Source organism: Oreochromis niloticus, linkage group LG6 (genome assembly GCF_001858045.2).
Source record: "Oreochromis niloticus isolate F11D_XX linkage group LG6, O_niloticus_UMD_NMBU, whole genome shotgun sequence".
NCBI classification, from domain to species: Eukaryota; Metazoa; Chordata; class Actinopteri; order Cichliformes; family Cichlidae; genus Oreochromis; species Oreochromis niloticus.
The window spans coordinates 33892543-33963852 of record NC_031971.2 but is presented as its reverse complement, the minus strand read 5'-3'; the positions used below and the strand labels follow the sequence as shown (position 1 = coordinate 33963852).

Below are 71310 nucleotides of genomic sequence, written 5' to 3'. Positions count from 1 at the left end.
GTGTCAAGGCCAACGACTCTGTCCGCTGAAAAACACAAAACAGTGTGTAAAATCAGCTTGTCTTTGCCTTAATGCCTATTTCAGTTTTAAGAATCTAATTGCATATCTTTTGTGGGACAAACATATGGATGAAAGCAGGTAAAATGTGTGTGTTGCTTTCAGTTAATTTGTTTCATTGTGTACACATCAGATTTGCAGGAGGGTGACCGCTGCTGCTTTAATGTTTTTCAGGTAAAGGTGGGCATAAAATAAAAAGGTGTCCCATCTAAAAAATGATCAACACGAAACAATCACAGTGATATCTTTAGTTGTGGCTCCAAAATAGCTCAACAATTACAAAGGTTTCTTTTTTTCACCTTTATTTAACCAGGAAGTGAACTTCTAAAATAAACAGTCTCTTTTGTGAGTGTCTCTCAGGCCAAGATAGGAAGCCCTAACCTAAAAGTTTCTTCAAAGACAGGTAAAATGTGCGGAAAAAATTTCAAGGTTTTCAGTAAAGAACAATATCTGGTTTCGTTGTGGCAGCAGAAGCTTGTGCTGCTTTTATGATGCGTTCCCCAGCTGATCTTTGCCTTATCACTGAGGAGGGTTTGGTCCTTGTCTCAGAGTGGCTTACAATAAACTTATGAGACATGTAATGCTAAAATTATATGCATCTCACCATCTTTCCAGAGGTCTTGGACAAACTGGCTAGAAGAATTGGAGAGCAGTGCTGTAATGTTGTCATTTAGAGGGTCCATGTTCTTTGTCAGCCAGGCTGTGGCATTATAGTCTACCTAAAACAGCAAGACAACAAAGTTATGTGAGCTTTCATGACAATGCAAGACGATTAATGTCTTCAAATGAAGACAAACAGTAAGAAAAGAGAACATTTTTCTCTCTTCTCCCAACTGCCATCATACTCACCTTCCCAGCATAATGAAGAATGGAGAACTCTGTTTTGTCTTTAAGCTGTTTAGGTTTGGCAAATTTCATGTGGTTGCCCTGTGTGTTAAAAAGTTTCTCCACAAAGGAGATATCTGTGGCTTTGGGGAACCAGCACTCTTCATCCAAAAGGGCCAGGATGCCTGGAGGGTTGTTCTGCAGAGAATATTTATGTGATTAAGAGGCTGCGCAGGATTTAACTGATGTTGTTATTTATCATTAATACTTACTGGCCTCTCAATGAGCTCGATGCAGGGCTGGAGGTCAAGGCCGAAGTCAATGAAGTTCCACTCGATGCCTTCTCTCTGGTACTCCTCCTGCTCCAGGATGAACATGGTGTGGTTGAAAAGCTGCTGTAGCTTCTCATTGGTGTAGTTGATGCACAGCTGCTCAAAGGAGTTATCCTGTAATAGCCAGAACACAGAGCTGAAGACATGCATATCACATCCACTATCTTTCCAAGTCCTCTGTGATGATCTATACCTCAAAGATCTCAAAGCCGGCAATGTCAAGGATTCCCAGGAAGGAGGCTCCTTGGCGTTTAGTCTTATCCAGGGCTTTGTTAACCCGGCCCAGGATCCAGCGGAACAGTCGCTCAAAGATAGCTTTGGCCAACGCTTCTGTAGCAAAGTCAGCCTAACAGACACACATACACAGAACAACACAGACCAGACTTAAACTGAGTTGGAGGTGTGATTAACACACAGTTATTCCTATGTTTTTAAACAGTTTCCTCCTTGCAGTACCTGCTCTTTGGTCTGTGCCTTCTGCACCACCTCCCTGCCCACTTTGATGCGAGGGGTGAGGATGGCTCGTGTAAAGTCTGTCACATTGATGCCCTGCAGGTGACACACCTTCTGCGCAGCTACAAAAAGAAAAATTTTGTTATACTGAACACAATATTATTTCACCCAGGTGTTCTTGATGCTATAGATAATACATTCTTAAAGTTACAGCTGGCTTTGTAAAATTCAGTAACCCCAACTGGGATTTCTAATGGCAGGAAGAAGTTGTGTCTAACCAGTGTTGTCTGGCATGGTTGCCTGCTCCTGGTTCCTCTCTTTCTTGAATTCAATGTTTCCCAGCTGCATCACTGTGGAGCACACCTTCATGATATCTGGAACAAGGAAATCAAGTGGTTGACTTCACAGGGAAACACTAATAATAATGTTCTTCTTGTTTGCTGGAACATTTCCCAAAAATCAGTTTGTTTTCTGATTTAAATGTAAATGAATGTTGCCTCTTCAATGCAAATTCACAACAACAGTCCAGATTCAGAAGGTAAAGACCCAACAGTATTAGAGCGATGCTAATGCTATGCTTATTACTACACTGATACCAATTCTTTCCTCTTCTGTGATGCCCATGATATTCATGGCCTCCATGGTTTCCTCATACATCTCATCATCTTGCTGGCCAGCGATCTGAACGTGGCCTGCGCTGAGGAAGCGGTAATTGCTGAAGGGCTCCAGAAGTAGCTCCTCTGAAAATAAAAGAAAAACAGCGACTTATCATCATCATCATCGTTCTGCTCAGTAATCTGTGAATCAGTGAGGCTTAACTTTTTATGAAGAATTTGCTCTCGTGAGAAAATAACACGAGTGGTCATAAATAATATACAGGAACGCTTTACTCAGCTTTATTTTGATTATTGTGGTTAAACATCAGTTGGAAGATTAAAATCTTCTTTGAGAGTTTGAGAAAATTCTTTTCCTCCATGACCTTAAAAAAACATTTTCATAATCCAGCTGGATAAATTGTGACATGCATGACAGTCAAATGAAGACCAGAAGTGACTTCCTTTTTCCCTTCCTCCAGTTCCAGATGAGACTTCCACATGACGGTGATATGTACAACACCCTGTCAAAGAAGCCCTGCTAACTGCTGAGCAGCAGCATCAAAGAAATCACACACATATTTTGGGTTTATAATCATCTTACCACGCAGTTTGTCCTTGGCACCAGCAATCATGTAGTAGAAGATGTGAAAAGCTCTTTCTGTCTTTGCCTGTCTGATACAGCGAGACTTCTCCAGCAGATCTGAGAGCAGCTGTTAAAGAATAAAAATCTCATTTGCGGGTAGGGGAAATTTAGTTTACAAACCTCTGTTTGATTTATAATGGCCCGAAATAAACAGTTATTCAAAAGCTGTCAGCAGATAAACTTTGCAAAAACTTATTTGAAATCAAAAAGCAGCACACAGCATTTAACATTTGGTGCAGATGAAAGGCAACACAAGTCTTCCTACTGTAAAAATAATATGTCTAAGATTAAAAAGTAAAAAGGATACAAGTCTCAATGTTGGCTCCAACAATGTAGCCGGTCACGTCAAAGTTGATGCGGATGAATTTTCCCTGTGAGAGCGATAAACGAGCAGTGAGATCATGATACATGCAAAAAATATAACTTAGAAAACAACTAAACAATACGTTCTATAACTTCACAAAACTCACAAATCTTGAGGAGTTGTCATTTTTGATGGTCTTAGCATTTCCAAAGGCCTCCAGGATAGGATTGGCCTGCAGGAGTTGCTTCTCCAGCTCCCCCTAGTGACGACAGCGACACAGAAAAATGTGACTAAGAAGGACTGATTCGCTGCTTGTGATGAGGTGGAGTTGGAGTTTTGTAGGGATGAAGTGGTATAGGGTCAGTATTGATAGGGTAGCGTAGGTTTACCAGAATATCATCAGTGACAAGCGAAAAAAGGCAGAAAACAAGACGAAGGCATGGGTCCTCACTAAACAATGACTATTTGGACAAGTACATTTATATCAAGTTACAACAGGTTAATATAATAATTTAACTGTAGTCCTCTTTGATTTTCTGATGAATACTGGATGGATTACATAACACAGACACATGACCAAAACACTCCTCCATCAGTTCTGAGAAACTGTTAAAATTCAGAGAAGCTGTTGTGGATGACGAAGAAGAGAGGCTGAGATGGATGAGGTGGGTTATGTTGGGTCACAGGCTTCCAAATACCAGCTGGAAAGCTGTGAAATATTCCAACAAAGTCTTTTTATTCAGTGTGTTGGCAAATAAAAATGATTCTGATTCACAAACATCCTACTGGAGATGCGATTTGCTTCCAGCGTGACTGCAGAGACTGTAGATGCGGGTGGAGCTGGGTGATAGTCAGTAAATGAGGCAGACACCCCGTCACTCTGCATTGAGTTAATCCACCTGATCAAAGTGGTCTGTCCTAGTCTGTATCCAGGTCAGGCGCTGTAGACCTCTACCTAACCTCTCTTGCTTAAAAACACCTCCTTTAGCAACACTGTAAGTGAGCTAAAGCTAGGAAGAAGAGAAAGGAGCACGACTTGTAACGCAAAGATAAAAACGGTAATGAAGACAAACGATAGCCATGTGAAGCTGTTTGCCAACTTGTGTAAATTCGTTAAGCTCAGTTTCAAAATATGTGGTTTACAGATGTTCTTACTAATGCTGATTTATATTTGTTCCATATATTAGAGGAGTGTTTTTGGAACTCACTGACAAATATGGAGGTCAAACACAGCCGTAATTAAAAATAGAAATAATGATAATAAGTAAAAGATGTAGCCAATAGTGTGTGAATGTGTGTGTGAATGGGTGGATGACTGAATGTGTAAAGCGCTTTGGGGTCCTTAGGGACTAGAAAAGTGCTATACAAATACAGGCCATTTACCATTTACAATACTGACTCCACTGAATGTGAATTAAAGTAATATTCCCGATTTTCACATTATTTCATTTTATACTGTATTTTTGTGTGAAATGTGGCAAAACTAGTGATATTTTGACAGATATTTTAAGCTTGCTTTAGCTAACCAAACAGACATATAGACATTTCAAAGGAACATGGGAAAATTAAAAAAATAGAACTAAAATAATTTTGGAATTTGCCTCTTAGAAAAATGCTTTAATTTGGGAAAAGTTGTGTCCTTAATTAAAAGCCAAGTATTTATTTTATATGTAAGAAAAAACAGGAGGATACAGACCCGCTGATGAGATGCAGTTCAGAGGTGGCAAAGCAGAGAAGAAGGTCCTGTTTATTTAAGTCTCTGAAGGAAAAATGAGAAAATAGAAAAGGAAAAAAGGCGCAAAGCAAGACAGCATGAAAGAGAAACTTACAGCTGGTGGGAAAGACTGATCCTTGAGACATTGTTTAAATACAAATATCTACGAGTACAGATAAGGAGAAACAGCTAAAAAAGAGCTTGAGAATGAGAGGAAGTAAGAGAAAGCAGAAAAAAAAAGAGTTTAATCCAATGCTATTTCTGTACAGGCAGTCCATGGGAGCCTCAAGGTCCTATAGAGGACAGTGTACAGAGACAATTATTCCTCTGGGAGCAAAGACCTTCTGAGTGAGCAGGGTCAGAGGCAGAGGGAAGCGTTGCTTTGACTGACTTTTTCCAATTATTACCCCAGCACCAGAACAGCAACATCAACTTGTGAGGTTTGAGCTGAAGTACCGTTAAAATTATTTATTTATTTTTTTTCAACAGAGTTTCCCAAACTGAGTTTTAAAAACTCCACAAAGTAAAAATTACAGGACAGCCTCACGGCCCATGTCAGGCCCACTGGCAGTCGGATGAGGAAGGAAGGGAGGGAAGGAGGGGAGGAAGGGGGCGGCTGGTGTTTGATAGGTAAAAACAGGGCATGCTCACACTGTGATCTGTGAGAGACCCTTTCACTGTCGGGGAGGCTTGCATATAATCTCCACTGGCAGTGAAAGGGTGTCCAAAGAAGATGGAGGTCAAAAAACTGAACGTAATGAACCGCTTCAGGAGAAGGCAAAACTGGATATCTGCCACTGAATAACACAAGGTTTGAAATGTGACTGGGATTCAGTAATCAGATGATCATGCAGCCTTAATAAGCTTTGTTTGATGATGAATATTAGGGTAAACACCATCTAACAGAAGGAAAGTAACATTTGGCATCTGTACTTTTGGTGTAAGAAAAACCAGTAGAAAAACAGGTATTTCGGGGGCAACTCAGTGACACTATCTATCTTCATGCACTTTTCTAACCTAAGGATGGAACACACACATGAAAACCACACAGAAAAACACACTCCGGGCATTCCCCTTTACTCACGTAAGCCAACTGTGATCCTGCATGTTGCTATTTGGAGGAAATGGTAATATACAGGATTAAACTGGGTAGTTTCCTATGTTATTAAGAGTGAGGGAACTGGCTGACAGATCCTAACTATCATGGTTTCTTTAGACAGATACTTACAGCACTGCTGTCTTTCTTGCCTTTGTGCGAGGAGGCCACAACAGCCAAATACTGGATGACTTTCTTGGTGTTTTCTGTCTTCCCAGCACCAGACTCTCCACTAGGGAGCACAAAGTTACAGTGGGATTGAAAAAGAAATATAGAAAGAGAGAAGGAGAGAGGACAATGAAGATAAGCAGTACTGACAGGTTTCTGTTCACACTTCAGTAACCCAGTTTAATTGAATGGAAATCATGTGCTGCAGAGATAACTGTGCCTGACACAAAGCATAATGTTATTGTTCAGACTGTATACTACACACTGGTCCTGTGATAATCTACACAGTTTCAGGGCAAAAGTTATTTTAAAAGGGATTTATTGTCCTTTTTCTTATTTGTGCATACTGATGCTACTCACCTGTTGTTCATAAGGGAAGAAAGTTGTCTGAGACCGATTATAAGATTTCCAAATGTAACTCATTCAAAGTTACTCTAGTGAAGTCTAACAAGGTCATCTACTGATCGAAAGGTTGGGGGTTCTCTCTCTGGCTCCCCCTAGTCTGCATGTCAAATATCCTTGGGCAAGATATTAGCCCTAAGTTGCTCTCCGATTAATCCACTGGAGTATGAATGTGTGTGAATGTTAGTTAGAAAGCACTTAAAAACATAGAAGACAGTGCTTGTGTGAATGGGTGAATGCGGCATGTTGTACAAAGCGCTTTGAGCACTCTGGGAGACTAGAAAGGCACTATATAAGAATCGGTTTTAAGATGCACCCGAAGAGAGGAGGGAGTATTTCATGCAACCATTCCACTAGAGCTGAGCTAGCTCTTAGAATGTGACCCGATACTTCGTATTAATATACTTCTTATATTAGTTTATATACCTGATAACTTGATGAAAGTCATATGACAGCGACTCTCAGACTAGACAAAAATCTAAAACATGTGCTACTGTATGCTTGAAAGGCATCTAATTACTTAAACATAAGCGAGACAATGCAATTTATTCCCACAAAATGAACTTGGCTACTTCAAACAAAGTTGAATGATCCCAGAGCCATCAGCCACTAGCCAGAACACACAGAGATGCTCGGTCATGGGCCCATAAAAGGCATCGGATGCTCTCTGTGTTAGGGCCTGGCAGCATAAAGGGGAGCGTAGTTACTCAGTCCTGCTCAGGTCTGCTAAGGATATATGACATCCAGGCTCCTATTGCAGGCAGCTGTTAGTGCAGAGCAAATTCTGTTGGGATTTTTTTCCAGATAGTTTATCAAGCTGTCTCATCCGGCTTATCCACAGTAAGCAGCACAGGTTTCACTTGTGGTTATAAGATTATTTGAAAGGGTATGAACGATTACAGAATGGTTAGATCCATTGCTGATATTTGGGAATTTTATTTCATAAAAACATGAAGTCAAATGAAAATGGTTTTTTTTCCTACATTTAACAAGTGTGCACTTGTCACTGAATATCAGGGAAGTAACATCGTCTTTTAAAGAAGAGGTGGGCAATCATTTTTCCCAGGGGGCCCCATGAGAAACTGGGACTGTGGACAAAAGTGATAAAATTAATACTGAGCAGAGTTCAGCTTATTAATGTGATCTTCCACAGCAGTTCCAGTTTCTTGAGAACTTAAGGCCCCTTGAGAAAATGAATTGCACACCCTTTTTTAATAGGTTTACAAATCAAAATTACAAGAACAGACAGGAAGGCTAAATATTTGGCATTCGTCATTAAAAAAGTAATGACTTTGAGCCCTAAGCTAGTCAGAAGTATAGTGAATATTATTGTCCCATCACTCTGTTTTTTATGAAAATATACTGAACAGCAGACAAAGGAAAACTGCCAAAAATTTCTTAGCATCCCAACTATTTCCCATGGCACATTTTTACTATTATATCAGGGAAATACAATAAATAATACATTCTGCAGGCTCATCAACCAGAAAATACAGTAGGAATCTTTTTAAGATATAATCAAACCCAGACTGGAGCCGTTTTAATTTTGTTATAATAGGTTTGAAACTGTTTTGGTATTGTATTAATAACACTGTAATTATGGTTTGTATCTTGATTTGCTTCATCTATTCCTCTTTGGAGTATTTAGTTTGGATCTTCTTATCTGCCATCCTACGTTTCTCTAATGTTCAAGCCTATTCCTCAAGTTTAGTTCCCTTTATTTGGTCATCCGGATCCACTTATTTAGTCTACCCTTAGTCTATTTTTGTTTGATTACTCTAACCTTCACTTTCAAAAGTCATGCCTTTGAATCCTCTTTTGCCTTCACCAGATTTCAGACATGGTAAAATGGTACATATGCATCCACTGAGGAAGTATATGAAATTTGTGACAGAAATGTCATTCTGTGTAATTTCCCAACTATAATTAACAGCTTAAAATCACACACACAAGTCTCCAGTCACAACATTAAAAAGTGCTTTCACTAAAAATCATTAAGATGCAAGCGGCCCATAATAGATTGTTGTAAAAACAATACCACAAAGCATACAAAGCAATTAAACACAAGTGCATCTACCCACAAGGGAGAATGTCATAAATGAAATTCCATGTATCATTGCTGAAACATTTTTGCCTTTTATGGCTCCAAAGGCCTGATGGGGCTCAGAAATCTTAAAAAGTGCAAGGACTTGATGTTCCTATCTGATGGTGTTTCGGCTCTGGGTATAAAACTTTAAACAGTTTTAAATATGGCCTCATGTAAATTAACCTTCTTGTGTAGAAGGTTATTCTTCTGATTGTGTTAAAATTACATTTATGACTGGGATATACATGTATAAGCAAAGAAGCAATTTATGTTGTGCAACTAATTTAAAATTGTACATGACAAAATATGAAGTCACTCCAGCACACAAAGAAAAACTAATTAACTCACTTTGTTTCTATAAATTAAAAGTACAGTTCAGGCCAGTCCAAAGATCAAGCTATCATTAAGAGACAAAATGAGGCCGTTTGTCCCTGGATGTCCAATTGCCCAGTCAAAGTTCTCAATAATTAGTTTAGAACAAATAAACAAACAAAATAGAGCCAAAACATTTGGAGAGCTAATCTGGTTCTCCCATCAGGGTCCAGGGCATACTTCCTGAGTAAGGGTCTGAGAGGAGAGAGAGGCCACAGGCCTCTGGGAGCACCGTAAAAGCATTAAAGCACATCCAGTTTGGCTGTCTTTGAATGCAAGACAACTCCACGGTAACACAATCCGACAAACAAAATCATTTCTTTTTGGCACTAATGGTTGAAACGGGGTGCTGAGAGACCAAAAAGGTATTTCGTCTGTTTAGATCTATGTTTACACAAGCATTATGTAACTGTTCTTGCACACATACAGATGTAGCATTCACTCCTGCTTTTATGTGATGTTTAAGATGTAAAAAAACCATGCAAAGATGGAACAGGTGAGCATGGAGGAGAGAGATTTTCACTTACGTGCAGAGAATGGACTGGTCTTCACGATCTGTAGAATCAAGAGAGAGTCAGTGTTAGATAATTTTTATTACAACTTATGTTGGATACTTTTAGACATAAAATTCATGATACAACCAAAGATACTTGAAGTAATTACAGAATAAATTTGTAATTTTTATTGTGTATGACAGACATGAGGGACTTTTAATTTCTTTCTTTTCTTTCTACCACTTATGTTCACCATGCAAAGTAGTCAAATGCACTACTGTGAAACCACATGTAATTCTCCAGCAATAAAGATCAATCTACTGTCAAACTTAAAACACCAGCTAGGCTTTGTGATTTACTCCCTTGTGCCAAAGAAAACATGTAACTCTTAAAAAATACTTTGATTTTTACACATGAAAATGAACTCTGAATGCGCAAAACAATGAGTCATTAGACTGTCTCCAAAAATACTCCAGGGAGATTACACGAAGACCATGTAAGGCTAAACTGTAACTGTATACTTCAGCACAAACCACCCCTGGGGGAGTATGGTGCACACTGCTGAAAGAGAGATAACTTTTCTGGGCATTTGTGATCAGAACAGAACAAATGGCATGCTAGGCAGCCTCATAAACCTCTGTGCAACTGTGCAACAAAAATGACCCAGGGTAGGGCGAAGGACGTGAGACAATTCCTCATTCTGACACTGAAGAGTGTAATTTTCATTTTGATTATCATCCACGTGTCCAGGACACAAATCTGATTATATGTATAACTTTGTGAGGTTATTTACTGACACTTCACTCCATCTCTGTGGTGTCAAACGTCTCCCAAAGAGTCGGTTCCATAGATCATATAAAACATGGACATAGCGACCCGGATGTCACCCACTGATTTGTGAAATTCCTTCTCTGAAACCTTGAGCCACACAATTTCCAGTTTCTTTTAAACCAGACATGAGGGCCTGTACGCACTTATATGGTAGCACCTTGTCAGCCAGTGTAGGTCCCCCCTAAACATACCCTGCTTTAATGTTCTTCCTGATACTGCTGTATTCCATAAGACTTGAACTGAGTTCATGCACTCATCAGTACAGTCTTTACTGAGGTCAGAGTGTAAGTAGTTTTCTTATAGACAACTGGACATCATCTTTTTTCAACTAGAAGAGACACTACCTTGCTGCCTTTTAGAAGAAATGTTTAAGGCGCTTCCTCTCTTTTATATCCAGTGTATGGTCCAATCTGACCCACTGCATAGAAAATTAAAATTGCAAGAGAGGAGGGCATCATTTATTTCATTTATTGCACCAGAAAACATTGCATTGACAGAATGGATAACGTCACAAACCAAAGCACTAATTGTTTTCAATTTTATAGCCCACATAGCCTGTAGCCTGAAGTAAGATAGTTACGCCATGGAGACGTATCCGAAACATTTCTTTTTAGTGACAGTAGGCTGACTGAAGGTGGAAAAGCTAACTCGCACGATATGATGATGTTTACTGTCTATTGGTTTTAACAGATACTCTATATTTAATTGTCTAATGTTTAATGAACTTCTTTCTACTAAAGAAAGGAAAAATGTTGGTGGTATCTTTGTATGTTACTACGACAACTTAACTTGTCTGGCACTTGAGATTAAACTGGGCTTAATGTGGTCTCGTTCAACAGAAATTAGTCTAACCGCTCCTCTCTAACCCTGTTGCATCACTACATCAACCTTAGTCCCAACAAAACTCTTTGAAGGTGTTTCATAAATATAGTTTTCACTTTGTCAAATTGTCCTCTCTTTAGAGGTGGAAAATTTAAAGTGGTCCCCAAGACACACACATACAAGTTAACACACAGCGCGCACACACACACACACACACACACACACACACGCACGATAAACCAGCAGCACACTCCTGCACAATTAGGGTGGAGCACTCATAATTTCGTTGTACATGTACAATGACAATAAAGGGCTATTCTATTCTGCACACACAGTTACAGTGTCCAGCCTCCATTGAACTGTAAACTGGGGTGGATGCCTTTTCTCCATGTGGACTCCAGTTTGGCTGCTGTTCCACTGGATTCATTCCTTACATACAGACGAAATGTACCCTGTTCCCTCTCTGCACTTCCTAATTAAGGCAGAGTGCAAGACAGCAACACACAGAGAGAGAGAGAGAGAGAGTAAGGTGGCCAGATTTGTGAATTCTTGTAACAAATCCAAAAACAACATACACTCACATTAGTGAATGAGACTTAAAGAATCTGTGAACCTAATTAAGTCATGAGAATTAAATCTGATTATATGAGTCTCTGCACCAGTAAATATACTGTGAGCACAGAAGGACAGCATGTCAATCATCTGCTGCTGGGGACAGAAAACTCCCCACGGGAATCTTACATTTTTATCTCCCGGACATCAAAGACCAAAGTACAATTTTGGAGAAATGGGATCTTGGCCAAGACTGAAGAAGGAATGTTTCAGAGCTTAGGAGACTTATCTGGATTTGCTTCAGTTATGCACCACTTCCAGTTTACATGTGAATTGTTCATACTACAGCACTCAGTGTAGAATATCCTGCTTCATTAGTCACAACTTCATGGGAAATCCCACCAAAGTATCAACAATAACAACTCCCTGGCAGCCATAGTTTTTCTTATATTATTTTGGTGTATAGAGGCCCATTGAGACACTGATATTGTAAAGGTTTAAATAATGAAAAAGAATACGCTTCAAGCAATCAGACCCTGTGAATCAAAAGGAGATATAAAACTTTAATGTGGTCCAGTTATGCTCATTTCCAGTTCCTTTTATTATTCTTAAAGTCCACTACAGTAGCTTTACATTACAGCTCAAAATCACTCTTACTTATCTAAACCATGACCCTCATTAAAGTTGCCTTTAAGACAGCCTTCTTCTGACTTGCTGCCCCTCGCAAACTGACAATTTTTTTTCCAGCTTTAAAAATTAAACAGGACCTATCATACTGATTTCACACTCCATGAGCTATTCTTATTCCTGAACCACATGATTAACATTTCAAAATAATACTGGATCTTGTTGTCTCAAATCAAGCTGCTTAGCTGCCATCCCTTCCATTTAAGCCAACTGTCCTCTGACTGCCCCTGCCTTATAAACAGAAAGTTTAAACATCAGGTAGGTGGGACTTTATGTGGTAACAGCCAGCGCTGTGTGTCTTAGATCATCATATTAAAGATATCCAGTCTCGCTGACATCATGCAGGTCTAAGAGCAGGACAAACGGCCTGAAACAGTGCAGAGAATAGTTCGAAGCCTGAACTTTGGGCTCACATGGATTACTTGAAAGTTAATTTAACATGATCATCACCATTGTAACAGTAACAGTGATAGAAAATAAGGATGAGGAAAACATGAGTTCACTTAAACCCATATGAGACAGTCTCTTTCACTTTTGCACAATACTTGAGACATTTTATTTTTAAAGAATGAATATATTTCTGATTAAGTGTTTCTTGTCTTTTCTTTATATTTCTCCTTGTGTTTTTTTGTTATTATTTTTTGCCGCTGACTTATCTTGATTTCTTTACTCAAGCACTTTGAATCCTGGTTGTTAAAACGTGACAGCTAAATGGGTGGTCCAAGCTTAAATATCTACTGTCATATATATGATAAGTCCGAAAAAAAATGTTTAGTCTGAAATAAATGCACCAAATCAAAACACATTTTTTTCTTCTGCACATACAGACACACAGACTGAACAGCATCTGCTATGTTCCAGCGTTCGTTCACAGAGATGAACAGAAGATATATAATCCAAACGCCACATCAACACCAATCCTCCCTTCTTCTTGTTTACTCTTGATGCTGTGTTTACAAACTATAGCTTATGAGGTAATTTCCTGTATCCTGGTTTGTTTTAACTTTAAATCATTTAGTGCATACACCTTATTAGTAACAGAAAAGCTTTAGAAAGCACTAAGTTGCTTTATCAAAGACCAATTAAGTTATTTATATTGTCATTGCCAAACAAATTCAGCAAACTGAAGACAAACTGATGTTCAGTATTTCCAAATTTGTTCTGCATATCGGTGCGGTCACATTTGTTAGGCTTCTTTATTTACGTAATGCGTAATGCGATATTTACGTTGTATCAAAATCTTACACTATGTATTAAAGATATCCATTGTTGGCCTGATGCCACCTATTGGTTTGTGGACTTGCATTTTGAACTTCCACTATGGTTTATAGCTGTCTGTTAGTTTTTTTTTAAAGCCTGATGTGACTATATCAGGTAGGGCCAGCAAACTGGATGCACAAGGTTCATCCATAAACTACATGAGTGCGTCACACAGACACAAGTACAGACAGCTCCTGGATACACTCAGCTTTGACCCCAGTGATGCAAACTTATCTCGATATGTTTGCATCAGTCTCGATATAATTGGGGAGATATTTAAAAAGTCCTCCTCCACAAATCCTTCGCAGGTCGCATTTGAAGACCGAGTCGGTGTATCCTTCGTGGCCCAACCTATCCCAGAATTCATAGCGTGGCCCAGCAAATTCCAGTATCCAACAATGGAGGCAGCTACTTAGTTTTAATATTAGTCTTTATGGGTCACAATATAAACTTTTAAGATATTTTCAGGCGTGAATGTAGGTGTGCAAACTTCAAATATCTGCTCGGTTTATGAAGACATCACATATTTGCAAAAGTGCTCTGACGTTTTTGGAGACGTCTGTTACCCACCAGCTCAAAGCTGGCCGGGAGGTCGAGGCCCACTAGAGCCGGGGGGAACACCGCACTCGTCAGCTTCGAGCTGGTGGCCTCTGAAGGATGCGGCCTATTTTGTGAGATCTCGCAAAACTTTTGCAAGATCATGCAAAAGCTCATCTTAATTTTTTTTTTTTCCAATGTCCCTTGTGGGGCTCCGTACTTATCAAGGAAATGAATGCATGGGCTGTCCATACATTTCATGCAGCATTGTCAACACAAATAGATTAAGTGATGAATGTGGGAAAACCTAAAGCTGCCGGGAACAGTCTGAGAGGGTGTCAGAGGTTGGTGGTCTCGATGCTATGGACATTTTCTCAAACAAAAGTACCCCGGGTAAAGAAATATAGTTTCAAGTTGTTGACTTACATCCTAGAACAATTATTTTGCTTTGTATATCACAGTGTGAATCACATACTCTCTAAAGGAATTATAATGACAACAAAATACAGAGCTTTAGAGTACCTGATTACTTGTTTGGATCTCTTCAAGCTTTTTAGCATTGAAATTCATGGTTCATTCAGCTGTGTACTTCAATACTGTAATAATGACCCTATAAGAATTGACAGCTGTGCATGTATGTGTGAGGCCTGTACAGTAGTACAATTATAACACAACTTTCTTTGATGCTTTCCAAACAATAAATTACAGTAACTCCTGTCCAAACATCCTGTTTAAGAAGGAAACTCCTCAAACCAAAGGACAAAAGTCTCAGGCTCATTTAATAGGACCAATAAACTTGTTAAATCTTTGGCATTTACACTGACCTAAGAAATTTTTTTTTGAATAAGCAAGAGGGTTTTCTGAAACAGGAAATGTTTTACTGCCCTCCACCCATCTCTCAACCATCTCACAATCCAGATGTCAAGTCCTCTGAGAGAACACATCGTCACATCAACATAAAATCCAGTGGGCAAGACCCCCTGGAAACACAGACACGGATTCTATGGGAAATCAGCCACTCTGAATCACTGCAGGGACATTTACTGTAAGCATGACCAAGACTGCTACCATCACCTCTATGAGACCAAAATACTATTTTGGTGTTGTTTTTCAGTACCGTTTTACATTTTAATGAGTGTATTTTTTTTTGTTCTCACTACATTATAAACATGGCTCTGCCATCAGTTTCATGGATTAGTTTGCAGTTTGTCAACCACTTTGTCAACATGACAGTGTGATAAGCCTGTCAGCAGTCGTCACCAAGAGAAAAGTGATGCTTTTGACAGCTGATACCACAACTCGCCCACAACAAGCTCTTAAAGCTGCCAACAAACAGCTCAATTTGACACAGCTTACTTAAGAGCTTCAGCAGCTAACGCCTGCAGATTTTATTCAGTTATGTGTGAGGCCTGCTGAAGATTTACTTACGTTTGTTGCTTTCTTGTCTCAGTTTGTTATTATTTATCATTTTGATCTGATCATTTTAGTTTATAAATGTTGTAGCCCATCTCAGCATGTGCTGTGCAAAAGTCTTGAGCCACACCTCATTTGTTTATATGTTGCTAGTATACTGGAAAATAGCTACAGCAATTTATTGAAACATTTTTTGATTTATTTATTTTTATTCAGTATATAAGGCAAAAACAGAGTTTGCATCTATTTGGTATGACCTCCTTCATAAATTCAACACACCCTGAGCTATCACGGTCAAGCTTTCTTGTAATGTCTTTAAGCAGGGTTCAAGAATAGTTCTCCAGGTTTCTTGAAGGACATTCAAAGCTCTTCTTTGGTTGTTGCCTGACTTTTGTTCTGTTGTCTGCCAAGAGTATCCCACACTGCTTTAAAAATGTTGAAGTTTGGGCCCTGGGGAGGCCAGTCAGTGACTGAGAGCATTCAATTGTGTGGCTTTCTATTCAGGTATGCTTTTACGCTGGATGCCAGGGAACCAATACTAGGCTTAATAACCAAAACAACAGCAATGAAAAATTCCTCTGAATGTACCTGTACCTGGTCAGGTACAAGGACTAGACTGAAAATGAGTGAAAAAAGTAGCCAGTGTCCAGAGAAAAACTATGAAAGATCTTTCGAAAACCTGGAGAACCACTTTAAAAAATACTAGAGTCTGGCTCCTTGGAAGCAAAATACAAAGAAAGGGCTACCTAAGACTTTTTTCTAGTGTATACTTTGGACAGATAACATAAAAAAGCCCCATTACAGAGCTAACATGGGTAGGAACATGTCTTTGTAGTATGAAAGTATCTACATCACAAGTGGAGTTTTGTAGTAAGCATCTTACCTTGCATCATGTTTCTATAGGCATTGTCAGTGATGGAATAGATATGAGGGGGTAGTTCATGTCGTTTCTTTCCTTTGTACATTTCGATGATCTTCTCTGAGTAGATGGGCAGCATTTTGTAAGGATTCACCACCACGCAGAACAGGCCAGAGTATGTCTGAGAGCAGAGAATGCAGGAAAAGTGAGACAAGGACAGCTTGCACAGTTTGCATGCTTGTTTCTGCCAGAGAACAAGACAGAAGTAGTAGTAGTAGTAAAAAGTACAATAATCTGAGGAAATTCATAGTTTGTCGTCATTTTTCTAGTACTTTATTTAGGGTCAGAGTTTGTACCTCCCAATCCAAATAACAAAGGGATAACAAAGTTCATAAGAATAAGGCATAAACTATTTTGTGAGCATGCGCTTGTTTTTGGTAAATACTTACATAAATGAGCCCAGAGAAGTACCTCTCGCGAAGATTGTGCAACACAGAGGCCTCATTTAGACAGGTGAGCTCGGCCATGTCCTCCACCTTGCTGAACTTGGGAGGGTTCATCTTCTGGATGTCATCTTTATTGACTGTTATCTTCTTGGCATTATCAGCCAGCTCCACCAGCACCTCGTCGCCATGCTCCTCCTTGATACTAGCTGCCTCAAAGCCATGCTTTTCTGATGGAACCCATACCAACTTCTTGGCAGACCAGTCAGCCTGAGCCATCGGGCTGTTGAGGAAGTCCTTGTCAACAAAGAGGAACTTCTCGTCCTCGGTAGGGGCGTTCGCGGACATCTTGGCTTAAGGTGAAGGGCCAGCTGTCGATGACAAAAAATGAACTGAATGTTAGGAAAGAGTGAGCAGTAAATAAAAAAAAGATGGATGACAGGAAGAATGCAAGTAAGGGAGAAAAGAGGCAACGGCAAGTCAGTAGCAGCAGTCAGTAAGAGACAAGAATCACTTGCAGGTGCTGGAGGTATGTTTTCTTAGTGACGGGGGAAAAAAAATCCACAGATTGTGCCCATAGATAGCAAAACCCTGTGTCAAGTAATGAGTAAGTCATAGTGGGAGACATGCTATAAATTTGCCTCCTTGCTTGTGGTCATAACCCAAAGAGTTAATATGCTTCATCTGTCGGGGAGTTCCAGAGTGCAGCCATTCTCACAGACCTCCACCCCCTCTCGCCCCTGCACTCTCTCCCTGTCTCTCACACACACCACAAGGGAAGAGCACAAACAATTCCCCTCCCTACTGTAGATCCAATGACTGAGGCTGGGAAATTGATTTTAATTAACTCAGCGACAAAGACCGCTACGTTTTGTCAACAGCTCTATCTCAAATAACCCCAAACCATTAATACTTGCTGGCATTTACTTATACTCATTCAAGTCAGTGCTTAATTGTCAACATCCATTTTTTCCGGTCTTTCACTCTGCATCTCTCTCTCTCGCTTGCTCTCTCTTACTCTCTCTCTGTCTCCTGCTATGAGGCTTCAGTCTCGTGCTGTGATGACCATATATGGACCCCTTCTCTGGAGCAGGGCTCTTTTCTGCGGACCTAAACAGCAAGGCAAGTGAACTCCCAAACAAAGCCCATATAGGGAATAGTATGTCTCTTGCCGGCCTCGTCGTTTACTCCAAAATGATAACAGTAAGGCAGAGAGCCTGAGGGGGGCCCGGAGCTTTAACAATTGTGCTTCACACGGGGCCCTAGTAGCATTCATTTTTAAATGCACTGGTTAAATCATGAACAAGTGCCTGGGACTCAGTCATGTCTGAAAAGGAGCATTCCTGAGCTTATGTGAAATGCTAACAGAAATATGTAAATGTACATGCACTTAATTCTTTTCAAGTGTTATTAAAAAAACTGAACCCATAAGGTCTAATTTAGGGACTGTTACATAACTATAAAACTATAATTTGATGGATAAAATTAAATAAATTTGCACATTTTTAAGTGGGAACAATTTTCACTTTCTAACCTGAGATAGCTTATAAATGAAATCCTGGTCTTAGACAAACCAAGTCACAAACAAACTATAAAATATACTGCAAAAGTATTAGCTCGAAACAGAAGCAAACACTGTCTATATGTCAGGGGATGAAAGCAGTAAGTCAAGCACACCTCTGAGAAAACAAGGAAGGAACCCTCTGATGATCTGGTGATTTTCTGCAGATAAATGTAAACACACTTTTCCTGACACTCCCCATATGCTTAAGTATGTGCAGCCAATCAAGTCGCTCCTCCTCACTCTCTTTAACCTTACTCACCAACTTGTTTAATACTTTATACTTGTGGAGTCCACTCTCACTTTCTGTGATGTTGATACAGTTTGGTGCTCAGTAAGTGTATCTTGAAGGCAAAATAGGGTTCAGAGGGAAAATGTCTCACAGTCATGACGATGGGTTGTCATCGCTGGCATCTTTATTCGTCATAAACTAAACTACACATAATCCAGTATTATTGATCTGTCATAACTTTAACCACTAAATATAATATTAATTCAAAGCTGAAGAGAAACTCTCTCCTGTGTAATCATCAAACCAAATCAGTATTGTCTCGGTTCTAGTTTGTCAAAAGTATCACACCAAGGCTAAAAGTAAAACTTACGATGAGACCAATAAACTGGATAATTATTCCAGAGTTTCTATCAAAAATAATAAACAAGTGGAAATATCACTCAGGAGACTAAGTGACCTTTCTATTTGTGGCTGACCATTTTACAACTTTTCTCTCTTCTTCCTGTTATCCTTTTATCAATAAACGCAGATGCATCAGGTTTTCCGGGCCTTTGCTCATAGTTTGCTATTAAAATATGAAAATAATTAAGATGCATTTATTAAAATATACACTTAACTTGTTCCAGGAAGTGTTTCCTCTTATTTTTTGACCAGGAATATCCCAGTGCTTGCAAAACTGTTCATTTAACTGTTCATGCAGAAACCTGTGATGCTGTGGCAAAATTACTCCGTTTAAAGCTGCATCCAAGTTTTACATATATATAATTGAGTTTAAATAATCAGTTATTAGACTGTCCATTAACTTGTGGGGTTATGACAGCGAAAGCCCTTGAAATAAAACAGAAGGGAGACTACGTCTACATGCCAAATATCCTTGGGCAGGATACTAACCCCAAGTTGCTATGAATGTGTGTTAATGTTAGACAGAAAGCACTTAAGCATAGAAAAAGGCTTGTATGAATGGGTGAATGAGGCATGTATAAAGCGCTTTGAGTGCCTCAGGAGAGAAGAGTGTTATATAAAAAATCAGTCCATCACTCCTCCAAAACCATCATGACAAGCTTAGTTAGCTGTATGTGAAAATTGTCACGAGTCTGTATCTGCATCTTCAGGGAAAACATACTGGATATACATGCAGCCTAATACAACCATATTTGGAAAACAGGAAACTCAGTGGTCAGTGGGATGTGGTTCTTAGATAGAGAGGCCTTTCCCTTCTTCCTTATTATTGCGAATACTTTTTTACAGTTTTTTTTTTAAATATATGAATTTTTTTTTTTTTTACAGTTTTAACTGTAGTTTATTAAGTTAACAATAATGCTACGTCGTCTGTTGCACTTTATCTAATGCGCAAATAAGTGTTTGCATACAGGAGATGTATAATTACATAATGATCTGACGCCCAGATACGTAAACTATGTCATTGCTTTTAATTGTCAGAAGAAGTTATGAATAAAACTCATATGCTAGGCTACCATAAAACATTATTTAAAGCATATTTTTAAAATAATGTTTCATAGTAGCTACAAAGTTCACATTAAAGCTCTGCAACCGCCATTATCTACAGGAAAACACGCAGACTCCCTCTTCCTTAAACGCAGTTAAAGTTATGAGGGGATGCCGTTTGACAGGTGCACTTCATGACCGCCGCTGCACGCTTCCACTAAAGGATATACTTACATAATGTGAAGAAACGGGTGTTTCGGGGGGGCTTTGGCTTTGGAAAGTTGGAGTTTGGAGAAGCCGGCGTTGACGAGGTACTCCAAAAGCGAACAGTCCAAATGACCCCCGTCAATTTCAAAGCCTTACCATTTAAACTGCGGACTGTTGTGCGAGGGTGGAGCTGTACGAGGGGACCCTCCTCCCCCCCCTCCTCCAGCTGCAGCATCGTCCAGTTGCAGGCTGCATCTGTCAGCGGGGCTGCGGAGGCAGCGGACATGCGCACTGCGGACACCAGCAGGTTCGAGGAGTCACAGGGATGTGGGATGTGTAAGATGAATGAAGAGGCGCTGAATGGAGTGGAGGGTGCTGCTGACAGAGAAGCAGAGGATTAAAAGGTCATATATAACAGTCAACAGTAAAATGGAAAACACCATAACTCCCTAATCTCCGTGCTTACTGTTCCAGCACAAAGACATCATGTTTGTGTGTAAGACAAGCGCACACACGGGCTGTGAGGTCAGGTTATGGTTGTATAATAAAGTGGCGTGTAATACAGTTTTGAAATGCTTTCATCAGTTTTTTTAATATATTAAACTTTACTGCAGCTAACAAATCCAGTACATCTAAATCCATAGCATTTATGTTACAAAACTTTAAAAAAAAAAAAAAGTGCAACACGTTTATACATGTGACATATTTTTATAAATAAAATTATCCAAATTGATATAAAACTTCTCGTTAAAATGAGCTACATCATGAGCCACACTACATTAAAATACCCCTAAAAATAATCAAGCCTATGTAACACAGCAAGGTTCATTCTACGTCTTGGTTATGAGTCTACCATAAGCACATTATTCAGATTAATAGACGTCATAATTCCGATTAACTCAAATTCTCACACACTAGATATTTTAGTGTCAGTGACACTGTGTTAAATTAAATAATAACTTGTTTTTTATTAATTAAAATTAGATCATTTGTATAAAATTAGATAACTAAACCTTCATTTTTTAAATGTAACTGCAGTTTATATTAAAAAAATATAAAAGAAAATGTGTTATAGTATTACCTTACCAAAGGAAACATCCTCTCCTCTCCCTCCTGTCCAAAGAATTAGTTCAATTACTTTATATTCTTGCAAATGGACAAGCCAGATGTGTGTTTGTAGGTAAACAGCATGGCTCAACTTGAATTTATGTGTTCATTCTTTATGCATGTACAAAAACCTTTCTAACATAATTTACATTTCAAAGAATGTATTCAAATCCAATCAAGAAAGTCTTGACAATGTAACTGCAGTCTAATAAAATATTATTTCAAATTACAATCTGGGCTTTCCCCCCCTTATTTTGTATTATTTATTTCCACACACCTCTGAGTTGAATCTAATAAGGCTAAATAGTGGGGAAAAATGAACAGGAATCATGATTATAAAACTGTGTGCTTCAGTCCTACACGTTGTAGGGTTTAAAGATTACGCAATGCGTTCCCACTCCTCATAAGGACAACCAGCTGTCCCCTGCATAGGAATCCCCTTTTACTGTAACCTCCCTGGAGAGTTTCCCTCCAGTACATAACTCATAATTCGCATAATGAATGTGAGCTTCTTTGTGTGTGTGCGCACATCCCATCTTTCTGTTGCTACACACACAGCAAACTGCTGCATCCCTCCTGTGTGCAGCTTCTTTCCAATGGAACTTTCTTTATAAGGACACTTTTCTGTTTGTCCCGGTAAATCAAGCTGCTGGTTGATAACCGCGCCAGAGACATAGCACTGTGTTCGTGTGTGTCTGTTTGTGTAAAACTGATGACAGACCTAAGACCAACATTAAGGGCCTTCAGGTTCCCTCTGGCCAACATCAAGGAGATGGGGTGGCATTCGTGGAGAAGGACCACGGGTTGAAAAACTCAGCACAGACAGGCAGTGGGAGGGATGAAGAGTGAAGAGGAGGGAAAGAGGAACAGATACACTGAACAGAGAGGTTGCAGTGTGTGCCATATAAGGAGAATGGCGTCTGTATGGAATCTCTGCAGCTTTCTGTGTTACTTTCAAAGTCTAGCACAGGCAACCACCCCAAGCCCCAGTGACTAAATATGGTCCAATGGCAACAGGGTTGTTCAAACAAAGTTACTCCTATGGCTTCAAACTCTAACTCTATTTACCTGCGGTTAGCTGTGACAGACAACTGGTTTATAGTTTCTGTTTAGTGCACATAAGAGAAAGACTTAGCACGATGCATTTCTTGTTATTTTCAGTGAGATAAAATATGCACACAAGGCTAATGCCTTTGAAATAAGTACACGGAGACTTGGGATTCCCTCTGAACTAAACAGTGTATAACAGGATCATTTTCCAGAATAAGAGCCATAATAATGGATGAAGGTAGAAGGAAAGAGAAGGAGAAATTAAAAAGTTTTTTTTATTTGTATTGAAAGTTCATCTGTTCTAAACTTTGTCCTGACACACCTTTAAGGAGGAGACAGTGGGAGTGAACATGGATTAGAACCTCTGAGTGAATGACGGCAAAATGCCACTCCAAATGAATTCAACCTAAGCTTTCACTTAGAAATCAAATGTTAATCATCTGTATTTTATTTACAGAAAGCAAACGAATTACACGCAGCAAGTGAATTCAAACAGTTCACTGTTTATAGTAAACCAGCCAGAATGGCTAAAGCAAATGAGCATGTACATGTGGAGGATTCCCTCGAAGCAATAAAAACAAAACGAGCTGTCATAATACGATCTCGTACATACAGCATGTTTCGTGTTTTTTTTCTTCACCCTCATGTCCATAGATGGTCATCTATTGGAGAGAAAACATGTTTATAGATATGTTTGACCCCCAAGGAATGCAATTGCATTCTAATTTAAGCACAGAGGCAAACATCAGTTCAGTCTGCAGCAGTCAAAGGATCACTGCATTTAACACTATTTATACAGCTGCCTGTTTTGCATACAACTGATTTATACAGTGGAGGAGAAATGCTACCAATTATGGGGCAAACTGCCAATTGAACAATCATGTCATTGTTCAACTTCAGGAGCTTATAAAGCCATTTTAAAGAGAATGGATATATCAGATGTCAGTGAACCTCAGCTTTAAGGACAAATCAGGTTTGCTTTTGTAAAACCATGTAAATTCAGACATTTTCAGATGAATAAAGACATACCGCTATTTTCATTTGATACTGGGAAACAATAAATTAGGACACCATAGAAGATTAAACCCTTCAACAAGCTGCACTAAAGGTACTGAGGAGATGGTGTATTCAAGATAATGCACCATCTCCTCAGTATTATCACTTCACTGTTTCAGTGGATGAATCTGAGACCTATAATCAGCAGAAACAAATGCGTATAACCTAAAAATAATTTAGACGTAGAGCAGGTTACAAATGGTTTAAACAGTGCAACTAAGTGCCCAACATCAGTAATCAGGATAAGAAATAAAAGGCTGCCTCAGTAGATAATCACTTCCAGAAACTTAGGGCTTTAAGTTTAAGTATGAGATAAAAATGTCAAGTTCCTTAAAACGGTGAGAAATGATGTGAATTCAAAAAGTATGGGCTTGATGCAGTGCATAATTAGCGTGGGATCTGGGCTACACACAGTATACACATATTTATAATAACATTTTGTTGATTTACTGTTGTTGTTTTGTTGTCTTTGGGGTCAGATAAAGTAAAATTATCAAGGTAAGAAGGACCTCGTTGCCTTTTCTCTTAAGCTGCAGAGAGAAAATGAGAAAAAGAAGTAAACAAGAAAGAGAGAAGCTACAGAGTAAAGTCTGGAAGATGCATTATATCTTAGTTTAGGTTCATTTATATAAGCACATGTGGACCAATTCGCAATAGTAAATACAGTTAGACCAACTAAAGGGCACGACTTTGGATAATGGGTGGGTTTAGTTTCAGACAGCAATACAATGACCACTAAAACGCTGATACAATCACAGGAAAGTGTTATTTTGGTCAACGTTGAGGAGCAGCTACTTTAATCACCCTGTGATGAAAACTGTAAAAGAGAAAGTGCTTGCATTCACAATGAATAAGTCTTGTAAATTTGGAAAAGCCTGCAACATTTCATATCAATGTACGAGCTGTATGATCGCCACAGAGGCCAGTTTTAATGCATGCAGCTTAATTAAAGTGCACTTGCTGTGGTCTCTGCTATATTTGCAACTTTTATGCTCTCAATATCTTCAATGTTATAAGGTCTTTTAGGACATGTTACAGTGTAACATGTCCATCCATTCATCTCCTTAGCTGTTTATCTAATTCGGGGTTGCAGTGAGGCCGAATCCTATCGTAGCTATCAGAGTGTGAGATGTGGTGTGTATGCTGGGCAGGACACATGCAAGCACAGGGAGGCCCCAGCGAACCAGACCAACCAACAAGACTCAAACCCAGTACTGTTGGGATGCATGTTAGAAATGATTGGCTGCATAAGACTGAAAAAATAGGAAAGATGTTTAATCCTATGAAAACAGCAGACTTCAGTTTTGTCTGTGGTGACACTGCCACCACATGGTGGAGAATGAGATCAGCAATTGAAGTTGGTGAATAAAAATAAAGATTTTTTTAATTTTTACACTGTTAAAAATCAGTCAAAAAATATAACATATTTACAAAATTAAACACCAAATACATCACAAACGTAATCTCAATCCTTTAACTCAACTATGACAAAAACAATTAGGATTATTAATTATTAGGATTACACTGTGACTAATATAAATAAAGTGTTGAAGTCTGATAATAAATTCAAAATGTAAAAAAGGCCACAAAGAACATTTGGCAATTTATAATAATGACACAAAGATTACTGAGCTAACAACACCTTACAGACTTCACGCTGTAAAGGCTGAATAACTGCAAGGACAGAGGTGAGGTACAGCATAGTAAGTCACTGGTGGATCATTAAACTTTAGGCATCAGTTCCAGGAGTGTTAATGGCAGCAATGCCTCGCAGAAACACCTTTCCTCCTTTATCACTGCTGTTCACACAGTGAGACACTAAGCCATATAGAAGAGGTCTGCAAAATAAAAAACCAAAAGAATTGTAATTAAGTTTTCATTAGAGAAGGAAAATGGGTGACTGATAGTAATTATTTTAAATTCTATGCCTTTCAGTTTTTCCTGGCGGTACATGGAGATAAGTGCTAATTTAAAAAAAAAAAAATTAGAATAAATTCCCAAGTCATCAAGCCAGTGCACAATCGTTTATTGCACATGCTGAGTCATGCGATTCCTCAGGGACAATCTGACTTTTACAATACAAATAATGACGTTTCCTTAAAACTGTGAACTGAGACAACCACTTCCAGGTATTTCGAGATAAAACTATGATGAGGATTCATGGGAACACTGTCAAATTGTTATGCCCACTCTGAACATTCCCCAAAGAGTTCAGCTAATTTTTGAACATTATGTTCAGGAGCAGACTGTACTCGTATTTCTTAAATCCTGCTTTCTACACTTACACTGACTTGGAGCTTGGATCCTCAGTGACTTTCAGCTCATTCGCCAGGAACTGTCTGTCCAAAGGAACTTCGGGTTGGCCCGACTCTGAGAAAACAAACAGTGCTGAGAAATATTCACTTTTCTCAACAATAGTTGCTGGTTATAATGAGAGCCACTGGTATCTCAAAATACAAATACGCACCCAGAGGCAAGTGTAGTACCTCTACTTTTACATTAAAATGTATGCTGATTTCACCCATTCACCACAAGCTCATCAGTGTACAATACCATGTAATAGAACACTCATTAAAAACTTTATTGGGTCCTGGTTTGGATGTCTTTTGCCTTCAGACTTGCTTTAGTAACACAGATTTAAGAAGGTGCTAGAAATAGTCCTCAGAGATTTTGGTCCATTTTTAGATGACAGCATCACACAGCTGCTTGGATGTAACATATAGTCATTTGAGTTACTGTTCTACGCAGCTCAAAGCAGTCTGGCCTTTCTTCTCTGACCTCTGGCATCAACAAGACATTTTCACTTAGAAAACTGCCACTCACTGAATATTTTCTCTTTTTGGACTTCTGGACCCTTTTCTTCTTTTTTCCTTGTCTGTAAACCCTACAGATGTTTTTGTGGGAAAATCCTAGTAGATCAGCAGTTTTTGAAATACTTAGACAAGCCTGTCTGGCATAAACAACTATGCCACATTCAAAATCACTTAAATCACATTTCTTCTGATGCTCAGTGTGAACCTAAACAATTTGTAGGTCTTGACCAAGTCTACATAGTTGAGTCCATTGAATTGCTGCCATGTGATTGGCTGATTATACATTTGTGTTAACAAGCAGTTGAATGGTCGTACCTAATAAATCATAATCATAATAATAGTAGTTACAGTTGTTAAAGTTTGTAAAAAAAAATTTTGCGCTTGCACTTTTTTTGACCTCACCCACCTGCAGTCAGCACAGACGCTGTGTACCTGTACTTGTTGAACTCCAGGTACTCCCTGATGAGCTCGTTGATGATCAGGTTTTCATGGGACAGGGGAGGTCGCGGTTCACGCTGGTCATCCAGGGCGCTGAACACCTCCGCCCGGATGCGAGCCTTCAGCTGGCCCAGCACACCGCGGGACTCCAGCGTTTCCCTCAAAGCTAAATATTCACATTTTTAACACAGCAAAAAATAAAATAAAATAAAATAAAATAAAATAAAATAAAATAAAGGATAATACATTGGAAAACTAAACAACCCCTGGGGGTAAAACGAATCTGTTTGGTCAGTAAATTTAGCTAACGAATGAAAGGGGGATGTTTTTGTACGACGTACACCGTACAAAAAATTACCAACTTAACATATTGTTGGTATTTTTAAAGCTATAGACCACTTCGATAACAACTCATATTCATGTCAATATCTTCACCACACACTCTTTAAATCGTAGTAATTCTCAACCATTAATCTGTTCCTGTTTTTATGAAAATGTTTATTACATGTCCTCCCCCTATGCTAACTAGCCTAACCCTGAACTAGCTGGCTAGCAGCTGTTAGCGTTAGCGAGCAGCGAAAATTTCATGAAAAAATCTAGATCGAATAAAGTATATTACGTGTTTAGCTATGCCGAATCGAATTATAGGTGTTAACAATAAAGGCGGCAATGGGTTGATTTATGCTTAAAATATCCCTAAAACCACTGTCATTTAGGTAGCTGATTTATTAAACTTTTGAATGGAGGCTGGTAATGATGTTTCTGTGTTTTATAGTTTGCCAGTGTTCGTAGCTTTTCGCTAGCTTATAAAATAACATCTAAAATTATGTGGGTTGATCTGAGTTTGTATTAGGATACTAGTTAGGAAACAAAATAATGAATTATGCTAATGGCAGTGAGCTCTTACCGCACTTCAGTTCAGTGATGGTCGCCATCGCAACGAGTGTTCCTATAACCCACATGAGCGTTTCCAAAAATAGCGCCCCAACAGGTGGCGAGAGACAACTCAGGAAGATAACATCAATAGACATAAAAAATCATTATTTTTATGGAGGACCACATTATGTACGAGTGTATTTTTACTGTGATTTTTTTTTTTTGGGGGGGGTTGAAGGACAATATGGCTGAGCTTTAGAGGTGCATTTGGTTCAGAGTTCTCAAACACATGGTAATGAAATGATTGACCATATCATAAATATTATTGAAGTGAGCAGAGCATTCAAAAGCATTCGCATGGACAGAGTTTACTTAAAACTAGGAGTAGGCAAGGCACAGTTTACATTAAATGCAATAACCTATACAGTTAACCTAAATGCAATAATCATAAATAGTCTGTCAAAGAGAATGATTCTGACCACACTCATGTAAAGGTGCTGAGACATGGTTAGGTTAAGGGATTCTCATACAGGTCAAAATTCAGATGTTCAGCCTGGTCAATATAAATATTAAAATCAGCCAAAAAACAGTTATAAGAAGAATAGAAGAAATAAAATCACAAAAGTGGAACAGAAAACTATTTTGGGTTTAGGAGAGCAATGCAAAACGGCAAACATCAAGCTTGAGTGGTCCACCGCCCTACCACTAGGAGAGCCTTTTTAGCTCTCCTAAGAGCTTAAACAAATGTATAGTCGAAGGGACGTTCCTCGGAAAAACACTCAAATTGCCATTTCTGACCAATGTCTATGTTGAGAAGACAAAGTTTATCTTACTTGTTGAGATTAAGTCATTTAGAATAAAGCTTTTGTTTGACAGGAACACGTTTGGAATGAGGGCATTTTGTATTTCCACAAAACTCCAGTGAGTGTACATGTGCAGCAAATGTACTGCTATACCTGACACATTTAGGAAAATAGTGTATCTTCTAAATAGAGAAAAGCACTCCCAGAGTGGGTCAAAGATGTGAATGAAACTAAGATTACAAATTTTACAGCTAGTCTGTGAAGGCTAAGGATCCTACTAAAACATCTCACAATGCGACCCAGTATTGGAATTGGGTTTGATAAAATTGGACTGCTGACGAACAGTATCATTGGTGCTAGGATCACCTATTACACTACTCTCCTAACTGAAAGTATTTAAGATTCCTGGGAGCTTCTCCAGGACAGCGAGTGTAAAGCAGTGAGACACACACAGGCAACGCCAAAAACATCCCCCTCAATGGATCGTTCACAGATACAGGTCCAGTGGAACCCACTTCTGCAAAGGGTGCACCTAATCTGGCAGAATAGGAAGCATCAGTTACATAGTAGCTATTTCCATAATTAAGACATCAACTATAAGTGTTCCCATAAGTGTGCCATGTTGTCTGCAGACCTGACAGTTCAATAAATCCTGTGTTGATTACAGATTGTCGTTATGTCCCGAAACAAATGGCAGTTTCATTAGATAACTACAGAGCACTTTATGAGCCAACTTGCTTCTTTAATCAGCATTTGGGTTATTTGCATTCAGTGTTCACTGTTCGTATGCTCATTAAAGGGGGGATGCACCGCCTCCTTCAAATTCATGTCTATTTATCTGTTTACCTGAACTTATGAAGATGAAGTCACTTTTTTCTTTTACACATATTTACTCCACATGAGATTAGATCTTGTTCATGTGTGTGAGCTAAGGTATCACATCACCAGCAGAAGACGTTGACAATAAATTTAGGCAATACAATACAAATTAACTTTCTTACAGTTTGGTATGAATACTAGACATTTATCATGAAGTTCTGCTGATGTGTTGCTGCCTCACTGAATTTGAATATATGATGTACAGAGCTGTCTGTACAATTACTGACAATATATAACACATCACTGTGCATTTGGACCTTTATTTATTTAACTAATTAGGCTGCAGAAACTGAGCCAACGAGGATGAAGGTTTTAATTCCTTAACAAAGGCGGCCTCTGCTGGACAAAAATAACAAACAGACAGAGCTGCCACCTCATACATCCTGGATTTAAATCTATGGGATGGAAATATATCTTTAAATATAACATCGCACAGCTGTGTGGAACAAAATCAGTAGATCCAAGGCGATGTGGGCTCTAGCTCATTTTATGTATGGCACTGGTAATCTGTAAGAGCTTGTACTGTGAGATTTTACAATTTACACTCACTGACCACTTTATTAGGTACTGGATTGGCCCCACCTTTTGCTGTTCACATGACAGCATCACACACTGTTGATAAATATTATACAGGATAATCTGTATGTATATAGAGTTTTGTCCTTTGCAACAAACAGTTCACACATCAGATGTCAACAGAACTGAAAAAAACTTCACATCCAGTGTTAAATAAAACCTGTATTAACATAAAATGTGATTAAAAAAAGGTGTATGTTGAACTAAAACTTGTTTTACACAGTGTTTTGCTCATAGTGCGTTATTTATCATACCAAGTAATTCAGAGTCATTCATACCAGAGTAACCTGAGAGCATAATATATATATTTGAAATATATACCCCGCCTCTCGCCCTATGACAGCTGGGATAGGCTCCAGCGCCCCCTGCGACCCTGAAAAGGATAAGCGGAAGCGAATGGATGGATGGATGGATGAAATATATATCTTTCTACAGGACTATATATATGAGAATGATGTGAGGACTTTTAACATTACAGAAAGCAAAGGTCGCTATCAAACTGTTCATGAAGTGCTGGGTACAGATTTTCTGTGGTTAGTGATTTTTTTTTTTTTTTAACCATTTTCCAAAATGTTTAACCACATCAGAAACACCATCCAACTCAAAACTAGTGCTGAGGTCCAAAATATCTGTTCCCTATAATGAATCTCCTGACAATAGAAAGTATGTTCCTCTTAAAATAAAACAAAACAATATAATTGTTAAGTTTTTAGTAGTATTTTAAAGGTTAAATATGAATAACCTTTTGTCAATTGTCTTCAGCAGGGAGAAAGCATCTAAACTACCAGGCTGATTAATATGAAAGTCACAAGGCAGAAATCAGCAAACTGCTGCCTCACTTTGATTCTCAAAGAGCCATTAGCTGAAAAGCTCAAAGCCTAATTTTCTAGAAATAAAATAAATGAACCAAACTATTTGCAATGAAAATTTATTTCTATTCCTATTTGCTGGATCTTAGCCTGCTGTTGTATATTCAAGCAGAACATACAGCAGAAGGTCATTTTTAAGCAGTTTAACCGAATTTGACAATTTTTAATGTTCTGGGTTACAAAAGTCAGATAACCTTTAAGAACTTACCATTGCTTCATTTGCCTCCGGTCATTGCAGAGTTGCCTCTGCATTGTTCATCTCATCTATGTTGTGCAAGGGCTAATCCAGAGGCAATACCCCAGCATCAACAGGTTCAGTGCTGCAGAATTAACGGAAGGCTCTGAACTTCTCACGGAGGTCCCCGACTTCTCTGATCAGCTCTGTCACCGTGGTTATAAGTTTTTGGAAGGCTGCATCTGTTAAAAAGAACAATAACACAAAGAATACTGGCTTGTGATAAACTGGATAAGCATTGTGATGTGAAAAACAATGATATCCATAAGTGATGGCTTCACATTTTGCATTCAGGTTCAAGTAGTTCAATCTGTTAAAACTGTTTACAAGTTTAGCCCTTTTACATATAAATGAAATCCTATGTAAAATGTCAAAGTACAACATTTTAGAACTTGCCTCAGACTCTCTGGAATCTAAAAAAGCAAAATAAGATAAGATAAGATAGTCAACAGTATAAATTAGTGTTTTGAAGTTAAGATTACAATGAAATTGTGATGCAGTTCATTGTTTCAGAGCATACCGTCTTTAGAGAAGGCACTGAACACAGACTATTTGCTGGGTAGGTTGCATAGCTGTGTAGGTTGGCGAAAGGAGCCGGTAGCTGGCTGGTGCATCATGATGGTTGCTAGTAGTCCGTTGGGGGCAGACTGTTTACAAAATTGAAGATTACATACAACTTTTCTACAAAGGTTCCTTGTCTTACACACATACACACACACACACACACACACACACACACACACACACACACACACACACACTAAACATTACATTATTACCTGGTCCTTTCACACATGGGGCCTGAGGAAACCTTTTTTTTTTGGAGGTTGCTCATCATCAGAGTCTGTAACTGTATAAAGGATTTGGTCTAAAAGAAAAAACAAACAAACAAAACATTAGTATTCAACTGCATAGTTTTTTTTTTGCTTATTTTCCCTTAAGTTACAGTAACATTTACAACATCACACAAAAATGGTTAAAAACTAACAATAATTTGAAGACATGAGTATCTTACTTGTTTATGGATGGATTGTACTTTACTGATCTGAAATGAGATAATGAAAAAAAGCACAATGTTAATAAAAAGAGGAAAAACATGATATTCAAAATAAGTTCAAGATAAGTTCCAGGTAGGAAACATTCATTATTAAAGTCACGGAAACGGAAAGTCACGTGGGCATGCCACATGATCATTAGGTCTCAGGCAATGACAAATTGGAGTAATCCATAAGGACAAAAATAGTGAGTTTTTAGTTAACAATCTCATTATTATAACAAAATATTGCATTCATAGATGCCGATATGCTGAATCCCCCCCTTCTTGGCCTGCGCTTAGGGACGAGCTCTCCCTGTTCCGTGAATCTCTGAGGCTAATGAATAAGCCCCAAGCAATCGAATTGCATGGATTTTTGGAAGAGTTTGATTTTTCTTATTTGAGTTGTGTGTCTTGTTTATGGAACCTCACTTTTGGAGATTTTATGATCCCCCTTGTCTCCTTTATTTCTGTTCCTTGCTTTTCATTCATTTTTATTTTTATTTTATTTATTTATTTTTTTAATTTTTGTATTGGTTATTCATCTTTTTGTATTATTATTATTATTATTATTATTATTATTATTATTATTATTTATGTGTGTGTGTGTGTGTGTGTGTGTGTATGTATGTATGTGTATGTATGTGTGTATGTATATATATATATATTATATATACACACACGCACACACACATACACACACGTATGTTTAGTTTCAGTTATTGTCGATTTCATTGTGGTGTACCAACTGCACTGTTGCAATGATGTGTATTCCTCTGATTGGGAGAAGAGAAAAAGGAGGTGTGATGCTGTTCTGAGTGATTCAATATGTCGCTTGTCTGTTTGAGATTATTTAGACCAATAACAATGACAAAGTTCATTGGGGAAAAAAAAGGTCTCAGGCAATGACTGTAGAAAACATGGACGACACGACAGCTGCCCAGAAATGAAGCCAAAACGTTTCTATCGCCCCCTGGTGTCCGGCTGTAGTATAGGTCAAAAACCCCGCCTCCTCCATGTTGGCGGTGGGACTGGGGTCAGGCTAAAATAAATTAATTCTCCTCAGGTAAATTTTCCAAAGATTCTTTCTTTTGTTATTAATAGTTCTCATCACGCTGATTTATGTCCAAGGGGTCTCCTCTCCCATAAGTTTGACTCTAATTCCTACCACGGTGATGTTAAATTGGGGTGTAACGTCATCATAACAGCTTTGACTGGCAGCTGCAGCCACGGAGAAACTTGCGTATCTCTGTTTGGGAATAGCAGATAGAGCGTAGGCTCTGAGAGGAGGGCCAGCGTTTAAGTAACGAAAACACGACTGACTGTTTTAACCTGACAACCTGAGGTGTTCTTCAGTAAAGTGGACTACCCGACAGAAGGACCCGAGGCCCCGCTGCACTTTTTCGGCAAGTTTTTTTTTTGTTTGACTTTTTTGGTAAGTTAAACGTGTTTGTAAACTAATCCGTAACTACTGTCCTTAGCTAGGTCCTGAGACCTAGCTAGCTAAGATGAGCACTCGGCTATCGGGGAAACTTGTTTTGTAAAGTTCGTTTAGCTAATCCGTGCAGGTGAATGAATTTACCGACTGATGAAATCAAGAGAAACGCCCCGGGCTGCTCAGTCACTAATTACCGTTACTGTACTTTTATTACAAGTATTATACTGTAAAAGCAACAGGCTGGACTCTGCTTCAGCTCCTGTGCAGAGCTGATTATTAAATATCTGCAAACAACAGCATGTTTTCAGTCTCTTGCCACAACAGTTTTTTTTTTTTTTGAAAAAGAAGCTTGTACTTAAGTAACTCCTGATTAATGAGTAACTATCGATTAAACTGTAGAACTTAGAAAATGAAAGAGAAGGATCAGCTTTATTTCAGATTTGAGAGATAAACTTTATATTTGAGTTTGTGATGATCTTTGTGATTACAGGAGTTGCCCTCAGATTCAGACCGCAGCACCATCCAGTGACAGCAGACAGATCATCCAACATGTCCACATGTTAACTGCAGAATTAACTGATGAAAACAGTACAAAGGTTAAAGTACCACATGTGCTGTCAGTGTAAAGCTGCAGCTGTTTTATTGATAAAGTTAAAGACAAAAAGTGAAAAGGATTAATCACCCATGTAACTCTGTCACTATATATCAGCATTAACAGAACCTCAGTTTGGTGTTTCAGAGAGCTGCTGATCTCAGACCTGCACAGCTTCTGTTTTAAACACTTGAAGTACTCAGCTGCATGAAGAGCACATTTGATTTTCTCTAACACAATTAAATAAAACCTGATGAAGGTCAAAGGTCGTCACTTGTATGTTGAACTACAAACTAGTGATCTGGAATTCTTTAACAGTTTGTTGCAGGTAGTGTGTTATTTACCATAAAGTAATTCAGAGTTATTCATACCAGAGTAACCAGAGAGGATAATATATTTTTAAATATATAACTTTCCGTGAATCGCTACCTTATCGTGGTGGAGGGGTTTGTGTGTCCCAGGGATCCCAGGGGCTATGTTGTCTGGGGGCTTTTGCCCCCTGGTAGGGTCTCCCATGGCAAATTGGTCCGGGGTGAGGGACCAGACAAAGAGCGATTCAGAAGACCCTTATGAAGAAAACATCGAGGGAACAGTTTACCCTGCCCGGGATAGGGTTACCGGGGCCCCGCCCTGGAGCCAGGCCCGGGGAGGGTGCCCGAGGGCGAGCGTCTGGTGGCTGGGCTTTAGTCCATGGGGCCCGGCCGGGCACAGTCTGAAGAGGAGACATGGGCCCATCCTCCCACAGGCCCACCACCCGCAGGAGGCGCCATAGGGGTCGGGTGCATTGTGTGCTGGGCGGCGGCCAGGAGCGGAGGCCCTGGCGGACTGATCCCCGGCTGCCAAGACTGGCAATAGGGACATGGAAAGTCACCTCTCTGGTGGGGAAGGAGCCTGAGTTAGTGCGTGAGGTTGAGAGGTGCCGGCTAGATATAGTTGGGCTCACCTCTACGCATGGCTTGGGCTCTGGAACCAGTCTCCTGGAGAGGGGCTGGACTCTGTCTCAGTCTGGAGTTGTCCCTGGTGAGAGGCGGCGGGCTGGGGGGGTATTCTAATATCCCTCGGCTTGCTGCCGGTACGTTGGGGTTTTTCCCGGTGGATGAGAGGGTTTGTTCCCTGCACCTTAGGGTCGGGGAACGGGTCCTGACTGTCATCTGCGCTTATGCGCCGAGTGGCAGTTCAGAGTACCCAGCCTTCTTAGAGTCCCTGGGGGTGGGGGGTGGGGGGGGGGGGGTGCTGGAAGGTGCTCCACCTGGAGACTCTGTTGTCCTGCTGGGAGACTTCAATGCTCACGTGGGTAACGACAGCGAGACCTGGAGGGGCGTGACTGGGAGGAACGGCCTCCCTGATCTGAACCCAAGCGATGTTTTGTTATTGGACTTCTGTGCAAATCACAGTTTGGCCATAACGAACACCTTGTTCGAACATAAGAGTGTCCATAAGTGCACGTGGCACCAGGACGCTCTAGGCCGCAGGTCAATGATCGATTTTGTAATCTTATCACCAGACCTGCGACCATATGTTCTGGACACTCGGGTAAAGAGAGGGGCTGAGCTGTCAACTGATCACCACCTGGTGGTGAGTTAGATCAGGTGGCGGGGGAGGACGCTGGACAGACCTGGTGCACCTAAACGCGTAGTGAGGGTGTGCTGGGAACGTCTAGCAGAGGCCCCAGTCCGCAAGATCTTCAATGCACACCTCCGGCAGAGCTTCAACAGCATTCCGAGGGAGACTGGGGACATTGAGTCCGAATGGACCATGTTCAGCATCTCCATTGCCGAAGCCGCTGCATTGAGCTGCGGCCGCAAGGTGGTTGGTGCCTGCCGTGGTGGTAATCCCCGAACCAAATGGTGGACACCAGAGGTAAAGGGAGCCACCAGGCTGAGGAAGGCGTCCTATCGGGCTTGGTTAGCCTGTGGGACTCCGGAGGCAGCCGACAGGTATCCACAGGCCAAGCGGCTCGGGCAGTGGCTGAAGCAAAAACTCGGGTGTGGGAGGAGTTCGGAGAGGCCACGGAAAAAGACTTTCGGACTGCCTTGAAGAGATTCTGGCAAACCGTCAGGCGTCTCAGGAGGGGAAAGCGGTGCTCTACCTGCACTGTGTATAGTGCTGGCGGAGCGCTGCTGACTTCGACTGAGAAAATTGTCAGGCGGTGGAAGGAATACTTTGAGGACCTCCTTAATCCCACTGACACATCTTCCGAGGAGGAAGCAGAGTCTGGGGATGAGGGGAAAGACCCGCCAATTTCCGGGGGCGAGGTCACTGAGGCAGTTAAACAACTCCTTGGTGGCAGAGCCCCTGGTGTTGATGAGGTCCGCCCCGAGTTGCTGAAGGCTCTGGACGTTGTAGGGCTGTCCTGGTTGACACGCCTCTACAATGTTGCGTGGAGATCAGGGGCAGTACCCCGGGGTGGTGGTCCCCATCTTTAAGAAGGGGGACCGGAGGGTGTGTTCCAACTACAGGGGGATCACACTCCTCAGCCTCCCTGGGAAAGTCTATGCCAGGGTGCTGGAAAGGAGAGTTCGTCTGCTAGTCGAACCTCGGATACAGGAGGAACAATGCGGTTTTCATCCTGTTCGCGGAACACTGGACCAGCTCTTTATCCTCTCAAGAATACTTGAGGGTGCATGGGAGTTTGCCCAACCAGTCTACATGTGTTTTGTGGACTTGGAGAAGGCATTCGACCGTGTCCCTCGCGGTGTCCTGTGGGAGGTGCTGCGGGAGTATGGGGTGTCTGGCCCATTGCTACGGGCCATTCGATCCCTATACAACCGTTGCAAGAGCTTGGTTCGCATTGCCGGCAATAAGTCGGACTCGTTCCGGTGGGTGATGGGCTCCGCCAGGGCTGCCCTTTGTCACCAGTTCTGTTCATAATTTTTATGGACAGGATTTCTAGGTGCAGCCAAGTGGCGGAGGGCTTTCACTTCGGTGGCCTCAGAATCTCATCTCTGCTTTTCGCGGATGATGTGGTTCTGTTGGCTTCATCGGGTGAAGGCCTCCAGCTCGCACTGGAACGGTTCGCAGCCAAGTGTGAAGCAGCGGGAATGAGGATCAGCACCTCCAAATCTGAGGCCATGGTTCTCAGCCGGAAAAGGGTGGAGTGCCCACTCCGGGTCGGGGATGAGTTCCTGCCCCAAGTGGAGGAGTTCAAGTATCTCGGGGTCTTGTTCGCGAGTGATGGGAGAAGGGAGCCGGAGATCGACAGACGGATTGGTGCTGCAGTGATGCGGACGCTGCACCGGTCCGTCGTGGTGAAGAGGGAGCTGAGTGTAAAAGCGAAGCTCTCAATTTACCGGTCGATCTACGTCCCTACCCTCACCTATGGCCACGAGCTGTGAGTAGTGACCGAAAGAACGAGATCGCGGATACAAGCGGCAGAAATGAGCTTCCTCCGAAGGGTGGCTGGCCTCTCCCTTAGAGATAGGGTGAGAACTTCGGCCATCCGGGAGGGGCTCAGAGTAGAGCCGCTGCTCCTCCACATCGAAAGGAGCCAGCTGAGGTGGTTCGTGCATCTGACAAGGATGCCTCCTGGGTGAGATGTTCCGGGCATGTCCCACCAGGAGGAGGCCCCGGGGCAGACCCAGGACACGCTGGAGAGATTATATCTCTCGACTGGCCTGGGAACGCCTTGGTGTTCCCCCGGATAAGCTGCAGGAGGTGGCTGGGGAGAGGGAGGTCTGGGCTTCTCTGCTTAGGCTGCTGCCCCCGCGACCCGGCCCCGGATAAAGCGGATGAAGATGGATGGATACATACATAACTTGACACATGAGGAGGCAAAGGTTTTGTCTCGTTTAAAGAAACAATCCTAAACGAGATAGAGTCAGGCATTTTTGCCTCACTCTTTCAAAATTTAATTATCAGGAAATACTTGGTTTTTACTTGAAATGTGTCTTTTTTAAAAATTATGAAGTCAGTTGGGCTTAATATTCTTTGATAACTATGATAAATACATATATATTATATATTATATACATATAATCTCGTTCGACACCATCCTGTGATTATTTTAAGTTGCCTTAATTGCTCTGTAGCACTTCTTCAATCCGTGTTCACTTGGTTGTGAAAGCACCTACGATTATATACTTACGAATGCAAAGCCAGACATAACCATTGAGTCAAATAAATTTTATTTTCCAGCATGATGTATGGAACAAAAGCCATTAACAGTAAAAGGTCAGTGAAAATGATCAAGCTTGTTATAAAAAGTATAAATATAATATAATCCTCATAATTTTAAGGACACTTAATACATTTTGTCAAATGGTATAAATAAACACTTGGGTTTCTCTTACAATATATTGTCTAAACCAGTAAGACAAAACAGTAAATGCTTCTTCTCCTTGAAAAGTTCATAGGGTTCATTCTTTGAATAGAGAGTAAAATCAACATGTCAGCACCATAAAAAATAAAACAAACAAACACTGATTTTTATCTTCTCCGTGTGTGTATGGCCTGGGTCTGTGTGGTAGACTCTGAGAGACAATCACACAGAGATTTATCACCATTGTTTTCATGAGGCATTCTCTTCATTCATGGTGGTTTTCACTACCGGTGTCAGGTTAAATCTGACCAGAAAGGACTCTATTGACTTTTTTATGTGTTTACTTTGACAGAAATAAACAATGGCCACAACATAGTTGGACGATTGCTAATGTGTTGGCTCACTTCAATGTTTTCCTCATTTTCCCTGACATATAAAAACTCTAAATTGGCTGCCCCAAGCTCAGATTTTGAATGCAGTACAAACCTCATTTCCCCATCCTTTGCCAAAGTGAACCTTTTGAAGGTTAGTGTGTCAGAGAATTTCCTGACCCAGTTTCTGAGACAAGAAGACAAAATAAGACTTCTATCATTTTAAAATTATAAAATTGCCTCTTCTTTGGTATACAAGGCTAAAAAAAGAGTGAGTAAACATCCATATTTAAGCCTGAGAAAACATAAAAAAATACACACTTAAAAAACTACAAAAATAATATAGCTTCCATTCTTAAAGAGAATGAAAATCCTTAAGATTTGTGGTACCCTTTCATTCCAGCCTTTGGCTTAATCCTTTTTATGGAATAAACTGACTCCATTAATCGATATACAACATTTGTAGCTTGGAGACTCAAATATCCAGTATAGGATTCCTGTTTAATTTTCATCCTCTGAGGTTAACAATGTCTTTTCCTGACTTGGGACAGTGTGTCTGTCTGTTAAAAACCAACAAATGCTTTTGAGATTCATCGACAATGCCCTCACAGAGAGGTGTTTGGAGCTGCCACAAAGCTTGGAATGGCCCAGATTAATGTGTGTTGGAGAGCCATAAGCATAAGGTGCCACATCTGTACACCAGGTCATCAGTTCTATGGCCAAAGCCCAACGGAGACCTAGACCAGTCCGGCTTCCCGACACATTCGATAGAACTGCCCCCTCTGTGAGATGAGGTTGGCTGGAGAGTCCATCTCAGAAACGTGGCCTCTGTCCATGACGATAACTCTGCGAAGCAGCAAGAAAGACAGTATATTGTTTATATGCAACATATAGGTGTGTAATAAAGCTGTGCAGTACAAGCAAATATTACAAAGCACATCTGTATTCGTATTGGTACAAAACAGTCTCCATGTCATCTCACATGTCATTATTTCCTTTGCTGTATCTGGATATAGCATAACACTCTACTAGCATATAAGTTGCCTGCATCACATAGAGACTCTGACCTCAAACACTTTTGCATAGTCCAACAAATAATCTAGCTGTTTCTCATTCAGATCCATAGGCAGCAAGAGTCAGATCCATTTTTAAAGCAGTTTTTACATGCATATTTTTCCTCTGTATGGTAATTAGTATCTACAAATTACAGAATATAAGTTAACAATACATTGATTAAGTTAGTGCAGTTAAATAATGCAAAAACAATGCACGTCACTAGTGACCATGCTACACCTGGATTTGACTCTTTGACTCTACAAACTGCTTAGATACTACTGGTTTAGGCAAAAGTTAATATTAACAAGTTTGTTTGTAGGGCTACAAGAAAAAATACATTTCTTTAGAACCATTCTCACAATTTACTGTCTTTGTAATGGTACATAAAAACAGTTTTTTTTCTTCTAATGACAAATGCCCTTTACAGGTTAGTGTCCAGAGTCCAAAGCAAGTCCCCTCTTTTCACAGACTTTTGGACTGTGACAAGAAATAGATAAAAGCAGCACAATTCCAGAAGCTGGGATCATCTAATGTGGGATCTTTACCTAGCCTAAGTCACTTAATGACTTCTCAAAATTGTCACCATTACTTTTTTGTCGATTCACTAAATAGACAATGAACATTAATATACCTGGTGTAGTCCATGATTGTGTTAAGGCGGTGAGCAATGGTCAGCACAGTGCAGTCCTCAAACTGTGTGCGGATTGTTGACTGGATGAGTGTGTCGGTCTCCAGATCCACAGCAGCTGTTGCCTCATCCAAAACTAGGATCTTGGTTTTCCGCAACAAGGCTCTGGCTAAGCATACGAGCTGACGCTGACCCAGACTACGTATACAAAGGAAGAGAAGGGAAGATTAGAATATAATACTAAACGTGGTGCTGGAGTAGACGCTACTGAACTGTAGCGTGTCATATTGGTGAGCTTGTGTGTACCTGAGGTTTTCTCCTCCCTCTGTGCATTCATGGTTAAGTTTGTCAGGCAGATTAGATACAAAGTTTTTGAGGTGAGCAAGTTCCAGTGAACTCCACACCTCCTCATCTGTGTAGGTATCAAAAGGGTCAAGGTTCATCCGGAGGGAGCCTGAGAACAGCACAGGATCCTGCGAGAGAGGACAGAGATTTAATTTATCTCCAAAATGTCTAAATTAGTAATATAATCACTAATCATTTTTTTAATGGCTGATTTTACACTGGATCTAGATCATTACTACTGCAAGCAGTTAATGTGATGAAAGCCAGATCTCATTATGAGTTATTGTACCTGAGGAATGATAGTAATGCGCGATCTGAGGTCATGGAGTCCAATGTCAGCAATGTCGACTCCATCGATAAAGATCTTTCCCTTTGCTGCCTCTAAGATCCTAAAGATTCCCAGGGCAAGTGAGGATTTTCCTGCTCCAGTTCTACCCACAATTCCAACCTGAAAAAAAAAATTCGGTTTTAGATAATTATGCAGTTTAAATCAAGGCGATGAACAATTTTAATATCACACAAAATGTATTACCTTCTCTCGCTCATGAATATGCAAAGTAATTCCTTTCAGAGCCAACTCAAGGCCTTTACGGTACTGCAGTCCGTAGTCCTGGAACTCTATAGTACCGTTCTGGGGCCAGGCCTGGGGTAGTGAGCTGCTCTCTATACTCCAACTGGCCTGTATGAGCCAATAAGGAAGGATAAGTAGAGAAACAAAAGCCCTCCTCTAGTACAGTTTATTGTCCTAAGCAGTGATTGGTGTAGGTGTGTGTGCGGTGGGAACAATGACCTCTTTAGGAGTGTCAGCGTACTCGTTCACCCTCTCAACGGAAACAATGTTGTTTTCGACATCAGTCCAAGATCGCACAATCCAGCTCAGGATTCCAGTCACCTGCAATATTTAGTGAAAAGACTTTTACTTATCCTGAAATTTGAGGCATTTCCTGAATAATAATAATGATAATAAAAACAATGCAATTTTCACTTTTTCTAGTTTAACTCCTAACTGCCTCATTCTGTAGCTGTGTAATCAAAGAATATGACTGTGTTTCTGGTGGTAATAAGGTGGCTACTTGGATAACAGTATAACAGCCTGACTGTGGGTAGACTGTATTACCTGGAGGGAATGTGACACAGCCAGACCAACAATGCCTGGGCTCAAGGTGCTTTTCCCCATCACAGAGAGAATGGCAGCAGCTAAGACCACACCATTACCAACAAACTCCAGATTGACTGCCAGCCACCTGTGGATATCAGTGTTATCATTAATAACATTGTTATCTCATAAATCAACCACACTTCTTAATGTTATAAACCTTATCCAACCCTTATAAACTGCTAAGTGAGCAAATGGAATATGAATAAAGCTAAAGCACTTTATAATCATGGCATATCCTCTCACCGGGTGGCCACAAATCGAGGGAAGTAGGAGGTCTGATTGAAGTCAACCCTGTCATTAGCCTGCAGAATGAACCTGGACTGCTCTCCGAAGGCTCGGATGACGCTGGCGCCTTGCACCGTCTCATTGAAATGGGTATAGATGGGCGAGCGGCTCACAGCTTCCAGCCTGCGCAGCTGACAGGATGTGGCAACGTAGAAGCTCTGTTGGCCACAGTGGAAAAGTAAAACACCATCTTTAATGAATGAAACAAGTGGGAACGCTCAGGGCTTTCCCATAACTCAGAGTGAATGCATTCAAAATCCATGTCAGCAGGTGGGGAACAAAATTCAAGTGGATGGCAAAATCAGCAGGTTTGGTTTTGGAGCCCAGAACTTTCCAATAACATACAGTAATGGAACCCAGCCCTTGCTAAGCAACATTCAACAGAATCATCTCAAATAAGAAACTAAAGATCAGAGTGGAGAGTTTATATTTTGGGGAGAAAATATACCTGGACAAAGGCATAGAGGAAAGACAGAGGCAGGATGATCACGGCTGCAAAGGGTGTCGCCATCAACACGATGATGCAGACCTCCATGAGCTTAAAGACGTAGCTTAGCATCATCTTCAAGCCTTCAGGTACCATACAGTCAATAGCGTCAATCTCCTTAGCAAAGCGGTTCAGGAGGTTGCCACTTGGCGTGGACTCAAAAAAAGACATTGGAGAGTGCAGCACGTTGTTCAGGAGGTCCATGTGCAAGTGGCGAGAGGCGATGATCCCGCAGATAGAGATGGCAACAGTCGTACCAAAGATAGCAACACCTGAAGGGAAGGGAGAATGAGTGTTCGTTATGACCAAACTAAGTTAAATTGTTTGAATCATTTGAAGCATCATTTGAATTAAACCCACTAACTCACCCTGCACAAACCCAAGGGCCCCAAAGACAGTCAGTTTCAGGTCTGTATCAATTTGGGTGCCGTTAACAACAGGATCATCAGCCCACTTGCTGAGCCAGTAGTTGTAAGCCAGTGAAGCGCCCTGCTGGAAGGCGTACAGGAAGACGATGGGAATGATGATGGCCAAACCGATTGTCTTGAAGTACTTCTTGTACATATCCAATCTCACCTGTTACAAACAGATAAAAAGCAGCAGGAATAAGAGAACTATCTTCATATCCATTTCCTGCCATTAATCCAAGTCCACATCACAGACAATAACAATTTTATTTATAATTATTAAACCAGCACTAACTATTTTTGCCCACACAACCAGAACAATGTGTCTGACATGACCATGTGTTTAACTTTACTGCTGTGTATCTGTTTGCCGTTTGGTGCTGGGCAGATCATGTAAAATTGCTTTTCATTGAAGATGGCTTCTTGTTTTAGCCAAAAATAACATAAGGGGAGTGACTGTCTACCAAAACATTAGACTTGCACAATCTAAATTAACGACAATGATTTGAAAGATACTGGCAAGCTAAGCAGAGTTGAGGGAAACTGCAGAGCATGGTAGGGAGTGGCACTGACACCTAATTTTAGGCCTTTTTCAGACTTACTCTTCCAGTGCGTGCCTTGTCAGCTTCAGTGAGCTTTCCCAAGTCCTCTGGTACTTGTTCCTGGTCTGTTTCAGACACAGGCTCCATATTCTGCAGGTTAGTATTAGTGGTGTCACCCCTAAGGAGAGGTCAGAGGTCAGTTTCATAAAAAAGTATGGTTGATATTCCAAATATGAGAATGAGCAGTGATGCATTTATCAATGTACCCAATGAGCTGCTCCTGTGAGAGATCTCTGGAGAATGGCATGAAGTCGACCATGCTGAGGCGAGCATTAGACCTCCTGGAACCGGCTACATGAAAAGGGTGCATAGTGTTGAGTTATTACTGGGAATTTAAGAGATTGTCTTAATGTAAAACAGCAAAACTAATGTCTGAAATGTCTCTTTACCTCGCTGTATGGCACTCTCTTTTCTCTCTGTGCTTGCAAAGGTGTGGATGAAGTCTGCAAATGCACCATGGCGGCTGAGGAGCTCCTGGTAAGAGCCACTCTCTGTGATTTCTCCATCTACCAGGACGAGGATGAGGTCGGCCTGTGGCAGGAAGCTCATCCCATGGGTCACCAGGATGCGGGTCTGTATAGCAAGCCACACAAGTCAGAAAAATGACATGTAAGCACAATCCAACGCTAAATTGAGGCTTTCTTGAAAACAAAGGTGTCAGCAAAGTGGTTGTTTCCATATTATGATAACAATAGCACAGAACTTGTAACTGGCGCAATTGTCTTTGTGGTTGCGTTGAACTGGATGAACTGCACTTTGCAGACATTATATGGCATTACCTTGTCTCTAAGGACTCCTTTTGGTCCAATGACTTTGTCAAAGATGTGTTGACCCACATGTGCATCAACGGCAGACAGCGGATCATCCAGCAAGTATACATCAGCCTTTCTGTAGACAGCTCTGGCCAAACTGACCCTCTGCTTCTGCCCGCCTGAGAGGTTAAGTCCCTGCATGGAGAAAAAACGTTTAAAACATCTGAGACTCAACATATGCATGAAGCAGCATTTTTTTTTACAAAGTATTCAATACCTTCTCTCCAATCTCTGTAGCATCTCCAGCAGGTAGGATGTCCAGGTCAGGGAGCAGGGCACAGGCCTCGAGCACACGGTGGTACCATGTTTTCAGCTTTTCCCGGCCAAATATGATGTTGTCTTGAACTGTGGCATTCTGAATCCAGGCTTGCTGGGGAACATACGCCACAGAACCCTGTGAAGAGACAGTCAAAAGCGAGAATATCAATATTTATTACAAGTTGCCCACAAACTATGAATAGACCTTGTTATGGAACACAAGCTTAGTACCTTGACAGTGACTTGGCCACTTCTTTTCTCCGTTTCCCCAAGCATAGCGGACAACAACGAGGACTTTCCACTGCCTACAGGTCCTACCACAGCAACAAGGGAGCCTCGAGGTACACTGACACTGATCCTGTCAACAAAGAAGTGAATTTTCCTGTAAGCCTCAAATCTTTTATTCTGTTGTTGATTTCTTTTTCCTAAACGTATACACACATACTTAAGACATACCGTTTAAGACATGGAGGACCCTCTGCAGACCAACTGAAAGTGCCGTTTTCTATGACCACATCTTCTCCGTCTAAACAATAAAGAAAAGATTGACTTAAATGAACAAAACCTGCAGCGAGCACTGGAAAACAGATGTATTCTTTCATCCTTAGTGATAAACAAACTTTCAAAACAAAGCTTCTCCTTGAAGTTACTCAGCAGGGTGCAGCCGGGGCATAATTACAAGTGAATTTGCTTAATCATACAAATTACAGAGCCGCTGCTTTTTCACAAGCTGTCTTAGGAAGTGTTGACAGATTACAGACAGAAGAGTGCAGTATATTTTTTTATTTCTTTCTGAATCATATGTCTGAATTCATGCTGTGATTTACGTTCAACCGCTGAAGAGAACATCCTATAATTACCCTGTCTACCAGTCAGCCTGGGGACCCAGGAAGTGACAGTGCACATGATCCATACAAGGTTGTGGTAGTCCACAGTTATAAACAACTACATCTTGTGGGATGCTTATATTGATTATGACAGCCTGTGATTTCAGGCAGTATGGGGAACCGAATTGTGGATATTTGTGAAACTGAAAAGTATAGAAGTGTATTCATTCAGTGTAATAGTTTATATATGGGTGGGGTTCTTACCAGAGCTCAGTGGTGCCTTTGAGACGTTCTCCATTTTCAGTTCTTCTGAGCACAGGTACTTCCCCAGACGTTTCAGTGAGACTACAGCCTGAAACAGTCAGAAATGAAATGGTCGATATGTGATGTTAAACTGTGGACTGTGAAAATAATCTCCTCAATCGGAGATGGGGAAGAAATGCAACCTACCTGCAGGGTTGTGCTTATTGCAAATGGAAGCTGACTGAGTGGAGTCTTCAGGATATTGATTAGCGCCATGGAGACAAAGACCTTCTGTGCATCCAGGACGTTCTTGTCATCAAGCATCACATAGACTCCAAACATGGCGAAAGCAATCTTGGGGGGAAAAAAAGTCACTAAATGTTACTTTTATGGGCAGAACCCTGCATGCTCTTTAGGCACAGACAGTTTTAAGAGCAAGGATTGCACTGGTCTAAATTGTCAATATACTTTAACCCACGTCGAGACGAAAACCAGCAGCAATGCTTTAAATGTCTGATACTACTTTCTGACTTCCCCGCCCTGTCTGTGGCACTTAACCCTAAGTCTAGCCAAGTCTTATTGTTTTGTAGACTTGAATCTTTAAAATAAGGCCACTTATGTATAATTTTATTTTTGCGTCTCCAGCAAGGTTGTTTGATAGAATAAGATGAAACTCTCTTCAGACATCTCCAGAGGATAAATCTTAATGATTTGATGATCTAACACAACCTTATTGAGATGTGTTACTTAACACTTGTAATTATTGTATTGTGTCAGCTTTACTTTGTGTTTCTGGCATGGTAAGATGGTATAATGGTTATACCTGGTGGTTGCCAACACGTTAGCATGACTGAGAAAATACTAGTTACTAGTAGAATGCTACTATTTTAAGGTATGGTGCCTGCAAGAGTCCTGAATGAATGGGGACCTATGGAGCTGTGGCCTAAATGTAATTTCATTAGGGAAACTTTATTCTTCTTGTATTTTTTCGATAGAAGAGGCTGAGACAATAGATACTACTGGCTTTGACTGATACCTTTCTGTAAAGATTAGAAATGTCACAGCACCACTAAGTTCTTCACCGCATCTGTTATTTAGATTTTAAGCATTAAATGAGCTGCAGCAGAGACATTGTAGCATTTGCCCCCTGAGAGCAATCACCTTCAGTCACAGCTGACTGCTTCTGATACACGCGTATACATTTCTCAACTGTTTAAGCTAGACTCCTAGCCTACAGTTAGCATTTGGTGCTATTGTGGGACGGTCATGAAGTGAATTCCTAACAAATCAATCAAATCTAATATATTGCTACTGCACTTGAGAAACTACAATATTTTTTTTGTCTACATGCCTATTTATTCAAAACCGCCTCACTATCAAGACTGCAGACTATATAGGTCTCCAGCACAGTGGGCTTATTCAGACATACAGGACTACTTGTTAGTATCGGGGAGTTAGCCTCTGTATTGGAATGTCTATCAAATGGTTGTTCTCACCAAGAAAGAAGAGGAGTTAAAAGATGCGATGGAGATGGAGTAGAGAATTTGAGACTTCTTCAGAGCCTTGAGCTCCTTTTCTCTGTAGCCCAAAACCTGCTCCAGGAAGGCCTTCTCCCAGGCATAAAACTTCAAGATTTTTATCCCATTCAAGATCTCATTCATCAGTCTGATACGGCCATCCATGAACTTCATTTGAATCTCCTGTTGACCAGACAGAGGGGTTTTTACTCACTGTTGTTTGAAAAAGACCGCATGCAAAGCTGGAACTGAGGCACAGTGGATAGACAATTAGCAGACCACAGGATTCATGCATTTGTGAACATGGGTTTGACTCCCCTTATTACAGCTGTAGTAGTTTTCTTGAACATCACAGAACTTGTTTAATTCAGTAAGAATTTATTGCTTGTTACATTTTAGTGAATTTTATAACAAGGAAACAACAAAGAGCCAGGAATGCGGTCACTGCATTCAAGACTAAGTTCGATTAAACTGGCATCCAAATTTACAGAAGCCTCTGTTGTTTTTCCAAAGAAATGAAAAATTATGCCTTTCTACTGCCCACCCTTTCCTGTCATTGTTTTTCAAGCATGTTATATGGACCAGACATCAAAAGGACAAGGGAGAATGTACCATCCAGGCCAAACACCCACACAGCTCTTCAGTCACTATCTAAACCAGCTGTGGCATCCCTGACCTGACGTGCCAGATGTCTGGGCTACTGGAACGAAAGTGTGAAGGATTCCTGTAACAGCTTTTACCTGCAGCTTGCTTCTTTTCTTTGCAATGAACCCGTTGAGTGGAAAAATGAGAATGACAGTGGCAATTCCTGCCAGAGCTGATGGGCCAAGATGCTGAAAAAAAAAGAAAGGATATGATTGTTTCAAGGTTTGTTTTTTCTCTTTCTCTGTTAGGCCTCATTTGTGCATGAATTGGATGCTTTGTAAAAACACTGCATTTCGACATACCTGCCAGAGGAAGAAGAGACAAAGCGCAATCTCAATTGGAGCCAGCCAGACAGCATTAAAGTACACCACAAAGTCCATGAGCTTCTGAGTGTCTGCTGAAACCAGATTCACAATCTCGCCCACAGTGCAAGTCCTTCTGGCAGAGCTGTTTATCACCAAAGACTGGATTGACAACAAAAGAGACAGAGAAATTTTAGCATTGTTTACAGTGTAATTTAATATCCTCATAAAGATTTCACACAATCATTCATCTTAGGTAAAACTGCTAATCACAGATTCCAATCTGGAAGAAGATAAGGTTTTTGTTTGTGCCACTTGAGACATAATTTATGTTGTGTGTCTGTGTCGGTTAGTGGCTTCATGTCCGTAGATATAGAGTGACTCACCTTCCTGTAAACCAAGCCCATGACAGCTGTCTTCACCCTCATTCCCACTGTGAAGCAAGTATACATGTACTGATGGTTGAAGAGGGACTGAAGGCAAGAGAGGAGGAACATTAGCGTGGCGTAGAAATAGCCCTTCCACAGTGGTGCATCTTCATCTCTCATGAAATCCAGCAGAAGACTATGGAGGAGGACAAACAGATACATAATTGCAATGTTTCAGATGTTTGCACATGTTCAATTTTGTCTTCAACCTCTGTATTGAGGCTCTGTTTCTATATCTTTCCTGGAAAGTTGCGAATGATGCAAAGCAAAACAGACACAGACAGGTTTTTACTCTTTTTACAGATTCAATCTGGTATTATCTGACTCTTTTTGTGTGCTTTTGCCAATGTCCTTGAGCGCTGCTGTGGCTGCTGGCTGACTGGCCATCACAAAGTAGCCTGGGTTGCACAACAGAGCTCAGCTTGTGGCCAGGCTGCCCTCACACTTGGCCAGCGGCTCCCTTATTGTGGTCCAACTGCATTTCTGCCATTTAGAGCCTCCTCTCTCTCTTCATGTCCTCCTTACTGGAGCAAAGAGGGCTGTGGTCTCGTCTACTTTTCTTGCTCACAGCTCTATGACCGTAATTAACACTTCCACTGATTCTGTGCTTTGCATCAACAACAACATTCCAGTCTGACTGGTGGGATGGTGAGGCGGGTGGCGGGTCGGCCATGACCTGTTTTCACTGCTGCCAGCTTCTGTTGTTGTTTGGCAGTTGTCGTAAATCACCAAATCCCTTAACGCTATTTATCTGTCTATCTCTATATTTAAAGAGATATTTTAGACGGTCGTATTTTTGTCTGCTGTTTCTCGAATTTTCCCAGCAGTAAAACAATAAAACTTTATTTTACTCTAGCCTGGTCTGCAGTGCATCCAGGTAATTTCAGTCAGAGCTGAGGTTTGGAAAGGTCTGGCTGGAGCTTTCCTTAATACAGTACACTCAATGCCATTTGGTTTGTGGGACACTGAGCAGTGAAAAAGCTATATTTGAGAACTCAACAACAGTATCCCCTTCCAAATACAATGGCACAGTTTCTTGCACTGAGTAAACCTCTTTCTATCAGATTAGACTACTTCATTTCTATCTTTATGCTAAATCGTCACAACAACATTTGTGGATTATATTCATAAGAGAACTGCTATCTAAGGGATTTTCAGCAATGGAAAAAAATACTCATGGGCCTCATGGTACTGACCGAGATACACTTAATATTTGCAAATATTGGCAACTCACACTGCATCTACTTAAAGCCACATGTCTTTCATAAAAGCAGAATTTGAGGTTGTGGTGCACTCTTACCTTAGCACCTGAGGGATGGCGAACATGAAGGCATCGTGGAATATGATACACAGAGTGCCAGTCAGGAAGTACGGGCCGAATTTGCGTGCCAGTGTTCTGAGGAGGAAGAAGCCAGAGCTTTGCTCCTTTTGCAACTTCCTGAGGAGCTGAGCCTGCTCTGGCAGTCGGCTTCCCAGCGCCACACCTGATGCCAAGGCTTTCTCCTGCCTAAAAGAGCAAAGACATGGTCACAGTTACAGACACCTATGTTAGAGATGCACCAACATGCTGCTGTCTTTCAAGTCTCCAATGTAAAAAACACTTGTTTTTCGTGCCATCACTGAATTTGTTTGCAGCTTAGAAAAGCATTATTTGCTGAAATAATTATTAGACTTAACAACTGCTTTCAAAGCCCTGGATCGTGTTAACAAGCCTTGAAAATGGCACAGACTCTCTAGTCTTGACATTATGGTATTGTATGTCCTCAAGTGACTCTCTTTGAGCCTATTTTTAGCCATAAATGCCTGTGGTGATGAGACATCCCAAATTTTAATTTACCACAGTTACAGCTCTGCTCTGCTCGGGTCATTAATTCGACCAGCCCCGTGTTGATGTTTGACCACATTGGAATAAAATGGAACTGATTTTTGGCTATGACAATATGGAGAGGAGTACAGGGGATCACAGGCCTATGTCAAAATAGCAAGACAGAAGAAACATGCAAGACAACACGTGCATGTCCTTCACATGTCGTGTCCTTGTCTTTTGTGCTGCAGATTCATGCACCAACTGCTGCCTGATACATATCAAACATTAAACAGCTGAAGATGTGGTTCTTTAAAGGAGTATGCCGACATTTTACATGCTTCTCTTCTGATGTGGAGAACTGTGTTAAAGCAGATGCTTTCTAAAATCTAACAAATAAAGCTGATGATCCCAATAAAGACGTGGTGACCTAAGGTTAGGATTTAAATAAGAATTTTCAACAGAAAGTCTGCATTGCAGTTTGAGGACTTGAAAGATGACTGTTTATCAGGTTGACACAAAAATAATGCTATTGGTTCCATTATTGTAACAGATTTTATTATAGATTCTGCATCCACTAGTACACGAGAGTCCACTAGGGTATGAATGATGTCAATTTCATCAGCAGCAGCTGCATGTGAGGCTCAGCACGGCTGTTATTGTACCCTCCAATTTGCGGTGACCCCACAGACTTGTCCACCAACTGCACATGCTTCCCCCGAGCAGACTCTGAGTGGACTAGAAAGTAGTATAATGAGAACAATTATGTTTGTGGTGTCTGCAGATGTTTGTGTACGTGTCTTAAAGGAGCGTAATCCCAGCCATACTAGAGAGGTATACAGATGCATATGCAAAGTGCATTGCAGTACTACTGTAAGTACTGTTGAGTACCAAATTAAATTGATCAAATTTAAATAATTCTCACTTTTGAAGTTTAGCACATTCAGCTGTCCAGTCCTGTTCCAGATCTGAGATGATCTTTTGTGATGTGTCTTCCTCCCTTAGGGTCCACAGATCCCCTGCTTCCAGTGGGGTGCGATATCCTTTTACGACAAGTCTGAGGAGGAAACACGGGAAATGATTCAAACAGAACAAACATATTATTGTAAACAAGCACAAACTGTTGCTGCAGTGAGTCAGCCGATGCCTAAAAATGAAAGGGTTTTAAAGAACCATCTTACCCAGTGAACCACCAGAAGAGGATCTTTGACAGGAAAGAGGCATCTTTCACAGGACAGGGATTCTGCAACAGATTAAAGACCAGACTCACTGTTGTTTTCGCAGTAAATCTCTCACCACTTGAGGGTTTTTGAGAAATACACATCCTAGCAGAGTCCGTCGGTTGATGGTTGAATGGTGCACTTGTGCGGGCTGTGTTTAAGAATGCTAATGTGCGCAAACAACACTGCACACTCAGGTGGTCCAGTCTGGGGAGCAAAGGCCATGAACTCCCACAGAACAGAACAAATAGTGCTCAGTGTTAGCGCAGGGTGAATATGACGTTTTGAGGTCTGCTGCAGACAGAGTGGAAATGTGTCATCACAAACTATAACAAGTGGATACACACGCAGAAAAACAGAGAGTTTGTCCCGTCACGCAAACTTTATGGCATCTCCTCCACCCTGCCACCCCCTCACTGGGGTGTTTGCTCTCATCATTACCAGTGCTCTTACTCTCTGTCTCCCCTCTTCCTCTCTTCCTGTGAGTAACTCTAACCAGAGCGTGGGGCAGAGCAGCGGAGGAGGTGGAGGAAAATGGGTGTGTCCACCACGCCAGACTGTGGCTTCTACACCCTCAACCTCCTTGCTACTTGCCAGCAATTTCTTAGGGGACTTTTCCAGCTATTTCAATTGTTTACCACTGGGGAAATATTACATCATATGTCTGTTTGATTAATTAGAAGCTCATTTTCATTCACCTGTGAGTTGCCCCCATTAAGTGCATTATTCTGAGCTCAACAATGTTTTACCAAGCTCGTGTTTGATGGGGTAGTGAGATCTGTATTAAGTAATTGCTTTTCTGCTGTGTGGTCACAGACTCTTAGCAGTGGTCTCGATGTTATCTCACAAAGTGAGTGAGTAGTACTGAAGGTATGCAGACACACACACACACACGCACACACACACACACACACACACACACACACACACACACACACACAGTCATTCACACTCCTCTTACAGGAAGCCAAAGTGGACATGTGAGAGTGAAAGGAGGGAGGATGTGAATCACATCATTTCCTCCAAAAGTGAAAAGTGTCTTCACAACAAAAGCGGAAAACCACAGGACAGCCACTCTGGCATTTTTCGCTCCTGGGTATTGAATCAGAGAGGATGCTCTTGACGGAAGCAGCTTACATTCTCCTCTGCCTACCTTTTCTGAGATGATTTTTCCCTCTGGAGGTTGGTCAGCAAAACAGCACAGGAATAGCTGGGCCAACTGGATTGTGAAGTAGGAGAAGAAGGCGAGGTATCGTACAATATCAGAGGCGATGCCCTGTGGAATAAATAAATAGGAAAAGCAATGAAAAGGCAGCTGATAATGTCAGAATGTTGCAGTTAAAGTTCTTTGAGTTTATTGGTTTCAAGCAAGTTTTGCAATTTAGACATTTATTTTAAACTAGAGACACAATTAATTGGCTTTGCGGCCGAGCTCGTGCCACAGAAAAATAACACTGCTCTGACATGACGAGGGTTTTCATTTGGATCAAAATGTATTTTGGTTGTTTCATCTCTTTCAACATTACTTAACAAATCACACAACATCCTGACTGTGGTACAATGGATCATTTGTCACCACTGTGGCTTTGTGTGCAGTTTCACAACAGCACAAAATTCATTATATAGCTTTTCCTTTGAGCGCACGGCGTATAGCGGAGGATGGTTTCTGCACCGGGATCACAGACACAATAAAGAGTATTTTGGACCTTTAAGCCAAATCAGGGTGAAAACCCAGAGTCTTTAATGGTGTGCTTTTTATAAATGAAACAACAGTTAAATTTGTCTCGCAGTCACGCTAAGAGCCCGTATCTGTAAACAGGGAAATTGTGGTTTCACAAACCAGCACCCTTACTTTCAATCAAGGGTGCAGCTGCAATATTAACCACTCAGAGACTTCTGTGAATTGTAGGACTCGCATGTTATTCTTGACATACAGACATACAGGGCTCTGGCGCAGGCTTTGTTTACTACTGGGTCAGAGCCACTGCCACAGGCTGTGTGCTGTGTATGTGCAGCAGTATGGCTATGCATAAGAGTTGGAGCCATGGTAAACAGTAACATGATTTTCTCTGAAAAGTGTGGTGCCGTGCCCAGAAAGGCGATACGAAGAAGCCAAACGGATCCGGCCACACTGTGAAAAACAGGGTCAGGATGGTCGGAGAGTGGGTGGGAAAAATGTGGGTCAAGCAGCTAAGAATGACCAAGGGTCCGCAAACATGAACTCTGTCAACTTGAGCTGTCACCGCTGCAATTTCAAATGGACACATTCTTTGTAAACATTTAGAATACATCTCGGCGCTATATACAGTCCACACTGAATAAAACTGCTGAGCTGTGCAGCCTCCGCTTCTTTTATAGCTCATCACAGCACTGTACTGTTTGGATTTTGTCATGCAAAAGTACTGATGTTAGTGATGACCGCTATAATAAAACCCTCAGAAAACAAATACTGGCCAGGATAACTGGGAACAAAATGGCATTTTTAATTAATGAACCGACTTAAAATTACAGACATTGAAATATACCAGTCAAAAATACACTAAAGAAATTTTGTTTGCAATTTTGAAACAGATCAATAACGTCACTATTCATTGCCTAAATCTTTCCTTTCTTTGGTTTTACTTCTGAGATCCAATACGATTTTTATTTACCGATGGGATCCTGGAAATTCCTCACAACTTCTGTTGCAACTGTATGAGTATTAAATTCATATTTGTACATTCTGGGAAAAAGCACATTCAGTTTCCTTCCCAAGTTAGTTGAGAGGAGTGATATCTCTTGTGGCTGTATGCTTGATACCTAGCCCCACTATTTAGCATAAAAATAAAATCATTTTCTCAGTAGCTGACACATTACATTTAATTTTTGTAATCAGTTTACTGTCTTTGTGGTAGACTAAGCCAATTAGTCTACCAGGAATTATAACTTCCTTTGTTTTATGAGTTTTAGGGGAGTTGCCTGCAAATCTGAAACTTTAAATGCCAGTCTTGACGTATAATACCTTCTAGCTGGCAGCATCAACAGTTTTTGGAGGAGAGGATGTGGTAAAAAGCCTAAAATTTAATATGTAGATACGGTTCATCATAAACTAGAAATATGGTATAGAGGATATAGTATGACTTTATGAGCGGTTACATGTGTGCACCGTTCATGTGTCCGCATGTGTAAAATGAAAACATCTGCGTGTAAATCATATGGCTTTACATTATGTGTGAATGCATAGATTTCCATCTGGCTGTGTTTACAGCAGTGTAGGCCCATAAACACAGCGCTGACGTTCCTCTGGTCTGACCCTGGGCTGCCATGTCTCACCAGCATTTATCCCAGGCCCATCATTACTCTCCCCCAAGCAGTATGGGAATGTCACACTGAGAAACGATAAAACAGAAATATGGATGTGTGTGTGTTTTTATGGAAATGCAAATGCGACTGCCCCACGGCTGCGTGAATAAAAATACAAACCTACCCCATACAACAATGATTGCTGTGTTTGACAGGAGACACAGGAAGAAAAGGAAACCCTAAACACACACAGGCTTGACCAGAATTGGCAGTGTCATCCTCCAACACATTGTGTTAACTTTGGGCTACCTTGGTTAAAATTGGGGGATAAAATAGAAATTCTTTTCTGACACAGGGTACAGCTCAAGCTGTGCTGCTGGAGTCTCGTGTCTAGACTATGGGTCGGAGCACAGCTGATTAGATACCTCTTCACGGTGTTTAGACATGGCAGGTTCACAAAGTTCAAACTGGGCACGCTTACAAATTCACTTTGGCATGAGCCTATTTTTGATTTCAGTCTTTTTGGATGCAAGATGATATCGTTTATATTAAAGGGTAAATTTATTTTTATATTAATTAATAGGCTAACAACATACCTCATCCATGGCTAGCTGGATCTTTGCTCTTAGGGGCACCAGAGCACAAACAACAGCCAAGACCCAGAACAGGAAGAGGAATATAGAGGAACGACAGCCTCTTATTCTTTCCAACTGGATGATGCACATGGCCAGGATCTAGAAAGAGAGACAGAAAGACTTTAATTTAACAGTTAACATGTGTGGTTCTTGCAACACAGGACAGGAAACAACTCTATCCCAGAGAGCACCAGAGAGAAGAGAGCCAAACTCCAATCTGTGATGCCACGTTGATACTGCCTGAAGTGACTTCACGGACAAAAGGACCAGGAGGAATCAACTTTTGTAGAGCACAACAATGTTTTCCAGTTTCTGGGAAACTCAGATTTAGTACTTCCATAGTCTGTGTACAGTCATGTCAGCTGCTTTCTAATTGGCATTGTTTCTATAGATTGCATTATAAATTTAAAAACAGAGATCTCTCAAAAGGCTTTCTTTTGACTCTAAATGCCCCTGGATTTATGTCTATATGAAGACTTCAGGTTATTTGAATATTCTGATATTCTGCAAAGATCCAAAGAAAGTGATATTTATGCTCATCGTTTCTCAACCAACAATGAGCCAAACTAGCTAACAGCTAACAGCTTAGAAATCAGTACAATAATTTCACAATCCACTAATAAATGCAATGCAAACTTCATATAGCAACAAAGTAAATTGCAAAAAACGCTGACAAACGTTGGAGTAAACTACGGTTAACATTTTACACGACATTTAATTCACGGAAAAACCTTCACTTGATGCAGGGGAATAAAACTGCCACCAAGCTGTTTTTTCTGGTTAATATTAACAAATGCTGTCTTGCTTACTAAAACAAATGTATGACCCAAGGATGCTGACTGATGATCTTTCAATGGCTGCGTGTGTCACCGGATGCCACTCGTGGAACCACAGAACCTCATTCTCTTCTATTAGCTGCAACTGTCAGTGCGAGTGTTTTCCACAGAGCACAGATTTCATGTGATCTAATGTAATGTGGTCATTGGTTTTATAAAAACCTCCAAAAAACCAGCTATGATTCTGGGAATTCCCTGGCTGCAGACACGAATATGACTTGGCTCTTTTCTCTTTATAAAAATGACACATGTACGCCGCATGCCACACTGTCCTATATACTTTCCTGTTTTCTCCAAAAAACAAACAAACAAGCAAAAAAAAAGAGAGACTAATTTGGTTTAGACATGCTGGCTATCTGTCTGTGCTCAGAGGAGGCACGCATCTGCTTGTGAACCTCTGTAATTGCTCCCTCACCGAGTGGTTGGCCAAGTGAGACGTCACTTCACCGTGCCAGCTCATCACCAAGTGGGGAGAAAGCGGATTTAGGTTTCATAATGAGCACCCACATTGGTTACCCCGGGACGAGCCGCAGTGCTGTCCTGTTATAAACTGCTGGTCCGTCAGTTATATAACGTTTTTTTGCATCAACAACCTGAAGCGCTTTGTGTAAATCGAGTGAATGTCTTTATGCTAATATAAACAACATTCTTGTTGCAGTGATGATGAAAGATTTTTTCATTTGTTCATTCATTTTCCCCAACACATTTGATGCTCAGCAGCCCATCAGTGAGAGAGAATATAAATAGACACGCACTTACAGTCACACATATGGGGAATTTAGAGTCTCTGGTCTACCTGACTTGAATGTGTTTGGGAAGTTGGAGGGAAAGCCATAGATACAGTAAAGAGGGGATGTGAACAACATGCCAACTCAAAACACACAAATGTCAAAGAATCTTGTGTGCTTTAGGACCGAAGCTATTCTGATTAACAATACTTTAGTTAACTGAGTAGCTTCTTTAATAGTTTTCAATGCAATTTTATTCTGCGTTAAATGCATATTTGTTTGTTTTTTACATAAAATCAGCAACACTGGCCTGATTTATTCATTCACTGCTTTATATACATAGCATAGCAGTGCTGTTAGCAAAAGATTTTGAGCCTATTAATGCTTGTGGTTGCACGCGCCTGAGCAATGCCAGTCCAGCTCTCTCTTAACTCAATTTTGTGGTCTTAGCCAACTAAACACGAAATGCTTTAATACTCCCTGTGTAGCAACTACTGGAGATTTAAGATTGTCGTTAAGTGAAATTTGAGAAAAAGAGGACATTTTTATGCCACGGTTAATCTTCCAGTTACATAACAGTAGATTAAAGGGCCAGTGAATGGTAAAAATGGATTTGTGGGACAGCCCAGCATGATATAAATATTGAACAAATGCAAAAGTCAATAACTTCAACTTTTATTTAATACACTTTTAGAAGTGTTTTCCTCTGCTGCATATGGGAACAATATTCTTAACTATGTTAAACTAGATATTGCTAGTGATCATAAAGATAAAATAGTTAGCTAAAAGATGCTAAAATGCTACTGTTTAGGGAGAATTAGTTGATTAACACTGGGGATGAAACAGTATAAATGAATGTGTTTCATAGGTTAATTTGACCCTTTACTCAGTTCAACTTATTGACTGTTGCAGGAGTTAAGTAACACTATGGGACTACTTTACATCATATCTATTAGGCACACTCTATGTTAGTGTGCTGTACCAAGCCCATGGGAAAAACCTTCTTTTTTGGGGGTTATTTTTGGTTGTTTTGCTCCTAAACACATATGATCACATCAACCCCAGTCCAAACCTTAACATCAAACTGGCCTTAGGTCAGTGTACGAGAGGAAGGTCGCTCTTATTCCTAGCTTTCCGCTGTGTCTTGCCACCATATTGCTGCAAACCATAAGCCCATCTGTTTGTAGGAGTCAGTGGGTGGAACTAACTTCATCACTAGGCCTGAATCAAACCCCGACCTTATAATTACATGGGAAGTGTGCAGTGCTGAGGATGGAATAGGAGCTTTACGTCATGGCATTACTGATTATAGCCGGTGTCATGTGTGTACTTTACATCCGTACTGACCACGATTCATTCGTGGGCTGACTGACTTGGGCGAAAGCGTTCCCATACACTAACTTGAGTTGAAGGACAACAAAACAAACTGGTCAGAGCAACAAGAGCACAGTGTTCCCTTCCCGCACCCAGGGACTGGTTGGTGGTATGTGGCTAGAATCAACATCTAGAAAATTATATCCTTTAATAAAGATAAGTCTGGCACGTAGATTAAAAGATTGGAGACATGTTCTTAATGTGATTTAAGAGTTTGTTGTCTCCCCCCCCAACCCCCTCCCCGGTGTGAGAAATTAGATATTCCAAATAAGGGACCTTTTTTGAGATGTATCCTTTTGATACAAGACACGTCTCAGTGTATTTTTAACACAAACACGTGCTGGTATTTACTCAAGAGTCTGAAAAGACCACAGGTGGGTAAAGCTGTCTGACTTGGAGAGTGAGACTGAGCAGAACCTGTATGAGGCTACAGAGAGAGAGAGCTTTGTGCAGTACGTAAACTTATACGACTGTGTGGGTCGTATACGACAACTTTATAAGCTCACAGGACCCTTCCCATCTGGGCTCTGCACCCTTGCATAGCATTGTGCTTTCTATCACTCTTGCTCGGGATAAACAGCATTTTAAACTTGCCATGCCACCCATGTTGAGCTGTACTCCTCTTCTCCTTTGCCTTCTCATCCAAGTTAAGTATCATTTAAGATGTACTGAAAATGAGTGGGATCGATGTTCTCAGAAACATTCAGGGACTTTTCTATCAACAAAGGCTAAAACATTTCTCTGATTGCACGCTGGGCCTTATTTTCTATAAATAACGTTCTAGCGCTCACCCTACACAACACCGTGATCTGGGTCTTGGAGGCCAGTATGGCTTGCTTCGAGAAGTTTCGAGGGAAGACACAAACAACATTTGTAAAGATTAAAGATCTCTTCCAGACTGCGTAAATCTGCATATGTCTTGCACTGATTCAGATCTAAACATTTGAGTCTGAGCTTTTTGTTTTGGGTTTTTTGAATTTGGGGTTTGGTTTATACCCAACCGAGGATTCTTGTTGCTAGGGTATCCGGAGGGCTGTTTTGTCTTTTATCTTTTCTTCTTCTTTGCTAAGGCGTTGCAGTTGAACCCACTGAACTTAAATACAGTTGTGGTCAGAAGAATTGTGCTCAGAGAAGCATCTGGCATCAAAACTTCCAATCCAACAGTACACCTGTAGGCTATATAAAGACCGAATCTTCCTGTGTAATTAGGGTTAAGACAGACTACAATTCTGTGTCATCACCTTTGTATTTGCTGGATTTGTGTTTTTGTTTTAAAGACAGACCACAAGTTGGAAGACAGCCATATGGACTTAATTGGGATTGAAGCCATACCATTGTCAATGTTCTTCGCCACTAAGCAGCTCATTTGAATTTGAATACATAATTGACCAATCATCATGATGCATGATGATGTGTCAGATACAAACAGTACATACCTTGGAAACAGTATACACTAGATCATCACCTATAAGAAATATTATGGTTTATGCAGTGTTTTTTCATTATGTAGTGTATACCGTTTCCAAGGTATCTACTCTGCCACATTATATTCAGTCATATTCTTGCAAATTTTATATCCACAGTGGATCACAGTTGTATATATTTTGTAAAAGAGGGATCTATGCTGCATTTTGCAGGATAAAATATCTGATACATTATACTTTTTTATGACTTTCATTGCAGCAGTCACACTTTCATTGCATTGGAACTTTGCACATACATATGCACTTAGATTGACTCCACATGACACAGTAAGTGATGTCATTATATAAGTGCTTTGCACTCCGATGAGTGATTGTCAAATACAAGCAGGTTACTGTGATATTTGCATTGCCTGCTACGCCATAAATCTAGCTATAGTTCTGCATCTTTGCACCTCAGTGTTTGACTAGCATACTGTATATTTGCACAGTGACATGTGAGCCAACAGGACACAAGCTGAAATATTTCCCAAACAGTTCTCTTAGCAAAAGCTACTCTGAATGAAGATCAAATGTCAGATCTACAAATCAATGGTGCATCTATATATAGAAATTATGGACAGTTAATGCACAATTAGACGATTGCTTTCCAGTAATATTACAGTTGTTGTCTGTTTTTAATAACCCTTCAAAAACTTGCATTGTAGTTCTTGCTTTCTTATTCTTGAAGTATTTGTTTTCAACACTGTGCCTCAATGTTATCGCTCCCATTCTGACGACATGTAGTTTCCCCCCTTAGTACAAACACTAAGAACACAGTGCAGTGCTTTGGCTAAATAAGGAATTGATAAACGCACCTTGCTCCTATCCTTGATGTTCCAAATGTCATGCAAGTTCTAAAGTGTACGTAACCTTTTCCAGGTCAATAAAACATTAAAAGAAAACGACTGGAGTTTGATTTGGATAGATGTATACATGTGTAAGAAAAAGAGCCACAGTATTTACCACAGTCAGGCTGCGTATAATAGGGCTGAGCAGAAAGACCATGTGGTGTTGGATATCCTGGCTCCTCTCCAACAGGATGTAGAAGAACTCCACAAAGCCAAATGAAGCCAGCAGGAAACCCAACACCTGAACAGAGCAGAGAGTAAGAGGAGAATCAGTCGAGAAGCTAAAAACAAAAATAAACAAAACAAAACAAAAACAACGCCAACACAAACCTAGCAAATGTTTTGCCTTTTTTTCCCTTTTTCTGTCATGGGAAAAACTTAAACAATAAACTGAAGGCTGGCCAGCATTTAAAATGATGTCTCACCATCTTGGCAGAGCAGAGGCAGGACATTTGAATGTGTCCGCGGTCATGGCAGTAGAGATGAAGACAGTAGAAAGGGGCCAGCAACCACAGATAGATACAGGGGACCCACACCAGCACTGTGTTCTGGAAACACTGGGTTAGGTCTGGGTTGGCTGTGTACCATGTACGGTTCCAGTCCTGCAGCAGAGAGAAAATAAGAAGTTCAAAAGTTCAGATCGAAAGAATATACTTAAAAGCCAGAAACCGAGGTCAAACTGTGAGATTATATTCATCATCTGACAGACTAAGTAGGCGGGGACCAAGTGGCGAGAATCCCGACTTGGTGCAGGTCCTACGTTTCATCCATCAATCCAGTGGAGAGCGAAACCACAGCAGGTCAACAGAAAACGTATCTGTGCCCAGTCCCGAGAGAGTGCGAGCTGGAAAAGGCCTCCTTTGCTAAAAAGCTGAGTCAGTATTTGAATTTTTTATTTTTTTTCCTCACCACGTCTCTGGCTTGTTTCCCAATTTGACTAGGACAATGTAACTGTCAACAAATTAAACGATGAGGTCAAGAACTACAGTAATAATTAAGCCCATAAACTATAAAAGTTTGTGCAGACGAGGTGTGTTGAGCAAATGCTGCCAAAATGTTGAGATTACGTAACAGTAGCACAACCAAGATAGTCTGTCTATCGTTAAAAAAAGATACTTGGGGCTAAATGGCTTGTTGTTGTCAAGCTTCCCTTGTTTATCACCTCGCTGCCCTAATGAGGGGCAGGGTGTCTGGCTGTGCTGACAACGCTGCCCCGGGGAGTCACCACAGGAAGTGGTTTTAAAGCTTCTAGCATGGCACATGCGTCTGGCTCAGCTGGTAGACTTCCAACTGGGATAAGGTAAAGTGGCCAAAATTGGTGGCAGCTGCGAGATTATTATGTAACGACCGTCTGTCCACACGCAGGCTTTTGAGTGAAGCCCGGCAGGTGAGACGTTGGACACACTGATGCTGTCGTTTCTGGTAACATGTCAGAGCAACTGTGATTAATTCAAGTTTACCATCAGTCAGTACTGTTTACTGCCACATGGGTCTGAATCATGATCTGACTGGCAGGCTCTTGTTTCAGTTGCTAGCAATAATAATGATACACTTCTTTGGCTGCCTCGCCTTAAAAGTCAGATTCTCACATACAGCTTCACTACATATCTGGTTAAGGTTATGCAACGAGTGCATCATTTTGCACCTACTGTATAACAGTGGCTTCTGTGAGGTTTGGCATATCAAAATCCATTTAAGTGAAAAACTGCTTGAGAAGGAGCGAGTGGGTGGCTACTTTCACAGACCTGTCTGAGTTCTGTGGTCAGTGGCAGGCAGATGAGCAGCGCACTTTTATGATGACATCCAACCCGTCAAAGCCTCTCTGAGCTCTTTCTTGTGCTTTTTGCTTGTTTCTGACCCTGGGCTGAAATGGTGTCAGTGCTCTAGTAGATGCCAATAGTGTCTAATTTTACCTGACAAAGTGATGTGAGAGCGGAGAACTGAGACACTTACTGTCCTCTGAATCTGCTCGTTGTTGCTTTTTACATCCCCTTTATTTCAGAAACCAATTCAGCGTGTTGCAATCCCCTTGAGTTTTGAGGGACTGTTAGAAGATTACCTAATGTGAGCATGTGACGTGTATAAACTATGGAGACTGTAATTTAAGGGAGCGTTGATCACTCCCCTGTCTGTCTCACTTTGGCCTGTTGTTCAAATTATAGATTAGGTTGATCTAAAAAGAAAGACGCTAAACACAATCCTAGCTCCTAAATTGGCCCCTTTCAAATTTGTCTGCCCTAAAACCTTTCAGGTCAGGTGTTTCTGGACCAGATTGCTGAGCTGGACTGTACAATTTCAGTTTTAGATCCATATAAATCCGCATTGCTGCCCCAAGGCTGTGACCAGTGAGTCAGCAATGATGTCATTTCCAAAACATGTAAAAGGTCAGTGTAGTTAATAGCAATAGATATTTGTGGCCAGCAGAAGACAGAAACATCTGTTAAAACATCCCGTAAGAACAGCACATCTGTGTTTTGAAGTTTCATGGCAGCGAGTGCTGCACAAAATACAGTAACACACTTCCACTTTCCCAACAGTGTTTGATGGCAGTTGTTTTGAGGTTTTGCAGGAGCAGAAACAGAGAACAAGAAGTAACGAGAACCAGAAACTGAGTGAAAGAGGAAGGACGAGGGTTGAAAAAGTCAAGTTGGGAATGAGTGCATTTAATAATTCTGGCATTCCAGTTGGATCACAGCCATTCCTTTTATTTTAGAGCCGGGATTTAGAGTGTGGAGTCTTGCAAACATGCAAGACTAAAAACCTTTTCCAATTAGAGCAGCACACTCACTGTGATGCATTTCACCCAATCAGCATCTCGTTGTTATGAGTTACGCCGCAGGATGACAATAAACACACAACTGTGGTATTCATCAAAGTTAAAGGCTGGCATTCAGAGATGCTTTAGATTAGATTTAGTAATACTGGCTGCAAATACTGAGAAGGTCAGTGTACGGGGGTTTTCTCCCTAAACACACAAGGTTAGTATTACTCATTTGATTTATTTATTAGTGCCAGTAATCCTTCTAATCCCAATGAACAGCAGGTATCCAAGGACAAAATGCTAATCTGGCTAATGCTAATGGCACTGATCATTTAAATAATTAGATTAAAACAAGTTTAGGACAGTCACCAAGAATTATACCAGTGTGTTTATACACCAGCACAAACAAATGCTAATAATATAATCTGCCAAAATAACAAAAATATCTTTGATTTCATATTACGCAATTCATAGACAACTACAAGCTGAAATTAACAGAGATCTTTGCAGGAATAAGCAGGAATTAAAAAGACATACCTCATTTTTGAAATGCATGTTGTTTAAAAGTGACTGTGGCAGAAAAAGCCACACACTCAGTAATGCAATGTGATTCCAGGGTCAGTGAACACATCATAAACTCACCCACAGAGGGTCCAGGCCACTGAGTCTGCAAAAGGCATCCATCCACTCGTTGGCTCCTTCCTCCCTGTTGCTCCACTTGTTGGGCTCGATCAGCACTGCTCCTCACAATGGGTAGCACAGACTCTCTGCAACAGCACCGGTGGGTGTATGTATGTGTGACGGGGGGAGAGACACTGTGTCCTAAAAGACTAATGGTTGTGTTTCTTGGGTTTAGCCGGTCCTCGCTTGTCTGTCTGTGTGGTATGCTGTGTTTGTTAGTGTGTGTGTCTGTTTGAGTGTGTGACTTTTCCTGCCCTTTAATAAAACAGCTTCTCTCAATGAAACCCTGTTTCTGGCTGCCTCGCTGTTTGAACTGGTGCTACCTTGAGATTCTGTGTCTTTCTGAGTCTCACTCAGTCTGCCTGCTGTTTATGAGTGTGTCTCCTTTTGGGTGGGTGGAAATATTTCTCTCTCTCTCTCTCTCCCTCTCTCTCTCCCTCTTTCTCTCTCTCATTTACTCACACCCCTCTTTTCTCTCCCACATCTGCTGGATTTTGATCAAAACACCACAGCTACTCCCCTCAGTGGGATGACAGCTCCACACCCAGACACACTCCTCCCATCTTCACTCAGTGCCCCTCACCTCCTGCTTTGCTCCCTCTTTTCCCCTCTTTCCCCACATCCCAAACAGCCAGTTGTCTGACCACAAAGTGTCTGTTTGTGCATAGACATACCTTGTAAACTGAGACTAGCCACACTCAGATAAATACCATGCTTATAAGATCTCCACTTAGCACAAATCCAAGATATTAGCAGTGAAGGTTTTCTTACATCAGTTCACCAAGCCTAGGTAGCACTAACTTATAGCATATGTAATAATATTTGAGCTGCTGTCTATTAAATTTTCTATTTTTAGTCTAAACACTTTTTTTGTGGGACTTTCTTGGTAGCACAAAGCATCACATGCATTTCCAAGTATTGCACAAATTGCTGATATGGTAAGAATATAATATATTTGGTTAATTAGTCATCTTCCTGAGCTAAAACATGCGCTGTAAGTGGAAAATGTGACATCATCACGCTGAATAAGATGGGGGTTACATTTTAGTAAATCTGTGTCCTTTTCGTCTGTTAAAAAACTGAAAGACGAGAGGGGGACTTGGCTGCTTGTGTTACTGTCACTAGTTTGTTAAGGAATATGTGCAAATACTTAAATGCAGCATATCTGTAATGTGAAACTGGGGCAAAATCTGACTTTAAAAAAGCTTTTATATAATTGAAAAGTGCAAAAACAAGAGTGAGTGGTCTCAAAGCTTTTTGTAGTCTGCTGAAAAGCATCACGAAATGGCGTGATGCTGGTAAGTCCGGTTAATACACAAGGGAAAACTTCAGCACAGCAGCTGCGCAGGAAAGTATGACACTGTCTTGACTGGGACTAACACCACCGGCATCATCACCACAAAGAAGAAACATGGAAAGTTCGGCAGAGAGGCAGACCACCACCAGGCCCTGTGTCTCGCCATGTGCAAACATGAGATTATTATTCTTTTAAAAGTGACTCATCACTTTATGCTTCTCCTCCATGCAATCAAGAGCTTTTTATTCAGCACTTTAGTTAGCTTCTTCTGCAAAATGTTATGCAACATGACACGCAAATTCATGGTGTAAATAGAGAAGACACCAAGAGGGAATCTGGAACTGTAATTGTGGTTAAAAATACTGGTTAGCAATAAATATTTTGTGTTAGGTATTTTTTCAGGTGTGGTCAGAGGGTTAGAAAGTTCAGACTTTCCCTAAAGCTTACTCTGCTGACTTCAACAGTAACCAATAAGCATTAAGAGAAAATGAATTAGTGTAACAATACTTAATGTAGCTGACTGTCAGATCTAAACTTTCATGGTCTAACCGACTGTTGTGTTATGTCTCAGTCCTAAAGCATGAGTGGAGAGTTGCTGCTACCAAGAAATGGTCCGAAACACCTCAGGCAGTGTATCACAGCCAATGAAGTGGGTGGTGTGTGTATGTGACTATAGCTGCTGAAAGTGCACCTTTTGTCCCAAATAATACCTCAGGTCCAAACATTGAGAGAAAAAGAGATTTGGCATGTGCTCCCTTTTTGTTTTAGCTCACATAACTGAGGCTTGATTCTCTGTGGCCGAGTGTGTTTGTGTTTTCTAATCAGCAGTAGAAAGATGACAACATCGAGTAAATGGCTTCAGAAGCGTGTGAGAAATCTTCCCAAAAGGTGGCTCTGCATTGTGTTGTTTATGTTTACTTGATCTAGCCTGAAGTTTCTGTGTTATGCTCCTCTAAATGGGTCCTAAAAAAAGTTTGTTAGTAAACGTGCTTATACATTCTATGGGTTTGCAGATTGGCCAGAGATAACTTTAATATCCCGTCTTGGGTCAAGAATAACCTTCACTGCAGCCTCTCAACCGAGTTCTCAGCTGATCATTCCCAGACAGGAGCTTGAGGTTGGGTTTTGCAATTCGTGGAGAAAAAGGAGCACAAAAACAACACGCACATGCAGAACTGTGCACATGCAGTGAAGAGCAAACGCTGTGCAAACTGTTGTTGCAGACCCAAATGCAAACATATGCACGTCTGGCCTGTAAATGTGACCCAAATGAGCTTCGTGCCAGTTGATGGCCAGACTGCAGACTGTTTATACCGATGAGGAGAGAGAAAGCACCCAGCGTGGACCCAGTGGGACGCTAGAACTGGAGCGGGGCCACTTGTGGTCATGGCATGTAGTAGTAGTAATGTGGACCTGGCAGGCGCTGGATGCAGAGGGTGGCTGCGGGGGTGGCAGTACCCCAGCCAACTCGTGGTTGTGCGGTGGTTAACCAGTCTAGGTCACCTACACTTCCTCTGGCCTCTCTCCCTGGGAGGAAAACAGTCTAGTCAAAATAATGGTGTCATTTTGGCTTTTTACGTTTGAGCAAGGCAAGACAAATTTAGCAACAGCAAAGTGAAAAGAGGAGACTTACACAGATTAGGAAACAAGTGAACAAAATATCTGTTGTGTGTGTGTTTTTTTCTCAGCTCTTAAATAAAGAGTCTTAAATGAGTGGCACTGCTCCACTGCAGCCTGTAAATTCAGATGTGTCAGCCTACGCAAGCAATTAGAACTGGGCTCTGCCTTCCGCTTTTCTCCCTCCCGCTTTAACCGAGAGTGCCATCTTAATCCGTGCTTAAAGCTTTGCTCTTTGCTTGAGCTTCGACTTCTGCTTCCTGTCTGTCAGTCTGTATTGTTTAAACTGGCGGGATGAAGAAGACACTGCATATATGATCTTAGTGTGTCAGATCCATTTTCTCAGTCTGCAGAGTCTAGACCTTTCTCACATGACCCTGCGAGTGATACAAGCCGACAAGTATTTATCACCCTGCTGCCCGGGCACCTGCCGAAGAGTTGCTCATTCACAAAAAGGACTGATTATTCACACACTGCGAAATAAGCAGTTCAACAAGTATGGTAACATAGAGAGATGATGCCATAGAAGTTGGTCCAGCAGTATCAGACTGACATCTCATATTGGTGGAGGTAACAGATCTGCTCAATAGCACAGAAAGTGTTGATCAGAAAAACTACAAAGGATTTCACATTGAAAGAAGCTACTTTGAAAAAACAGTTGATACAAAATGATCAATTATTTTATTAGAGTGAAATCAGAAGGAATGCCAGTTAGAGCCCAGGTGGAAGTACTGCAGCAGGCAGGATTATTAAGTAAACCAGTTAACTTAAGGGCGCGCGGCAGCAGAACATTTGTTAATAAATAGCAATTGCCAGAAAATACAGTTTTTCCATGATGAGGTTGTGTGAACATGTGATGTCTGTGTGAACACTCAGGTCCTGTTGCACATGCTTATACAGTGGTGGTTGCCGCCTCGTGAACACTTTTGCTTCACAGTGGTCGGGATCACGGAAGAAAAGGAGACAGGACTTTTCAAAGGACACTTATAGTACAGACACGATAGCAAAATAAAAATAAAGCAGCTCTTTATGGCCTAAATTTGTTGCTGTAATAGTTAACTACCCCAAAAATGAAAAAAACAAACCAAACCCAAACATATACAGTATTGGCAGAAGAACTACATGTCTGAATGTTGGTGAACCACTTGCATGCTAACATGTAGTCAAACTCCAAGTTTAATTACATATATTTCACACGTCCCAACACATGTACAGAATGTTACGAGGGAAGAATTGTCATGTTTTTGGTAAAGTCTTCTCATTGACTTCCTCATAAAAACATCAGTCATCAAGTTAATTTTAACTGCACCAAAGCTGGCTAGCTCTTTCAGTTTGCTTTTCAGTTCCTAAGCTCTCATGGTAGGAAATCACAGGTTAGACACACGTTTCCAAAATACTGAAATGATCAGGAAAGTTTCTTATACAGTTTTATATTTCACTTTTAAAGTTACTCGTTGACATGTCGGGAACAACAGCCATGTGACACTGCAAATTTGTGACAGAACATCATTTCCAAAATGGAGCCAGTCAGTCAGCTTTAGCTATTTTTGTATGTTTGTTTTCTGGTTTCACAGTTGTAATGCATTATGACTTTTATTATATTACACCTACAGTGATGGACAAAACAGTTGTTGACCACAGCGCACCCAAAATTATTGTGACTTTATTTTCTTAATTCATTAGTAATAACCCTTTTTTATTAGCCTTGAAATGCACCTGGCTTTAATTGAAACATTTTTGATGGTTAATAAACAAAAACAATAAATTTCTGTCCCCTGTTAGTCATATTTCAGTGAGATTTTATGTATTTTTTGTACAAATAACGAGTAAAATGGTTTTTCATTTCATGGTATTTCATGAAGTCATTATCAATAAATGCCAAATGTAAAATACATGTAATATTTCAGATCTTTGACACTATAGTGAGGTAATTTAAAAAGAACGTGGTCCATATTTTGTTTGAAGGTGAAATATGTCTGGATTCTTATGTCTTAGGCTAAAATATAGAGACCGAAGCTGTGCGACTGTAGGATTGGAAATTTGACAGCAGTCCTCTAATGAAACTGTACAACATCTCTTGTTTACTATACACTCAAACTTACAAGAAAAGATCCCAAACTTTCCTGCTCATGGCCAGATGTTATTTACTCTGCATTTTAGTTGTGCTGCACAACATTAGGAGACACTGTGATTGCATAACCAATCTACAATTAGCAAGGTAATTGCTGGGCTGCATTTTTTTTCTTTTAGTGACTCCAATCACAACCTGACATCTCCAAACCTCAGACACAGTAAAGATGCTCTTTTCCTGCTCAGACAACAGATGGCTTGCCATCATTTTCTCAACTGCCCTGGAACCTAAAGGTGTCTGAATGAGACTGTGCTGTGATTACTCTTCAGAGGAAAACCTCGCTGGATGACGGCCAACCAGAGTAATGGCAGAGATGGTTTGGACGCGTATTGTTTATTTTTTTAGTTTTTGCATTGACTTAGCTTGACTTAACTTGACACACACACACACGCACGTATATATATATAAATTTGGCCTCATTATAAAGAAATCTGGAAAGAAGAAATGTGACAAAGTAGTCAGCACTCAAATTATTAATGTTTATTCAAAAATAAAAGTGTGTTTTTTTCATTTGTTCATGACTTGATTTTTAAATTGGCAATGGTGTTTGGCAGTGCATGAGCCACTTAGAATACAATGATGAAGATTTTCTCTGAATTTGAATTTGGAAGAGTAGTTATTTGGTAGTTGCTTTTCTAAAGGTGTATTTTATTTCCTCTCTTATACCAAAAAGTCAGTCTTTGAATATGTGTGTTAGTTTGTGCTTACATAGTTTCCAGCGGAGAACCAAATTGCAGTTTATTAAAACGTCAGACACATCTCTCACGGAATCAACATGTTCCTTTCTGTGGGAATGTAATCTTGATGTTCCTGTTTTGTTCCGAGAGGATCTAAAATAGCAACAATTCATATGCATTGTTTTGTAATCTCAGTCATCAACATTTATTTGAAATTAAATTTGATGACGCACCAACTGCGCACACTTCTTTAGGGTAATTTGCAAAGCCTATTTTTTTTACTACTAAATATAAGCCACACACATGTTGTTGGGTAGCTGCGCTTTATGCGTCAGCTACCCAGCTATGCGAGCTGAGTGCCTCACAGTTTGGACCACAGTCCAGTATGGTTTAGATAGTCTAAACAAACCGGAGACCCTGGCTGTGAGCTAAGAGGTCACAACATGGCTGAATTCCTGCAGCCACAGGCAAAGAATAAGAGGTTAACTTTGATACAGCGTCAAATCTGGTGACTTTTTGACCTCACACTACTCGTCCATCCATCCACCATCTATCCATTTGTGTGTTTCATTCAGCATCTGTAGAGACAAAGAGGCCGCAGTTTAACTGAGCAGAGCCACTGAGTAAACATTGCTTTAACAATGCTTAATAGGATATTGTGGCTTCTCTCTAAACTCAAAACAGACCTGCAGCTATCCAAAAATAGTAGCGAGTGGAGATTCACGGACAGTCCCGCGTCACTAGTTCTTTAATTATCTGAGTGACTGGCTCCCCACTTAATGGAACCCAAAGCCCGACTCCCACTCACTCTGGCCTCTTGTGACGTATGGAGGCACCAGCTCATCACGAGTCATCACACTGAAGTGGTAAGACGAGCATCAACAAAAACAATTCCCCCGCTTTTCACTTCAGGATTGTGGACAGAGTCTGTCTAAAAATATCACCAAGAAAAAGTGAGGGGGTGGCCTGGATCGCGGTTGTGACATTTATTAGGGAACCATACACTCCCTGCGGGCTGTAAAAACACACTTCTTTTTCAGGGTGGAAAACAAATGGGATGAATGCAGTGTGGTAAAATGATGAAGTGATGACCGGCAGAATTTTTTTACCACTTATTGTAATACTGCAATGTCATATCTGTTAACAGAACACAGAAAATACCACAGAGG

The 71310-nt window shown here is 40.7% G+C and overlaps 3 protein-coding genes across 6 annotated transcripts in view; all 3 read right to left on the bottom strand.

Moving 5' to 3' along the window:
• Positions 1 to 20576, bottom strand: part of myh11a (myosin, heavy chain 11a, smooth muscle) — a 30576-nt gene extending 10000 nt beyond the window's left edge. For 2 of the 3 annotated variants that reach the window (XM_005458553.4, XM_013276674.3), the window contains exons 1-17: positions 20420 to 20576; positions 16953 to 17317; positions 16528 to 16684; positions 9576 to 9603; positions 6153 to 6252; positions 6009 to 6035; positions 3377 to 3469; positions 3214 to 3277; positions 2865 to 2963; positions 2264 to 2407; positions 1946 to 2041; positions 1671 to 1789; positions 1408 to 1560; positions 1155 to 1328; positions 907 to 1080; positions 662 to 776; positions 1 to 25 (exon numbers count right to left, since the gene is read on the bottom strand). The exon at positions 1 to 25 is cut by the window's left edge and continues 169 nt beyond it. In XM_005458553.4, the coding sequence (XP_005458610.1) occupies positions 1 to 25; positions 662 to 776; positions 907 to 1080; positions 1155 to 1328; positions 1408 to 1560; positions 1671 to 1789; positions 1946 to 2041; positions 2264 to 2407; positions 2865 to 2963; positions 3214 to 3277; positions 3377 to 3469; positions 6009 to 6035; positions 6153 to 6252; positions 9576 to 9603; positions 16528 to 16684; positions 16953 to 17294 (1910 nt within the window). In that variant the 5' untranslated portion in view covers positions 17295 to 17317; positions 20420 to 20576. The remainder of the gene's footprint in view (positions 26 to 661; positions 777 to 906; positions 1081 to 1154; positions 1329 to 1407; positions 1561 to 1670; positions 1790 to 1945; positions 2042 to 2263; positions 2408 to 2864; positions 2964 to 3213; positions 3278 to 3376; positions 3470 to 6008; positions 6036 to 6152; positions 6253 to 9575; positions 9604 to 16527; positions 16685 to 16952; positions 17318 to 20419) is intronic. The other variant, XM_013276673.3, reaches the window with a different exon arrangement.
• Positions 20577 to 24859: 4283 nt separating this feature from the next.
• cep20 (centrosomal protein 20) lies at positions 24860 to 27914 on the bottom strand. Of its 2 annotated transcripts, XM_003453744.5 has the most exons (4): positions 27764 to 27889; positions 26825 to 27022; positions 25891 to 25975; positions 24860 to 25443 (listed from the first exon to the last, which is right to left on the bottom strand). In XM_003453744.5, the coding sequence occupies exons 1-4, from the start codon at positions 27885 to 27887 to the stop codon at positions 25335 to 25337; spliced, it is 516 nt and encodes a 171-aa protein (XP_003453792.4). In that variant the 5' UTR covers positions 27888 to 27889; the 3' UTR covers positions 24860 to 25334. The 2 variants fall into 2 exon arrangements, with proteins under 2 accessions (XP_003453792.4, XP_025763787.1); XM_025908002.1 differs by lacking the exons at positions 24860 to 25443; positions 25891 to 25975 and adding an exon at positions 26156 to 26514 and having other exon boundaries at positions 27764 to 27914.
• A 10350-nt stretch (positions 27915 to 38264) lies between these two features.
• abcc6a (ATP-binding cassette, sub-family C (CFTR/MRP), member 6a) lies at positions 38265 to 64820 on the bottom strand. Its single transcript, XM_005458552.4, has 31 exons — positions 64381 to 64820; positions 61403 to 61579; positions 61093 to 61218; positions 55690 to 55827; positions 52965 to 53087; positions 51773 to 51834; positions 51517 to 51648; positions 50088 to 50294; positions 48746 to 48923; positions 48360 to 48521; positions 48153 to 48245; positions 47392 to 47595; positions 46103 to 46249; positions 45917 to 46004; positions 45282 to 45351; positions 45057 to 45183; positions 44785 to 44961; positions 44535 to 44702; positions 44145 to 44328; positions 43962 to 44046; positions 43756 to 43873; positions 43115 to 43322; positions 42708 to 43018; positions 42218 to 42417; positions 41933 to 42059; positions 41606 to 41707; positions 41348 to 41494; positions 41105 to 41263; positions 40777 to 40943; positions 40474 to 40668; positions 38265 to 39632 (listed from the first exon to the last, which is right to left on the bottom strand). Exons 1-31 carry the CDS (start codon positions 64420 to 64422, stop codon positions 39524 to 39526), a joined length of 4533 nt encoding a protein of 1510 aa, XP_005458609.1. The 5' UTR covers positions 64423 to 64820; the 3' UTR covers positions 38265 to 39523.
• Between the last annotated feature and the right edge of the window lie 6490 nt (positions 64821 to 71310).

Coding starts and splice junctions, on each gene's coding strand:
- abcc6a (XM_005458552.4), bottom strand. CDS start 64,422: ATGGATGCCTTTTGCAGACTCAGTGGCCTGGACCCTCTGTGG. Junction 44,047..44,144: donor AGAGAGTGCCATACAGCGAG/GTAAAGAGACAT, acceptor CTTTTCATGTAG/CCGGTTCCAGGAGGTCTAAT. Junction 43,874..43,961: donor TCACAGGAGCAGCTCATTGG/GTACATTGATAA, acceptor ACCTCTCCTTAG/GGGTGACACCACTAATACTA.
- cep20 (XM_025908002.1), bottom strand. CDS start 27,887: ATGTCTATTGATGTTATCTTCCTGAGTTGTCTCTCGCCACCTGTTGGG. Junction 27,023..27,763: donor CATCACTGAACTGAAGTGCG/GTAAGAGCTCAC, acceptor GTGAATATTTAG/CTTTGAGGGAAACGCTGGAG. Junction 26,515..26,824: donor AGCGTCTGTGCTGACTGCAG/GTGGGTGAGGTC, acceptor CTGATCTACTAG/GATTTTCCCACAAAAACATC.